Below are 72,089 nucleotides of genomic sequence, written 5' to 3'. Positions count from 1 at the left end.
AGGTAATAATTGCACCTGTTTCATAAGATTATATACGGGCAACTCAGTTTGAATTGCTCTACATTCTTTCTTATTCAGATTCAGTTCTGTACATTAGTGGAGATGAGGCAGAGGGGTGCAATCTGAAAGGAGCCCCCAGGAGCTCCAAACACACTCTTAAATCATCTCCATAAGGAGGTTGGCACATTCCCAGTGACATTTTATTCCATCCTTTAAATTACACATGTACACTATGTACCTCTTTTACATGTCCTATATCTTAGATGTTTAGAGATATAGACACAAAAATTTTAGACTATATTTGCCCATTTCTTTCTCTTAAAAAGTGCGATATACCATTTAAATTACAAACTCCCAATTAATGGACTATTTTACTTTTTCTTCTATTTCCTAGAATTGGTATTCAAATATTATTTGTTAGATTGATTTCATTCTAGGCAGCACTTGATATACACACACAAATTGGTTTTTAATCTGCATATTCGATTATGGTGACACTTCTAAGGAATAAACAATTTCCTCTGGGCAATGGTTCATTTGTAACACTGTAAATCTATTAATTTACTCTAAGAATTTAGTGTAGTTTAGTAAATTTGTAGCTGGAAGGGACTTTAGTTTAATTCTTATTTAAGAAACTGAAGTATAGTGAAATCAAGTTGTCCAAAATGGCTTAGTTTCCTTTACAAACTCCTCCTAACATTGTTAAGATCTCAGAAAATGTGTGAAATTTCTTTCTGCTTTGCTCCAACAACTGATGAAACACAGGCAATCCATCTCTGCTTTTGTGTCCTACCATCAACCAATCCTAAGTCTTGAAACTCTGGTCTGCATTAACCAAAAATGTGTCCTGATACTTCATCTTTGAAACTCCATTTTCTTTCCTTTTTTAAATATTTTGGCCACACTATGAGGCATGTGAGATCTTAATCCCCTGACCAGGGACAGAAACTGCACACCCTAAAGTGGAAATCTAGTCTTAACCCCTGAACTGCCAGGGAAGTCCAAAACTTTCACTTTCATATTGATATTTCTGTTATCACCACAGCCTGGTTTAGCTGTTTTTGTCCCTGGGATGCTGTTTATTGACCTCTTTGGATCTTATGCTCTGAAACTTTCTTTCCAACTTTGTGTAAACCTCAACTCAGCCCCAAACCCCAGAACCAACAGCTCAAGTCTGTCAACAAGTATAGTTTATACATCAGTGATTTAGTTAATAATTATACAGTTAGTGAACAACAAGCTTGAACCTAGGACCCATCTGAAGTTCGGTTTCGCTTATTGCAATTTAGTCAATCTGTGTGGGTTCATATATTTTCATTAATCTGCAACTTCTTCACTATTCTCCTCTTTGTGTGTGTGCTCACTCAGTCATGTCTGACTCTTTGCAACTTCATGGAATATAGCCCACCAGGCTCCTCTGTCCACGGGATTTCCCAGGCAAGAATACTGGAGTGGGTTGCCATTTCCTTCCCTAGGGAATCTTCCCAACCCAGGGGATCAAACCTACATCTCCTACATTGGCAGGCGGGTTCTTTACCGCTGAGCCACCTGGGAATCCTTCTTATAAGCAGCACACCTTAGAGGATAACTATAAATTGGCTTGCATTGGGTTTTGTAGCAATCAGTCCAGCTGATGATCTTCACTCACCCACTAGTACTCTTCTCCAGCCCATGCTGTTCAAACATACTGGCTCTAGTTTTCCTCAAAAACAATTTAGATGGTTCCACCACAGGGCCTTTGCACTCACTGCCTCTTGGCTTGGAGCTCTGTTCCTAGATGTCCTGATGGCTTATTCCAGTACCTGAGCTTAAATTTTACTTTATTGATGGAGCATATTCTGATTATTTTATATAAGGTAGCAACCTCTGCCTATCCCCAAACTTTCAATCTTTCTTTCCCTGCTCTATTTTTTTCTCATAAAGTTTTCACCATCTGTCAGAGTTTGTATTTTAACTGTCAATAATATTTCATCACCAGAATCATCTGTTCCATGAGGTAAGTGTTTTTAATCTGCTTTCTAATTATCATATATCCATGCTAAGAACACAGGACTTGCTCAACAAATAAGGGAAGAATAAAAGAAGGGAGAAATACAGCAAGTGAAAGTCAGCAGAGCTCATAACTGCTTGACATCCTGCCTCAGAAGCCTGCCTGCCGTATTGTGAGGAGGGGTAGCCATCACTCCCTTTCACATCTGTCATATACCATCTTATTACATCTCACTACCATAAATTATTTAATTACTTAATTAATCCTGCCAAATGGAAAAGGGATTGATATAAGAAAGCAAGCAGTGTGAAAAATAACTTGGTCTGTTTTATACATGTCTTCATTCCTTTTGGCTCTCTGCACTTCTTTCCTCCTTCGTGTGTCTACCTCTCCTTTTACCTTTATGTCCTCTTCTCCTTGCTCCTTTCCCCTGTTATTATGGCTGAATGCCTCTGTGGCATTAAACCAAGCTGAGGCACAGAGGTTATTGAGGGTTGAGGGGGTGCATAACAGATGCTGTTAATCTGCCCTGTAGAGCCTTGAAAGAGCAAGGGGGCCTTGCGATGAAATTGGATAGGGTATTCTGTAAACCAGTGATCTCCAATAAGCATTTGGTTTTAACTAAGCAAGATATTGTGTATTATGTTGCTCTCAGTTTCTTTGAAACACCTGCCAATGAGGACTCAGTGAAATGAATTTTAAGAAAAAAATCTGAGAGTGTTTTTCAATTAACTTTTCTTCTTTTGTAAGGATTAGCTTCCCATTCTGAAAAATATTTGAGTAAATGAGAAAAGGTGAATAAGATTCAGTGTGTAAAGAAAAAATTAAAGCTTTTAGCATTGGCTGATTGCCTATCAATTTGCACATTAGACAGATGTTTATCAAGGAATCAAGACATGATGTTTTGGGATATCACTTGTTAATCCCCCGCCTCAAGTCAAACATATGCTAACTGATCCCTAATCATTTTACCACTAGAATCCCATATTCTGTAAATTCTATGGTGCATAAATTTACTACATATATCCAGAATCCCTTGAAATGAAAAAAAAGTTCATCATGAACAAAAGTTCATGAACAAAAAGTTCATGATGATGAGTTGTTGGTCATGCCCCTAACTTTGAATTAGAACTTCTAACCTGGGAATGTAAGCGTTAGCACAGAGTATGAACTCAGAAGTCAATATCAAAGACCTTAGCTCTAAGTGCAAACCAATGTCAGAAGCAGCTATTTGTGACAGATAAGGAGTCTATCGACAATATCAATTCTTGGACAAGAGGCTGAGAAATACAAGATAAATCCTAAATAAATAATCCTCTATTTCTTTCTTTAGAACCGCCTTATGATCCAGCAATCCCACTGCTGGGCATACACACTGAGGAAACCAGAAGGGAAAGAGACACATGTACCCCAATGTTCATCGCAGCACTGTTTATAATAGCCAGGACATGGAAGCAATCTAGATGTCCATCAGCAGATAACTGGATAAGAAAGCTATGGTACATATACACAATGGAGTATTACTCAGCCATTAAAAAGAATACATTTGAACAAGTTCTAATGAGGTGGATGAAACGGGAGCCTATTATACAGAGTGAAGTAAGCCAGAAAGAAAAACACCAATACAGTATACTAACACATATATATGGAATTTAGAAAGATGGTAACAATAACCCTGTATATGAGACAGCAAAAGAGACACTGATGTATAGAACAGTCTTATGGACTCGGTGGGAGAGGGAGAGGGTAGGAAGATTTGGGAGAATGGCATTGAAACATGTGTAATATCATGTATGAAACGAGTCGCCAGTCCAGGTTTGATGCACGATACTGGATGCTTGGGGCTGGTGCACTGGGAAGACCCAGAGGGATGGTATGGGGAGGGAGGAGGGAGGAGGGTTCAGGGTGGGGAACACATGTATACCTGTGGCGGATTCATTTTGATATTCGGCAAACCTAATACAATTATGTAAAGTTTTAAAAATAAAATAAAATTTAAAAAATATATATTTTATAACATTTCACCTAAATCCATTGCTCTGTCTCAGGAGTTTTATGAACTACATAAAATTCTACGTAAACTTTTGTGTTTATGTTCGCATGTAAACTCTTTTGGAATATGGATCTCTAGTAACCTTAGATAATTTTTGTGACCCTCCCCCCCAGATTTAAAGGGCTACTGCTCTACAATCTTTTGGAAATCTGGAAAAATGTGAGAGGAGTATCTGGCTTTCTGTTTACTGTAGTGTTTCTACTTGATAGAAATGTAAAGGGCTGCCAAAGTAAAAGTTCTTTGGTTACAATAACAGCACCTACCTAATATCATTCTGAGATAAATAAATGAACGTATAAATATGACAGGCTTACAACTGTTGTGATAAAACAGTCAGAAGGTTGGTGATGATGCTGGTAGTGGTGGTGGAGACAACACTCCCCAGCATAAAAGGTTACTGACTACATCTTGACTTTGAATAATTTAAAGTCTGAGTTCTAGATTTTAATTACAAAACTACAACTGTCTTCACAATATGATTGCTCTCAAATCAGCATCTCACGCACATCTGTCCTTTTGTTAAATAAATTTTGTTCAATAATATAAGGGGTTTTCTTAAAGACTATTTACGAAGAAGCTATTTATGAAATAAGACAATGGCCTCTTGGTGACCCTGATGTATATGATATGGACATTTTTTTCATAAAAATTTTTTTAATTTCTTTAATTTTACATTGGAGTATATAGTTGACTTACAATATTGTGTTAGTTTCAGATGTACAGCAAAATGATCCAGTTATACATGTATATATATCCATTCTTTTTCAGATTCTTTACCCATAGAGATTATTATAAAGTACTGAGTAGAGCTCCTAAACAGGAAAATTTTAGCTCAAGAAATGTGATTTAATTTTAAAGAGCATGAGGTGTTTGTTCAGAAAAGAAATCAAGAAAACACTCACTCTGTTGACATGAGAGATGAAAATTATGATGATTCAGCTGAAGGAAATTAAAAGGAACCTGAGTGATGGGTGGTGTGCATTTAGAGAGAGGGAGCCAGCTGACTTGCCCATGAACACTTGGGCCAGAGCCGCCAGAAGTGATAGAAAGAGTGGTAAGGGGAGCAGTGACGTTAAGTTCAGACACTAAAGGAGGGAGCAGGTCCTGGTTAGAGAGGACACTCAGACTGGAGGGTAACATCCTGCAAGGTTCAAGGGTAAAGGCATAAAAAATATAGTCAAGATGGGAGTTCTGCCTCAGAGAAATGACAATTAGTATGTTTTAATGATGGTGTTCAGAGGCAATGGTTTCAACATTTAAGTGTTATCAAAATTAGCATTCCTAAAGATGAGTGGTAAAGCAGATATTTTGTTCAGATCTCTCTGCTCCATTCTCTCTCTCCGTCTTCCTTCCAATCCTCTATTCTTAATGTGGAAGCTTAAAATCCAATCTCACATCAGTTCCTTTAAGAATATACTGTGGAGAGTTTGGGATGGACGTGTACACACTGCTATATTTAAAATGGGTAACAAAAAAGGACCTACTGTATAGCACAGGGAACTCGGCTCAGTGTTACATGGCAGCCTGGATGGGAGGGGAGTTTGGGAGAGAATGGATACCTGTATGTGTATGGCTGAGTCCCTTTGCTATTCACCTGAAGCTATCACAACATTGTTTGTTAATCTGCTTTGAAAGTGAAAGTGTTAGTCGCTCAGTCAAGTCCAACTCTGCGACCCCATGGACTGCAGGCTCCTCTGTCCATGGAATTCTCCAGGCAAGAATACTGGAGCGGGTAGCCTTTCCCTTCTCCTGGGATCTTCCTGACCCAGGAATCGAAGCCAGGTTTCCCACACTGCAGACATTCTTTACCATCTGAGCCACAAGGGAATACCTGATACAAAATAAAAAGTTTAAAAAAATTAAAAATAAAATGATTGGGAAGCAGAACACATAGATGTTTATCTCTACGTATGTCAAAAAAAAAAGAAGAAGAAGAAGTATATTGTGGAAAATCTCCCCTTAGTATATCTATGTCATCACCTGGCTTTTGCTGCCACTTGGTGGTAAGAAGCGGCCATGGGTCTAACTAAGACACTTTATAGCTCCTGGTGAACAGTGGGAATGTTTTCCAGATTTACTGAAGAGTATTTAATTGTAATTCCTTTTATATTTTGGAGACAAAGAGCTTTTGTTGTTTTACACCCATTTTTTTAAATATACTTTTTTAAAACAAAGTTTCATACTATAAGCATTGGATAACTTTTAGAATTAAATGGACAATAATTTACAAGTTTGAGCTAGCTTCTTGGTTGGTTTGTCTTTATTTTCCAAATGTGAGATTGTATAGGAGGGAGCTGAGGGTGAAGTAAACACTCCCTCATCTGCGTGCAGATATGGGGGATCCTGAAGGCAGGGCTGTGAGGTCTGTGAACAAAGCAGTAACTTGAGCCAAAGCTCAGAAACTGAGGTCCTGAATAGTTTTTTTACATCATGACATCCCTTAAAGGTCCTTGATTTCTAAAGCATCTGGTGGAAAATGACTCTTTATCATGGTCCAGACACCACACTTCCCACCAACATATGGCATTGCTTCGCTTCCTTCATTTACAGTGTTGTTTCTCTTTCTTTTCAAATTCTCCCCTTCCTACAAGGCCTAGTTTTAACATGTCAGCTGTCTTAACTATTTCTCCCCATTCTCATCTCTCTTTAGCAATTGTGCCTTAGGAACCAATTTTCCTCTTGGTCCCATATATAAACCTAGTCCTCTCCATGACATTCATACATCTGTGATGGTTACAATATCTTTTCATTTTTCTTTTTTCATTTTTCATTTTCAACTCATTTCTTAGTGTAGCCATTTAAATAGTATTAAGACAGTATGTACTAGTCAGCAACTAATCGTGCAGTAACTGGGAGTTACAGATTTGGAAAATTTTGTCACAACATGACATTGCCAAGGTATTTTTATTACATTTTACAAAAAATAATAGACCTTCACTGTGGGTAGTTTGAGAAGCACCACTGAAGATAAAAAGAATAAAACTTCATAAACGGTTATTGGATGTGGCGTGCTGCAGTCCATGGGGTCACAAAGAGTTGGACACGACTGAGCACTTGAACTGAACTGAACTGTTACTTAATTGTTGTCTTTTTGTGTGTGTGTGTGTAGGACAGGACTTTATAGAATACTTAGTTTACTTATTACTGTAAGGATCATCCAATAACCATTTATGAAATTTTTCCTTTTTATCTTCAGTGGTGCTTCGTACAGGAGTTACTTAAATAATTTAAATTACAATGATTCAGATCTGTGTTGAGATTGAAGGATATGAGTTTGCTGATCCTGATTAATTCTTTCATGAAATGTTTGCTTAGATAAGCACTTCACTGTTAATGGATAAATGCACTTCTATAAAATCTGAAGAAAAATATGTTTTGAAAATTCTTATCCTTACCTCAAAACTACTTTTTGCTGGTAGCTCTGACTGAAAGGCTTTATCTGTCAGCTAAAGCACTTCAATCAGAGATACCAGGTCCTTTTGAAATTTGAGCCACCTGTAAATGTCCAAATGTCCCATCCCTTAGAACATGTTCATGAAAATAGCTCCTTCTCATTCTCTTATTGTATTACTATATTATGTCTTAATTTGTGATGATTTGTGAATATTTTCCTTAAGCTGTCATATTTTCCTTACGGTTCTTAAGGTCGAGATCATTTATTATAATTGTGTATATTCCTTAATGTCTTGCTCAGAATAGGTGTTCAGTAAATGTTTGCTAAGTTAATACCTTTGAGTAAAACAAAACAATGTCATTTCTTTTATTAATAATGACTGGCTCTGCATTAGCTGGGCGGGAATCCCAAGGCATTTGTCTAACTGGCATTTTCAAAATGACCAGTCAATTTTAGAACCAGAGACAAGGGAAGGGGACCTGGTCTGGCTAAAGTCATTGGATGACTTTGGCTTCCTCAGACATGATGCAACCCAATGGATCCAGATCAGAGTTTCAGAGTTGAAAGGGGTCATACATGTCACCATCAGCCCTGGGATTTCTTTGGAAGGAATGATGCTAAAGCTGAAACTCCAGTACTTTGGCCACCTCATGCGAAGAGTTGACTCATTGGAAAAGACCCTGATGCTGGGAGGGATTGGGGGCAAGAGGAGAAGGGGACGACAGAGGATGAGATGACTGGATGGCATCACTGACTCGATGGACATGAGTCTGAGTGAACTCCGGGAGTTGGTGATGGACAGGGAGGCCTGACGTGCTGCGATTCATGGGGTCGCAAAGAGTCGGACACGACTGAGTGACTGATCTGATCTGATCTGATCTGATACATGTCACCTAAATAATCAAACCAGGAAAAGTATTCCAAGGACTACTTGGAAGATGTGTTGAGCTGTTAAAAGTGAAGAAGGCTAAAAATCTAAGATGATAGTGGCTTAAGAATAATGCCAACCACGACAGTCAAAGCAATAGTTTTGATAAAAGTAGATTCATAGGTCTGTACACATCTTCAGATATTTTAAAGTGACATAAGCTTGATGTGCAGTCCTACATGTTTCTGTAAGATCTCCAATTTATTTTTATTTGAATCTTAAATGTATTCCTTAAGCAAGTGATTTGAAGAAGATTTTCATCATGCCTGCCTTCCCCCTTCCTCCCTCAACAGGAAGATGAGAACCCAGCCATCTCCAGGGCACAGTGGTCCCCTGGTCCAGCGCCTGGGGGACCAGCAGTAGAGAAAAGCACCTAGTTAGTCCCCAGAAGCCTTCTTGTGAGACTTCTGCTTGCACCTGGGGTTTCTGAGAAAGGAGAAAGAAGAAATGCATAAGAAAGGCATCACGCTTCAAGAAAGGAAACCTGCTACGCAGAAGCACACACAACCGTGTCTTAAAGAGTTCAATATTTTAAATGAACTTTCCACATCATTTGTGTGACTTCATTTAAAGGACTGTTTTGGGACTGCCTGTTCTAACTTATACCTATATTTTCCTGTTCACTTCAATTTAAGGAAATACTCATGTAGCATTGAGAGCAACATCTTTATTTCGCTTTTCTCTTGTATTTTCTCTGATCGTGTCACAAACGGCACAGATGTTGCATGTGATGTGAATCTGAACACACTGCATACTCAGTGAAAGGGCTCTCCTTGTTTAGCTCAGAGGCCCACTTACTGCTCTCAAATCCGATAAAGAGAAAATAGAAAGACGGATTAAACACTATACTCAAAGTACTAAAAGTGAATTTAAAAAAAGAATCCTCCTGCCAAGTAGGAGACACATGTTTGATCCCTGGGTTAGGAAGATCCCCTGGAAAGGGAAATGGCAACCTACTCCAGTATTCTTCCCTGGGAAATCCCATGGGCAGAGGAGCCTGGGAGGCCACAGTCCATGGGGTCGCCAAAGAGTTGGACACGACTTAGCAACTAAACAACAACACAGAACCTTGATTAATTCATGACTGGCAAGGCAACAATCCACATGTAATTTCTGATACTCCTCTACAACTTTTACTTATAAACTACAGGTGTGTAACCACCTCAGTTCCTTAGAATAATATTCATTTATGAGTGACAGAAAATGCTCAAGATAATAATGAATGCAATAAATTAGTATATTTCTTGCTCATATAAAATTAAACATTAAGTTGACCATCCAGGTTTGGTATGGCAACCCCACTTCATGAGTTATCTGGAGTCATACTCCTCCAACTCCAGCTAGAATATGACTCATTTACTCATAACCAAATGTGGCTGCAAGGAAACACAGCTACCAACTCCAGAAAATCACAGACACACAACGACTCAGCCCATAACTAACCTTCCCAAATTTAAGTTCCACAGCCACACTGAGCTGCAAGAGAGGCTGTGGAGTGTAGTCTTTACTTGAAAGATAATGTCAGCTAAAAATAGTGTTCCAGTTTTTATGAAAAAAAAGGAGAGAATAACTTTTGAAAATAAATTAGAAATCTTGGACACACATAAATCCGTTCTATACCAGAAATGACTACTGTTTAAGGAGTTCTTTTATATTAAGGAGAAAAAAATCTGGAAAATACATTTTCTTTCAAGGATACAGACTCAGAGGTCATTTTCTTATTTTATGTATGTATATATTTTAAATTATTAAGTACAGAAAGTATGTGTTTTGGTTCCCTGTGGGTTTTTACTGAAGTGTGGTTAATTTTCAACATTGTGGTAGTTTCAGGTGTACAGAAAAGTGATTTAGATGTATAGCTATGGATATAGATTTAGAAATATTCTTTTCCAGACTTTTCCATTATAGGTTATTACAAGATATTGCAAGTGTAGTTCTCTGTGCTATACCTTAGATCCTTCTTGTTTACCTATTTTATATACAGTAGTGTGTATATATTGGATTTCCCTGATGGTTCAGCGGGTGTAGAATCCACCTGTAGTGTAGGAGACACAGGAGATCCAGGTTGGATCACTGGGTCAGGAAGATCCCCTGGAGGACGAAAATGACAACCCACTCCAGTATTCTTGCCTGAAAAATCCCGTGGACTGAGGAGCCTGACGGGCTACAGTCCAAAGGTTCACAAAGAGTCAGACACAACTGAACAACTAAGCACAGCAAGCACAATGTGTATACATTAATATTAATCCCAAACTCTCTCTCTCCCCTCTGCCGCTATCCCCTTTGCTAACCCAGAAGTTTATTTTCTCTGTTAGAGTCTATTTCTTGCAAATAAGTTCATTTGTATCGGTTTTTTAGATTCCACATGTAAGTGATAGCCTATGATATTTGTCTTTCTCTGTGTGACTGACTTCATTCTGTCTGACTTACTTCACTATCACTAGAGATTAGTGATAATCCCTAGGTCCATCCATGTTGCTGCAAATAGCATTATTTCATTCTTTTTATGACTGAGTAATATTTCATTGTGTTTATAGACCAGATCTTATTTATCCATTTATCTGTTAATGGATATTTAGGTTGCTTCCATGTCTTGACTAAAGTACATGTATCTTTTTGAATTACAATTTTGTCCAGATATATGCCAAGGAGGGGGTTTTCAGGATCATATGGTAACTTTATTATTTTAAAGAAATACCATAGTATTTTCCATAGTGGCTGCAGCGGCTTGTGTTCCCACCAACAGTAGAGTTCCTTTTTCTCCACACCTGCTCAAGCATTTATGATTTATAGACCTTTTAATGACGGCCATTCTGACTGGTGTGAGATGATATCTCATTGTAGTTTTGATTTGCATTTCTCTAATAATGAGCAATATTGAACATCTTTTCATTTGCTTGTTGGCCGTTTGTATATCTTCTTCAGAGAAATGTTTATTTAGGTCTTTTGCCTATTTTTTTGATTGGACTTTTTCTTATTAGCTGTATGAGCTGTTTGTATATTTTTGAAATTAATCCCTTGTCAGTAGTTCAGTTCAGTTCAGTTCAGTCGCTCAGTCATGTCTGACTCTTTGCAACCCCATGAGTCACAGCACACCAGGCCTCCCTGTCCATCCCAACTCCCGGAGTTCACTGAAACTCACATCCATCGAGTCGGTGATGCCATCCAGCCATCTCATCTTCTGTCTTCCCCTTCTCCTCCTGCCCCCAATCCCTCCCAGCATCAGAGTCTTTTCCATGAGTCAACTCTTCGCATGAGGTGGCCAAAGTACTGGAGTTTCAGCTTTAGCATCATTCCTTCCAAAGAACACCCAGGGCTGATCTCCTTCAGAATGGACTGGTTGGATCTCCTTGCAGTCCAAGGGACTCTCAAGAGTCTTCTCCAACACCACAGTTCAAAAGCATCAATTCTTCGGCACTCAGCCTTCTTCACAGTCCAACTCTCACATTCATACATAACTACTGGAAAAACCATAGCCTTGGCTAGACGGACCTTTGTTGGCAAAGTAATGTCTCTGCTAGTAGAAGCATTTGCAAATATTTTCTCCCAGTCTGTAGGTTGTCTTTTCATTTGTTGTGCAAGAGCTTTGAAGTTTAATTAGTTCCCATTTGTTTATTTTTGTTTTTATTTCCATTACTCTCAGAGACATCCAAAAAATTATTGCTGTGATTTGTGTCAAAAAGTACTATGCCTATGTTTTCCATTAGGAGTTTAATCTTACACATATGTCTTTAAGTCATTTTAAGTTTATTTTTGAGTGGTGGGCTATAGTCCACAGGGTCACAAAGAGTCAGACATGACTGAAGAGACTGAGCACATAGCACACACATGGTATTAGAGAATGTTCTAGTTTCATCCTTTCACACGTACCTGTTCAGTTTTCCCAGCACCACTTACTGAAGAGACTGTCTTTTCTCAGTTGTATTTTCTTGCCTCCTTTGTCATAGATTAATTGACCATAAGGGTGTAGGTTTATTTCTGGGCTTTTGATCCTGTTCCATTGATCTATATATCAGTTTTCCTGCTGGTACCATACTGTTTTTATGAATGTAGCCTTGCATTATAATCTGAAGTCAGGGAGTGTAATTTCCTCAGCTCAGTTCTTCTTTCTCAAGATTGTTTTGACTATTCAGGATCTTTTGTATTTCCATACAAATTTTAAAATTTTTGTTCTAGTTGGGTGAAAAATGTCATTGGTAACTTTATAGGGATTGCCTCAAATCTGTAGTTTGCCTTGGATAACATGGTCATTTAAACAATACTGATTCTTCCAATCCTAGAACACAGTATATTTTTGCATCTATTTCTTTCATCTTCAATTTATTTCATCAGCATCTTACAGTTTTCAGAAAACAAGTCTTTTGCTTCCTTGGATAGTTTTTTTGTTTTGTTTTGTTTTTTTAGTCAGAGGATAATTGCTTAAAAAGTTGTGTTGGTGCCAGGCTGGGCTCTCTGTGTATACTGCAGCTTCGCACTAGCTATCTATTTTACACGTAGTAGTGTATACATGTCAATGCTACTCTCTCAGTTCATCCCACCCTCTCCTTCCTCCACTGTTTCCACAAGTGCATTCTCTACATCTGCATATCTATTCCCATCCTGCAATTAGGTTCATCAGTTCTATTTTTCTAAATTCCATATATGTGGTTTAATATATGATTTTTGTTTTTCTCTTTCTGAGTTACTTCACTCTGTATAACAGGCTCTAGGTTCATCCACCTCAGTTCAACTGACTCACCTTTGTTCCTTTTATGGCTGAGTAATATTCCATTGTATATATGTAACACAACTTCTGACCCACCTCCTAGAGTAATGGAAATAAACAAATAAGCAAATGGGACCTAATTAAACTTGAAAGCTTTTGCACAGCAAAGGAAACTATTAATAAGATAAAAAGACCCTCAGAATGGGAGAAAATTATTGCAAACAAAGCAGCTGATAAAGAATTAATCTCCAAAATATACAAGCAGCTCATGCAGCTCAGTCTCAGAAAAACAAACAACCTAATCAAAAAATGGGCAAAAGACCTAAACAGACATCTCTCCAAAGAAGACATTACAGATAGCAGACAAACACATGAAAAGATGCTCAACATCACTCATTATAGAGAAATGCAAATCAAAACTACAATGAGATACCATCTCACACCAGTCAGAATGACCATCAACAAAAATTCTACAAACAATAAATGCTGGAGATGCTGTGGAGAAAAGGGAACACTCTTGCACTGTTGGAGGGAATGTAAATTGATAGAACCACTATGGAGAACAGTATGGAGATTCCTTTAAAAACTAGGAATGAAATTACCATATCACCCCTCAATTCTATTACTAGGAATATACCCTAAAAAAACCATAATTCCAAAAGACACATGTACCCCAGTGTTCATTGCAGCACTATTTACAATAGCCAGCTAAGTCTTATTCATAGGTATTTTATGCTTTTTGATGCAGTGGTAAATGGGATTTTTTCCTTAATTTCTCTTCTTGATATTTCACTGTTAGTGTATAGAAATGAAGCACATTTCTATATATTAATTTTGCATCTAGCAACTTTACCTAATTCACTGATGAGCTCTATTAGTTTTCTAGTAGGGTCCTTAGGATTTTCTACGTATATATCATGTCATCTACAAACAGTGACAGTTTTACCTTTTCCTTTCCAATTTGGATTCCTTTTACTTCTTTTTCTTCCCTGATTGCTATGGATAAGACTTCCAAAACAATGTTGAATAAAAGTGACCAGAGTGGACATCCTTGTCTTGTTCCTGATCTTAGAGGAAACGCTTTCAGCTTTTCACCATTGAGTATGATGTTAGTTGTGGATTTGTCATATATGGCCTTTATTATACTGAGGTATATTCTCTCTGTGCCCATTTTCTGGAGAGGTTTTATCATATATGGTTGTTGAATTTTGTTGAAAGATTTTTCTGCATCTATTGAGATGGTTCTTATTCTTTAATATGTTAATATGGTGTATCACGTTGATTGTGAAGGATTTTTATCATAAATGGATCTTGAATTTTATCTAAACCTTTTTCTTCATCTATTGAAATGATCATATAATTTTTATTCTACAATTTGTTAATGTAGTCATGTCAGTTGATTTGCCAATATTGAACAATCCTTGCATCACTGGGATAAATCACACTTGATCATGGTGTATGACATTTTAATGTCTTGTTGGAGTCAGTTTGCTAGTATTTTGTTCAGGATTTTTGCATTTATGTTCCTCAGTCATATTCACCTATAATTTTATTTTTTGTGATATCTTTGTCTGGTTTTGGTATGAGCGTGGTGATGGCCTCATAGAATGAGTTTAGAAGTGTTGCTTCCTATGCAATTTTTGAAATAGCTTCAGAAAAGAAGGCTTCCTGGTGGAAGTGACTGGTGCCTGCCCAGTGGTGGAGCTGGGTCCTGACCCTCTGGTGGACAAGGCCATGTCAAGGAATACATCTAGAAGCAACTGTAGGCTCAGGAAGCCTTTAAGCAGCCTGTCAGCTGATGCATGGGGCTGCCCCTGCCCAGTTTTCTGTTTGGTCTGAAACATCCCGGCACTGGAGCCTATAGGCTGTTGGTAGGGGCCAGGTCTTGATGTCAAAAAGTCAGCCTCCAAGAGAACTCAAGCAGATGAATGTTCCTTGACATGTCCACCATGAGTGTCTATGAACCCAAGGTGGGCCATAGCTATCTCCCACCTCCTCAGGGTACCTTCCAAGACCAGCAGGTAGGTCCAGTCAAAGCTCCTATAAAATCACTGCTTTTTCCTTGGGACCTGGTGCACATGAGAATATGTGCCCCTATTTCCCCCATCTTGTGGAGCTCCTGCAGTCAAGTTCTGCCAGCCTTCAAAGCTCAATGTTCCAGGGGCTCTTCTCAGTCCTAGACCCACAGGCTGGAGAGCCTGACATGGGGCTCAGAACTTTCACTCCTGTGGGAGAGTCTCTGTAATATAATTATTATCCAGTCTGTGGGTCACCCACCAGGGCATATGGGATTTCACTATATCACAAGTCCACTCCTCCTACCTGTGTGCTGTTCCCTCAGGAAAGCCTGGACTTGGGAACTGGACTTCCTTTGTAAACAACAGAGCAAAGAGTATGATTTCACTGTATTATCCTGATGTTTAGGGAGACAAGGAGGGGAGGAAGCACAGCCTTTGTTTCCTGGCAAATGGGCTGACAAATACATGCGGGAGACAGAAAAAGTAGGCTGGGGGGTGAGGAAGTTGAGGGTTGCCTGGAAACTAGACAACAGAAATGCTAGCAGCCCGGGAAGCATCAAACAGATAATAAACAAACAAAAAAATTAAACCTGCTCCGCTAGCAGCATGATTCCAAGCCCATTTTGATCAGTTGAAGTTTTTGCACACATCACAACAAAGCACTTCAGATCAGATCAGTCGCTCAGTCATGTCCGACTCTTTGCAACCCCATGAATCACAGCACACCAGGCCTCCCTGTCCATCACCTACTCCCGGAGTTCACTCAGACTCACGTCCATCGAGTCAATGATGCTATCCAGCCATCTCATCCTCTGTCTTCCCCTTCTCCTCCTGCCCCCAATCCCTCCCAGCATCAGAGTCTTTTCCATGAGTCAACTCTTCGCATGAGGTGGCCAAAGTACTGGAGTTTCAGCTTTAGCATCATTCCTTCCAAAGAAATCCCAGGGCTGATCTCCTTCAGAATGGACTGGTTGGATCTCCTTGCAGTCCAAGGGACTCTCAAGAGTCTTCTCCAACACCACAGTTCAAAAGCATCAATTCTTCGGCGCTCAGCCTTCTTCACAGTCCAACTCTCACATCCATACATGACCACAGGAAAAACCATAGCCTTGACTTAAGGCTAAATGCTAACATGGGAATGATGCTGTGTGTTTCTGTTTAAGTAGAAGACAAGAAGACAACTGCCTTTTAGACCCTAAGAACAAAATACATTAGATAAAGCAGAGTTTTTACAAACAAATGACTTTCTTGATACTAATGGTTTTCTTCATTTTTTTTTTTTCTGCTAACACAGTAAAGGGGTATATCATCTGCAAAATTTTCAATGAAGACTGCCAATTAAAGTCATCTTAGGACTTTGTTGATGGTTCAGACAGTAAAGAAAGAATCTGCCTGCAATGCAGGAGACCCAGGTTTAATCCTGTCAACTACAAATTGGCACTTACCAAGAGCTTTGCCAACAACTGAACAACAAAGGCATTTGCCATCTGCCTCTATGGAGACTGAACCCCATGCTGCTATAGCTGTGGCCCTTCAACAATCCCTGAGGGAGTTCAGGGTGGTGTGAGGCATCTGGCTCCAGGGAATCTGGTGGGACAGGTCTTTAGATAGTTAGATGCTTTTAGGAACAGATTTTATGATCTCAATCCTTGCATCTCCTCATATGTAGAGAACCACTAAATCCCTTCATGGTGACATCAGATCCTCATGACTAACAAAAGCCTGTTGTAAAATGAGTGCTTCATGGCATTGAACTCCCTCTTCACCAAAATCTTATATATTGACTTTCCCCCATTGCCACTTTGGAGCAGTCTCTCAGAGCTATCTCCCGGGCTGCAGTCCTCATTTTTGCCCCACAAAAAGCCTAACTCACAACTCTCAAGTTGTACGTTTTTTTTTTAGTTGACAATCCCTAGGTTGGGAAGATACCCTGGAGAAAGGAATACCCACTCCAGTATTCTTGCCTGGAGAATTCCATGGACAGAAGAAAGTAGGGGCTACAGTCCATGGAGTCACAAAGAGTTGGACATGACAGAGAGACTAACACTTTCACTTTAGCCAAAATAAACCTCTTTTTTTATTCCCAAGGGCAGATTTGCTTGTGTGAATTATGCAGCTGCTGTTTTACTTTATCAGTTAATATATGATAGACTGTTTGGAAGCCAGAGATTTTTTAAGTGTGTGAAAAGGAAATGGTTTTGAAAAGAGAATATGAGATTTATAATCTTTCAGAAATAGCATTTGGGGAGTTAATGAAGATAAGATTAAGTAGAGAAACATGTAACTCTTTACAAAACCACCACATAGATTTTTATGGATGGGAAACTCAATTTGTTTGGTCATTCACCAGTGCTCTAAGTATACTGTTTTGTTTAACAGAAAGATAAAAAGGCCAAATTCAGGTCAAAGGAAACACTATGACCATTTATGCAACATTCATTTCCACAATCTAGTCAAGGGTCAGTATGCTCCAAAGGAAGGGAGGTTTAGGAATGAATGCATGAAATCTTTATCTAAAGTGTCTTGTTTGAATTAACATAAAAATAATAGCATGCTGGGAGAAACAATAATGACCTCAGATATGCAGATGATACCACTGTAATGGTAGAAAGCAAGGAGGAACTAAAGAGCCTCTTGATGAGGGTGACAAAGAGGAGAGTGAAAAAGCCAGCTTAAAACTCAATGTTAAAAAAACCTAAGATCAAGGCATTTAGCCCCATCACTTCATGGCAAATAGAAGAGGAAAAGTTGGAAGCAGTGACAAATTTCCTCTTCTTGGGCTCTAAAATCACTGCAGAGTGTGACTGCAGGCTTGAAATTAGAAAGAGACTGCTTCTTGGAAGGAAAGCTATGAAAAACCTAGACAGTGTATTAAAAAGCAAAGACATCACTTTGCCAACAATGGTCTGTATAGTCAAGGCTATGGTCTTTCCAGTAGTAATGTATGTACATTACAGCTGGACCATAAAGAAGGCTGAGTGCCGAAATCTGATGCTTTCAAACCATGGTGCTGGAGAAGATTCTTGAGAGTCCTCTGGACAGCAAGGAAATCAAACCAGTCTGTCCTAAAGGAACTCAATCCTGAATATTCATTGGAAGGACTGATGCTGAAGCTGAAGCTCCAGTACTTTGGCCACCTAATGCAAAGAGCCAACTCATTGGAAAAGACCCAGATGCTGGGAAAGATTGAAGGCGTAAGGAGAAGAGGGTGACAGAGGATGAGATGGTTGGGTGGCATCACCAATTCAATGGACATGAACTTGGGCAAACTCTGAGAGACGGTGAGGGACAGGGCAGCCTAATGTGCTGCAGTCCATGGGGTCGCAAAGAGTTGGACACAACTTGGAGACTGAACAACAACAATATTATGCCATGTGAACAAGCAAGAAAAAGTGAAAGTACTGTTTGTTTTATTAGAAATGGATTGTGACCAAAAAAAAAAAATCACAGCACCGTATTGTTCAGTTCAGTTCAGTTCAGTTCAATTCAGTCGCTCAGTCATGTCCAGCTCTTTGCGACACCATGAATCACAGCATGCCAGGCCTCCCTGTCCATCACCAACTCCTGGAGTTCACCCAAACTCACGTCCATTGAGTCAGTGATGCCATCTAGCCATCTCATCCTCTGTCGTTCCCTTCTCCCCCTGCCCGCAATCCCTCCCAACATCAGAGTCTTTTCCAATGAGTCAACTCTTCACATGAGGTGGCCAAAGTACTGGAGTTTCAGCTTTAGCATCAGTCTTTCCAATGAACACCCAGGACTGATCACCTTTAGGATGGACTGGTTGGATCTCCTTGCAGTCCAAGGGACTCTCAAGAGTCTTCTCCAACACCACAGTTCAAAAGCATCAATTCTTCGGCACTCAGCTTTCTTCATAGTCCAACTCTCACATCCATACATGACCACTGGAAAAACCATAGCCTTGACTAGATGGACCTTTGTTGGCAAAGTAATGTCTCTGCTTTTTAATACGCTATCTAGGTTGGTCATAACTTTGCTTCCAAGGAGTAAGCGTCTTTTAATTTCATGGCTGCAGTCACCATCTGCAGTGATTTTGGAGCCCAAAAAAATAAAGTCTGACACTGTTTCCACTGTTTCCCCATCTATTTCCCATGAAGTGGTGGGACCAGATGCCATGATCTTCGTTTTCTGAATGTTGAGCTTTAAGCCAACTTTTTCACTCTCCTCTTTCACTTTTATCAAGAGGCTCTTTAGTTCCTCTTCACTTTCTGCCATAAGGGTGGTGTCATCTGCATATCTGAGGTTATTGATGTTTCTCCCGGCAATCTTGATTCCAGCTTGTGCTTCTTCCAGCCCAGCGTTTCTCATGATGTACTCTGCATAGAAGTTAAATAAGCAGGGTGACAATATACAGCCTTGACGTACTCCTTTTCCTGTTTGGAACCAGTCTGTTGTTCCATGTCCAGTTCTAACTGTTGCTTCCTGACCTGCATATAGGTTTTTCAAGAGGCAGGTCAGGTAGTCTGGTATTCCCATCTCTTTCAGAATTTTCCACAGTTTATTGTGATCCACACAGTCAAAGGCTTTGGCATAGTCAATAAAGCAGAAATAGATGTTTTTCTGGAACTCTCTTGCTTTTTCCATGATCCAGTGGATGCTGGCAATTTGATCTCTGGTTCCTCTGCCTTTTCTAAAACCATCTTGAACATCTGGAAGCTCACAGTTCGCATATTGCTGAAGCTTGGCTTGGAGAATTTTGAGCTTTACTTTACATTACTAGTGTGTGAGATGAGTGCAATTCTGTGGTAGTTTGAGCATTCTTTGGCATTGCTTTTCTTTTGGATTGGAATGAAAACTGACCTTTTCCAGTTCTGTGGCCACTGCTGAGTTTTCCAAATTTGCTGGCATATTGAGTGCAGCACTGTATTGTTCAGTCAGTTCAGTTCAGTTCAGTCGCTCGGTCATGCCCGACTCTTTGCGACCCCATGAATCTCAGCACACCAGGCCTCCCTGTCCATCACCAACTCCCGGAGTTCACTCAAATTCACATCCATCGAGTCAGTGATGCTATCCAGCCATCTCATCCTCTGTTGTCCCCTTTTCCTCCTGAAAGGTTGTTGAATCATGCGAAGACACCGGGATTCTTGGCCCCCAGAGGAGAAGAATTCAATCCGGGGCCAGAGACGAGGCTTGATCACTCAGAGCTTTTGTGTAATAAAGTTTTATTAAAGTATAAAGGAGATAGAGAAAGCTTCTGACATAGGCATCAGAAGGGGCCAGAAAGAGTACCCGCTTGCTAGTGTTAGCAATGAAGTTATATACTCTCCAATGAATCCAAAGAATGTCTGGAGGTTGTAAAGAGCTCACCAGACCTACTCCCATAATTTACATTTTAAGATTACAGAATTAGCCAGAAAGTTTAATCCAGAGACTGTCCTCATGCAGGATACATTATTGTTATATAATCCTAAGGAATGTAGAGAAGGAAAAAAAGGTTTGTCCTTTCTTCCTCCTTGAGAATTCCAGACCCTTCTCTCCTTGGGGACCCCTAGACTCCTTATCAACCTGCCTAGGAACTGACTCTCTCACTCCTGCCCCCAATCCCTCCCAGCATCAGAGTCTTTTCCAATGAGTCAACTCTTCACATGAGATGGCCAAAGTACTGGAGTTTCAGCTTTAGCATCATTCCTTCCAAAGAAATCCCCAGGGCTGATCTCCTTTAGGATGGACTGGTTGGATGTCTTTGCAGTCCAAGGGACTCTCAAGAGTCTTCTCCAACACCACAGTTCAAAAGCATCAATTCTTCGGTGCTCAGCTTTCTTCACAGTTAGACAGCCCTAAAAACATTTTCCATAGTTTAGAGAAAAGAATCAGGAGAATATTTTTTTGTAAGTACTCTTTAAGCATTCCCACATACAGGACAATTCATTCCTGAAATCTCATATAAATGGGTTCCATATACATAGAGATTACAACCAAAAGTGCCGAAGTACAAGGATAAAAAGGAAGCCACAGTGATAGTCCATACATTTTTGGGGACAAAATTATAGAATCATAAGTAACCTTTTCTCCCTGAAGTTGCCTGCTGCTGCTGTTGCTAAGTCGCTTCAGTCTTGTCTGACTCTGTGCGACCCCATAGACAGCAGCCCACCAGGCTCCACCGTCCCTGGGATTCTTCAGGCAAGAACACTAAAGTGGGTTCTGAAGTTGCCTACTCATCTTTTTTTCTTTTACAACATTTAAGCTGTTGTTGAACTTACACTGGAAATATGCCCCTTCCTGATATCTCACGATTAAAAAAAAAAATCCCAAGTAACCCCCAAAACAAGAAACAAGGCTTGTGTTTTTGAGGCAGAGGATACAAACATAGAATGGTAGATGAAGGTTGGAGCAGGTGTTCTGCATGCAATCCAGTGCTACCATGTCATCTATGATGAGGAAAAAAAGAGCTATCATCCAGACATCCCTGGCTCATTTTTTCAGGAGGGTAGATAGAATTGAATCCAGCAAGGAACCACAACCTGTGCCATCAACGCCAAGTGTGAATGAAACTGTAGCTTGCCCTCTGTCTCCTATTCCTAATGATCTTTCAGCTCTACCATCTCCCACTTCCTTTCCCTTCTTCTGTCAGGTATTTGGAAAAACATTATTCTAGGTATTTTCATAAAGGAGTTTTGGGATCAATTTAAAATTTAAATTGATCTGAAAAAAAAAGCATATTGCCCTCTCTAAAGTGGGTGGGCCCCATCCAATCTATTCAAGGCCTGACTAGAACTGGGGGCTGACTCTCCCCCTAATAAGAAGGAATTCTTCCTGTTTGCCTGCCTTGAGCTAGGGCATCAGTTTTATTCCTTCCTTCAGGTTCAAGTTGAAATAACAACTTCATGGGTCTCAAAACTGCCAGTTTTGGGCCTGGAATCACAGTATCAGCTCTCCATCACACCCAAGCCTGCATGTGTCTCCAGCTTACCAACAGCAGCCTCCATAATTGTATGACCCAATTATTCATAATAAGTCAGTATTTCTCCCTCTCTTTCTCTCTCTCTCTCTATATATATGTATTTCAAATCATAAAATCAAAATGACTTATATATGTAATATATAAGTATATACCATAAATATAATATATACTATAAGGATAATGTTGTTCAGTCACTCAGTCATGCCCAACCCCATGGATGCAACACACCAGGCTTCCCTGTCCTTCACCATCTCTCAGAGCTTGCTCACACTCATGTCCATTGAGTCAGTGATGCCATTCTATTATCTCATCCTCTGTAATATATATGTGTATATATATATATAACATATATATAATATATAAGTATATGCTATAAACATAATATAATCATATTGTATAATATATAGCATAATTATATTAATATAAAATAGTATAATATATAATATGTAATGTATACTATAAATATAGAATATAACAATGATATACAACATAATATAAAATATGTAGTCTGACACCCAGGTCTGTGTCCCTCACTCCACCATACAATTCTTCTGAGAAGTAAGACATCTTGTTTTGGAAAAAATAAGGGAGATAAGAACAAGAAAAATCATGTCCTTCAATACTGACAGATGAATTACTTAATCAAAAGCAAAAAACTGTCTAGAAAATGAGATACCAAGGCCATTTCTCACTGAGGCACACAAATAAAACAGGAATGCTTTTCAGACCACTAGAAAGAATTGTGGCATCTCATAGTGATTATTTTCCCAAATCAACTGTAATGGTTTAGTTGCTAAGATGTGTCCGCCTCTTGTGACCCCATAAACTGTAGCCTACCTGGCTTCTCTGTCCATGGGATTTCTCAGGCAAGAATACTGGAGTGGGTTGCCATTTCTTTCTCCAGGGGGTCCTCCTGACCCAGGAATTGAACTGGAGTCTCCTGCATTGAAGGTGGATTCTGCAGGCAGGCTCCTGCATTGCAGGCCAGTTCTTTACTGACTGAGCCACAAAGGAAGCCCCCATCAACTGTGATGGGTAATTAATACTTTAACAAAAAAAATTTGCACCAGGAATTCTAAGCAGCTTTACAGCAAAATGAAGAAACAAGAATTTAATGTTCCTCTGTGCATTGCTTTGATTTGCTAGAAAATCAAATGGCAAGGACTATGACAGCTTCTGTGTTTACACAACGAGAAGAAGTAGGAAGTAATTAATAAGTAGTATTACTGTGCTCATGTACCTAACATGTCCAGGTGCCTATGCAATATTGTTCTTTGCAACATCAGACCATCACCAGTCACATCCACAACTGGGTGCTGTTTTCGCTTTGGCTCTGTCTCTTCATTATTTCTGGAGTTATTTCTCCACTCTTCTCTAGTAGCATATTGGGCACCTATTGACCTGGGGAGTTCATCTTTCAGTGTCATATCTTTCTGCCTTTTCATATTGTTCATGGGGTTCTCAAAGCAAGAATACTGAAGTGGTTTGCCATTCCCTTCTCCAGTGGACCGCGTTTTGTCAGAACTCTCCACTATGACCAGTCTGTCTTGGGTGACCCTACACAGCATGGCTCATAGTTTCACTGAGTTAGACAAGGACAGCATATTAAAAAGCAGAGACATTACTTTGCCAGCAAAGGTCCATCTAGTCAAAGCTATGGCTTTTCCAGTACCCATGTATGGATGTGAGAGTTGGACTATAAAGATAGCTGAGTGCCAAAGAATTGATGCTTTTGAACATCAAGGTTCATCATGTTGATGAACACAGTTCAAAATGTTCAATGATGAACATTTTGAACATCAATGATCTTCTTCATCAGTGTTGAAGAAGACTCTTGAAGGCCCTTGGACTGCAAGGAGATCAAACCAGTCAATCCTAAAGGAAATAAGTCCTGAATATTCATTGGAACGGAGAAGGCAATGGCACCCCACTCCAGTACTCTTGCCTGGAAAATCCCATGGACTGAGGAGCCTGGTAGGCTGCAGTCCATGGGGTTGCTAGGAGTCGGACACGACTGAGCGACTTCACTTTCACTTTTCACTTTCATGCATTGGAGAAGGAAATGGCAACCCACTCCAGTGTTCTTGCCTGGAGAATCCCAGAGACAGGGGAGCCTGTTGGGTTGCTGTCTCTGGGGTCGCACAGAGTCAGACACGACTGAAGCGACTTAGCAGCAGCAGCAGCAGCATTCATTAGAAAGACTGATGCTGAAGCTGAAACTCCAATACTTTGGCCACCTCATGCGAAGAACTGACTCATTGGAAAAGACCCTGATGCTGGGAAAGATTGAAGGCAGGAGGAAAAGAGGACAACAGAGAACAATATGGTTGGATGGCATCACTGACTTGATGGACACGAGTTTGAGCAAGCTCCAAGAGTTGGTGATGGACAGGGAAGCCTGGCATGCTGCAGTCCATGGGGGTCACAAAGAGTCAGACACAACTGAGCAACTGAACTGAATTGAACTATGATCTTCTTATTCAGTGTTCACAGAGGACTGAAGATCACCTAAAAGATAAACCCTCAGCTTCTTCCCAGGGAGTTGACTATTTCAAAGTTTAGAGCTGTGAGGCAAAAGAGAGGAAGGAAGTGTAGACCCCACCCCCCCCCCCCCACACACACACACACTTGCTCTGGCTCTTCAAAAGCAGAGCCATTGGCCCTGGTATCCAGATGCTTGTCTGAGGATGCTCTGACGAACAGAAGCCTCACTTCTCCTCCTGGGAGACACTGCAATGCCAGGTATCAATAAGAGGAAAGCAACCTATTAGAGGCATTTACATGCACTTGTTTGAATCCCTGTTTCCAGTTCTTCAGGGTATAAACCTGGGAGTGGATTTGTTGGGTCATGTGATAATTCTGTTGAACTTTTTGAGGAACTCATTCTCAGAATATTTGGAGCCAATGGTGAACTGAATCTAACTAAAGCTCAAACAAAACCCAGACTCAGCTCAGTTACACAGTAGATGACTGATGTGGCCATTACAATGCTGGCCCAACAGCAGAAGGGGTATACACTTTACCAGACAGCATGATGATTTACTTCTGGCATTATTTTCGGTGGGTTGTTTTTTCGTTTGTTTTTGGCCACACCACACAGCTGTGGGATCTTAGTTCCCCCAACCAGGGACCCAACTCAAGCCCTCAGCAGTGAAATCAGAGTCCTAACCACTGGATCACCAAAGAATTCCCTTGGCTCTATTTTTGCAGCTGTGTTAAGATATAACTTCTCATTGTTCAGTCTCTCATGTCTGACTCTGCGACCCCATGGACTGCAGCACAGCAGGCTTCCCTGTCCTTCACTATCTCACAGAGTCTGCTCAAACTCATGTTCATTGAGTCAGTGATGCCATCCAACCATCTCATCCCCTGTCGCCCCTTCTCCTCCTGCCTTCAATCTTTCCCAGCATCAGGGTCTTTTCAATGAGTTGGCTTTTTGCATCAGGTGGCCAAAGTATTGGAGTTTCAGCTTCAGCATCAGTCCTTCCAATGAGTATTCAGGGTTGATTTCCTTTAGGATTACATGCCTTAAAATTCACCCATTGTAAGTGTACAATTCAATTATGTTTATTCTAATAGAGTTGTGTAATCCTCTTACCAATTTTTGCATTCATCAACCCAGTTTTAGAATATTTCCATCAACTCTTCAAAATCTCCTCAAGCTCATTTGCTGTCAAAGCTACTCTCAGCCCCAGGCAACCACAAGTCTGCTTTGTGTCTATGCTACCTCTTTCTTGACATTTCATATATATGGAATCACGGTATAGGGAGATCATAATTTAGATAATCTTTGGATCTGGTTCCCAAGTGTGTATATTTTTCTACCACTAGCTCAGATGTGCATTAAAATATAATATATCTTTACTTCCTCTCCAGCCAGCCCTGGCCCTGTAGGAGTGTAGGAAAATCCACTCTTGAACATCTTGGAGGCCTTGAGTGAAGGCTCTCCTTTCATGGGGTCACAGAACAATCCAAGAGGGCTTTTGGTATCCACTGGAGTTCAGGCCAGTTATTCTTCAGCCCACGTTAACTTGATCAGCCCATTGATGCTGGTACCCTCACCATCTACCGTAAAGCTTCTACTAAGGAGAAGGCAGGTCACTCTGTTATTTCCAGTGACAAGCCTGGATTCCAGAGCCTGCTGAAGCTGTGAAATCAGTTTCCAGGGTCCAACAGATGCCTCATCAGCTGTGTCACTCCCAGAGCTGGCTATGGTCCTAATAGTGTAGAGGTTGAGGCGTCACTCTTTGATGCTCAGGAGACGACCAGCCTCCACCCAACTCCCACTCTGGGGGACTCACTCTTCCTCTCAACTGCCATGAAAGCCCCCCACCCTACCTGGGTTCTCTGCACTCTCCCTCCAGGACACCTGGGGTAGATGATGTATTTACTGGGGTTGGGCTTTCTCTAAAGACAAGAGAAAGGTTGATCTTCCAAGAATCTTGCAAACACTTCTGTGACAGGAAACACAAAGTGATTAGCTGCCTTCTCCAAAAAAAAAAGGAGGGGCACCGAAAGCATGAAACAAATGAGTATCTCACTAAATAGTCTACCACACTGCTTTGCATTCACCTACCACAAAACCACATCAGTGAACAGCGGAAAGCATATCATAATTTCAGTTTTCTTAGCTGCACTTAGATTCTATCTACTTACAGAAGCATGAGAGAGGAAGGAGGCACCCCTCTGAACTACTTAGGCTAAGAAACAGAGTTGGTTCTAACCCCAGCAGTAAGAATAGCAACTCACATTGTGCATCAGGCATGGTTCTTAGTGTTTACGTGTATTATCTCTTAATCCTCACAGTGACATTAGGCAGTAAGCTCTGTGTATCCAAATCCTTTATTTAAAGCCCTTGGCGCAAGCTGTTCCTGAACCCAGAATTTTTTGGACTTTACAAGGTAATAAGGTGCATGTAATTTACAAAACATAATTTCCCCAAGAGGCTCCGAAACAGATCTCATACAAACTAAAAAGGTGCCTTCAATGAAACAATCATATCAAGTGGGGCAAATATAGACAATAACTTTTCATTAGTTTGGGTCAGTTTTGCCACCAAAAGAACTAGCAAAGGCATTGAATTCTGAGATCTTTGGAATTTAGGACCTGTATTAGAGGCCCCATTTTACAGATAAAGAGAATGAAGCACAGCAAGATTAGGTAGCTTGTCCAGGGTCACACAACTATGATGTGGTGGGAATGCTCAGTGTTTCTGGAACAAGTGGTTCTGATCAGTTTTTCTACCAGAAACTCATCCACTCCCAACCTTCACACTCCACAACTAGGGACAGTCTTGTGTATAACACCGACCCCCACCAGCCATTCCCCACCCATCCCATCTCCTCCCTGCCCCTCTAATGAGTATTAGATTCTCTGATACTCATTTTCTCTCTCCTTGGTGGTTTAGTTGCCAAGTTGTGTGGACTCTTTGGGAGCCCATGGACAGTAGCCCACCAGGCTGTTCTGTCCATGGGATTTTTCTGGCAAGAATACTGGAGTGGGTTGCCATTTCCTTCTCCAGGGGATCTTCCTTACCCAGGGATCAAACCTGGGATTCCTGCATTGCAGGTGGATTCTATTTAAAATAATGGAAGTAAGGCAGCAGAGTTGACTCGCCCCTAACAAGCCCAGGAGGGACTGTCTGGAACTGGTGTGGGGCAGGCCCTGATTTGCTTGTCCTCTCTACCTTGAGTGGGCTTCTCTGGTAGCTCAGAGGATAAAGCATCTGCCTGCAATGTCGGAGACCTGGGTTCAATCCCTGGGTCAGAAAGATCCCCTGGAGACGGGAATGGCAACCCACTCTAGTATTCTTGCCTGGAGAATCCCATGTACGGAGGGGCCTGGTAGGCTACAGTCCACAGGGTCTCAAAGAGTCTGACACGACGGAACGACTTTACTTTCTTTCTTTCTACCTTGAGCAGGGGGTTAAATCTCAGGATGGTGTTAAGGGCCGGGTTAAGAAGAGCTGGCCTGGAGCAGGCTGTCTAAATAGAGGAGTTGAATCCTTCAGGATACCAGGAGAGGGCGCGTTTCCCCTTTTTCTATTTGGATTAGGGTTGGGGGTGGGGGGGGGTTGTCTGTTTTTTTTGTTGTTTTTTTTTTTTTTCCTTTTCTAACCAGCGAGCAGCTTCGATGTGCATCAATGTGCTTGGTATCCCGCTGATTTAAGTGGCGTCAGCCACTTCATTCATAAATTAAGTTCTCTCTTGTGATGTCCTTCTTGGTCTTCAGCACAAACCTGACTCTAGGCCCTCTCTCCCTTAATTTTTGTTTTCTTATCTTACACCGGGGGCCTATTACCGGGAGAACCGGCCGCACTGGCTTGGCCCAGACCCTGACCTTGGGATCAGACGCCTGTGTCTGCGCCCTTACTAATCCCTTCTTGCAGTGCTTAGTTTGCAAAACAGGGCGGCTCTCCCTCTTTCTGTGTCTTGTTTCCTCCCATTTCACTCTGTCGTGTCCAGAGGCATCCACTCTCCTCTAGTTCAGTAAATTAGTACCACTGCTTTTCAGATACAATCCAGGAATCCCACCTGTCTGGAGCATTTGAAGCCTCTGAGTGTCAACGGTTGGCCTGTTCCCCGGCAACAAAAGCCTCAGAAACATCCTGCTGGCTCTGTGTTTTTAATTAAAAGTCTGTTTCAAGGGCAAAATCGGGTGGAAAGCAGTGCGTGCTCAATTAACTGTATCTAAATGTAAGCCCTTTAACAAGAGACTGAGGGTTCATCTCCCTCTTTCTGTGGGATGCAGCGACCCCCTGTGGCTCGACTTCTAAAAGGACTTTCTTCGACGACGACCGATTGCTCACACTTCATTTACTTAATAGTTTGCTTTAATTAACCCCGTCCTTGGCCGTCACACTAACACCTTGGCGCAGTCCGCATTAACCCGGCTCGGGGCCTTGACCATGAGCGAGCTTGGGGATTGGAAGGATGTGGGCTGGTGGAGGAAAAAGGAGGGGCGGAGCGCTGGGGCGGGGCCTACGGGGTTGGCCTACCGAAGGGCGGGGCCTGAGGGGCAGGGCCTGATGGGCGGGGCCTGGGAAATTCCCGGGTGGAGATGAGTAGGCTGGCGCGGCGGTCAGCTGAGCAGCGCTGGGCGGGGTCGCGAGGCCGCAAATCAACCTAAAGCTCCCCAACCCCCGCCGCTGCCCCGGCGGGTCTCCTGCTTGGCGTCCGCCTCTGGGTCCAGAGCCCTCTCCCAGCGGGCATCATGCCGAGGAAGCAGTGACCCGAGGGAGGCCGGAGCCCGGGCGCCGGTGAGCTAGGGCGGGGGGCGGGCAGGGTCTCCCTTTCCGCCCTGGAAGCTGTTCCGAAGCCCCCTTCCCTGCGACCCGGAGCCGGTAGGGACATGGGTGGCGAGGGGTGGGGCGTCTCCTCCAGTGGGACGGCGGCGCTCGCTAGGAGGTTTTCCAGGCCCTGGCGATCTTGACCTGGTGCCAAAGGGCAGCAGAGGCGTCCATCCCAAAGCGCCCTTCCCCCTTTTTTACCCGCCAGGCTGGCCGCAGGTGACTTCCTCTGTAGGTCATGAAGGTGGTTTAAGGGTGACATCCTTCCGCAGATTGGGGATGATTATACAGCCGGTTCCTCATTATAAGAGAAGGGGTTAAGGACACACCTTCGAGAGACGTAAAAACTAGCTCCACGAGAAGACCCAGTACACTGAAGAGCCAGTGGCCGCTCTCTAAGGTGATGGGATTACTGAACAGCTGAAAGGAATCTTCATAAACCGTTGTGTCTGGGGGAGCTTGTGTGTGTGTTTGTGTGTGTAGGTATAGATACATACGTAGAGAATATGAGTATTTGCTGAGGCGAGAACCCCAGAGGGGTTGTTTCTGTTGTGTAAGCAGTAGGCAGTAAGCATCTCTAAGAGAAAATGTAACAAAGGTTCCAGCTGGGTTCCTTCCTCCTCCAGGAAAACTGTTGTTGGAAATTATGTGCCACAGAACTGCGTAAGGATGAAGTGGGAAACCGAAACTTTGAACATCAAAAGCCTAGGATCGATCTGGTTAAGCAAGCGTCACTATTAGCAATGGGTTTCCCTGGTGGCTCCGTGGTAAAGAATCCTCCTGCAATGCAGGAGATGCAGGTTTCTGGAGAAGGAAATGGTAACCCACTCCAGTATCCTTGCCTGGGAAATCCTAAACAATTATTAACAGAAGAACCTTTCATGCTTGCTCCTTGACTGAAGGAGAGAAGAGCAAGGGGGCCCTGGCCACCTCCCCCCGCTCCAAGATAGGCCCAGTTTGGAAAGGACTGGCCAGGTGTAGTATTTTTTTTCTTTTTTGGTAACTGACCACAAGTTGCATATTATGCTGTGGACTCTGACTAAACACCAAAAAAAACAAAATCAGACTGTATTTTTGAAAGGAACTGGTCATTGTTTTACCTTCCCATGCGATCCCCCACCTTAGGTAGAGGCACAGGTGTCTTCTCTTCTCCCAGCCTCACTCTTTCTGAATTTTATAAAGACTTGGAGTGTTTGGTATGTTCTTTGGAATTTATGGAATAGTAAAATCAAAGGAAAAGAGGGAAATTAAACTGTGTTTTGAAAATAAGATCTGTTTCACTCAGAAAAAATATTAAGTTTTCTTTTTCATTTTGACATATGTATATATGGGTTGAGTGATGAAATATGTGTTATGAAATGACGCCCAGATACCTTTGTAGTGATGTTTTTAAAATAGTAGTAATTTTCAAAATAAGTTTAGTTCAAGAATCTGGAAATGAGTGCCATTGAAAAACTGTAGGAAAAACTCGTAATACTAGTTATGTTGGATTTGTTGCCTACTGAGCAGAAAGTGTTTTACAAGTGTAAGGCTTTTACCTCATAACTTGATAGTTTCATTTGATTTCAACAAATGTTTACTGAGAGCCTGCTCTCGGTGTGCCAGTCTCTAGGAACAATAAACACCTTGACTTAGGTTTGATGGGAAAGTTGACCGGCATGGGATAATATAGTACTTTGCATAAAAGAACCAAGCTACTGAAATACATAAAGCACTACTGGGTACTCAGAGGAAAGTGTAGGTCTTTTTACATAAGACAGCTATTTGAGCTGGACGTTAAACTGTCCAGTAGACGTTTGCCAGGGTAACAGCAAGTCTAGGCATCTTGAGGAAGGATAGAAAAGCAAAAGAAGGCCAGGAACTGTGAACTCTTTAATGTGCCCCAGGCATGAGTGGTGTTGGTGACAGGAGATGGTACTGGTGGGTAAGTGGGGGCCAGACTCTGAAAAGCCGTGTTTGTTTTGCTCTGGAGCTGGAGCTCTGTCTGTATGGGAAGGGTGAAAGTAGGAGGATACTCTTGTGTTGGGGAAGAAACCATGGAGATACTGGGGCTGCAATGGAAAGAGCTGAGTCAGACAATGGAGGAAGCTATGTAAATTGATTCAGCATCTATTTGTTGAACCCCCATATGTTTCTGGGAATGTTCTAGGTGCTAGAGACAATGCAGTGAACAGAATAGACAAAAGCCCTTTCCTCTATGGAGGACAATATTGCTGTAGGCCAGATAAGACAAGAGGACCTGACCTAAGCTGGTAGAGATTGAGAGGAAGTGGGAGTGACAGGACTGGGTGACCCATTAGATTCGCGGGAAGAGGAAATAGGAGTCATCAAGTGTAGCTCCTGCCCTGGGAGATGAGGCTAAGTCTTTTTCCATTTTCTCTATGTCCAAAAGTCAGACTGCCATTTCTGGCATAAAAGGTAAGGCCTCTTTTGCCCCGTAATAGGATATGTACTTTGAGTTCTTTTTCCAGGATTGTCATGAATTTTGTTGGTGCAATCTTGGAATGTTACTCAATCCCCTTGAAAAGCCAAGCCAGAATCTGCCAATAGCCAACTATTCTCTACGGTCAGGAAATAGGTTTTCACTGTTTAAAACTAATTTTTGCGTGTGAGAGGTGAACCTGGGAGTACTTAGCAAATTCAGAGAATCAGCCACACCAGGGTAAGGGCATGGGTTTATTCTGTATTATTCTTGCTAGTCCAAAGTCCAGTGGGTGGAAGTCAGTATAAGGCAGATTTTTGTTGGATACAAAATGACTTTCTGGCAGTCACAGCCATCCTGGAATAGAATGGGCAGTTGCCTGCTAAGGTCATGTGCCTATTTTTTCTGTCGTTGAAGTCATTCAAGCCTGGTCTATATGCCCATCTGCCATGGAAACCAGCAGGACATTCTTGCATCAAAGAAGAAGTTGGGCAGGGCCATTTTTAAGACCGACTCAGGAATGCAATTCAAGCTCATGCCTACAAAGCCAAGTCACTGCTATAATTACTTGACCTCTGGAATTAAGAAGGATTATTATAATCAGGAATTCAAATAGCAAATCTGGCAATAAAATCTAGAGATTTTGCTTTTGATTGCCACCTTCCAGGTAGTTCCCATTCTTCCTCATTGGTGAAATCTTAACATATCCATGCTTAATTATTAATTCACCCTTCTGCCTAGAAATGATGCATTTCTGATTCAGATTGGTTGGGTTTTTATGAGAAATTCAGTTACTAAACAGGCAGAACCTTGCAGTAAATGGCTTAGGTCCAGTTTCCATTACCTTTGAGGATGTTTGTGTGTAAGGATTTAAGGATTTAATCCTATCTGCATTTTCTCAATTGAAAATAGTTCAAGGGGATGCTAAACATTTAGAGAATTCAGCTTTCTCTATCTGGCATTATACAAGTAGACATCACACATATACACTGTATTGTGATAGCTTGTAATGATGGCCCCTCAAATATTTAAAATCATAAAATGCACTTTGAGTCACCAAAAATCAATTAAATTGCTTTTAGCAAAAGTTTGGTTACAGTATTTATATGCTTATGTTTGGCATTTATGCTAACTTCTTATTGCTATGATGTTTAAATAACCAAATACTTTTTTTCTAGCAATGCTGCATAACAAAGAATTCACTATAATTGGGACAGGCATTTGTATTAGTGAGAGAGGGCAGCATGACCATGAGGGTACTGGGATATATGTGTAGGACAGTGGGAACTAGACCGTGATCTTGATAGAACCTTAAAAATACTTTTTACAGCTCTTTTGAGCCAAAAGCAACCATAATGATCATTGTTTGCAAGACAAGTCAGTAAACCATCGCAGGAGGTCTTCTCAAGGTCACACATCTGGTTAGTGTCTTCCAGTTTATTTTTGTATTGTCTCCCTTATTATAACTCTGTTTTTTGTTTTGTTTTGTTTTTTTTCCTCATGCTCTATTAAAACCTGGGCAACCAGAAAGTTGGTAAGCAGAACTGGTTTTAATTGTTATGGTTGTATCTCAAGTCTTGGTGGAGATATAACAAAAAGTCAAGGATGAAAAGTATCTAAAGGAACCGTACCTCTTCCCCTCCCCTTCCCTCCTCTCTCCTCCCTTCTCTTCATGCATCCCCTCCCCTCATCTTTCCCTCTGCTTTAGGTACTTTTTTTTAATCTGTTAAATGTTTCCTTTTACTTTTGAAAAGTATAGTCTAATCCTTGAAAATTTTGAGGAAATTTAATATTGACAAGTGAATAAAACATGTTACAAGGATTTTGCCTTTGTCAGGTATTTAGAATTCTCTGCAAAATAGATAGGAGCACCTTTTATTTAGTAAAAACCCATTTTTATGAAATTTCAGCTCCAGCATAGTTCTGTGAAAAAGTGAGTTTTATGGAAAGCCAGAAACTGGCTTTTTCCAAATTATTATCATCCAAATTATTTTATGCAAAATAACCCAAATAATTTTATTGGGGAAAACAAAAGCAGTCTCTTCTGGTCACCTCATGCCAAGAAACAGCACACTTCGGCAGTGTACCTCTTTCTTAATAATCAGGATATGTAAAACACAGCTGCTTTCAAAAGACTTAGCATGCTTTATCCATGTTTAACACTTCATAGAATCGCCATCCTCATTAAAGAATTCCAAGGATGCCTTTCCTGTGCTGGCTGCTCTAGAGAAGTCAGCAGGCCATGAGCGCCAGGGCCCGCTCTCCCCTCAGCAGTGGCACCGTCTCTAATCCTACAGGTATCTTGCACTGTCTCTAATCCTATAGGTGCCTTTAGACCGAGAGCAGATCAGCAGGCTCTCAGTTCTGGGAGGGCTCCAGAGAGCCCAGGAATTGCCTCCTGCCAGAGTGGGGAAGAAGCAGTGCTCTGCCCTCCGAGGGTTTGTTGCATTCACGTACAAGTACTAATAGCTGGTACTTTCCCCAGCTTCTCCCCTCACACATTGAGGAACTTAACAAAAACCATAACCAAAGTGTCCCTGGTAGTCTCTTAGAGAAACAGTCATTTGTACTTGGCCCTCCTGCCAGCAGTGCCAGGTTCCTTTGGCACGTGTGGGAGCTATTTACAGGGATGTGGTTCTTGGGACACAGTGACAATGTAAGTTAGTAGTAAGTAACCTGTTTGTAAGCAATTCATTGCTAAGAAGTAGGAAGAAAAAGGCTTCTGGAAGCCTTAGTTATTTGTTTAAGATTGCTGGTAGTGCAGGATGGATGGATGAAGTAGAATCTGAACTTTGGGTAAGTTGAATGGGGCAGCCTTCCAGCCTCATCTAGAGCACACACCCAGAGGTTATGATACAGTGCTAGATGAGAAAGCACTTCTCTCCCCTCAGCTTCCAGTGACTCTGCAGTGCCTCATGAAAAGACGAATCATCATCTTTGTGAAATGTGGAAATGAAAACATTTGCCCACGGTCTTTGATTTCTGTGCTTGCTGAGGTGTGGTAGGCCATACAGAAATACAGTTGGGATATACCCATCTATCTTATTTATGGGAAGGGCATACACACTCCAGTAGTCTTGCCTGGAGAATCGCATGGACAGAGGAGCCTGGCAGGCTACTGTCCCTGGGGTCGCAGAGAGTCGGACACGACTGAGCAACTAACCCTGCATTTTATTTGTGGCCACAGTGACCCCTTTACGAATTATATGCTTAAAATAGTCTCAGAATATGCAACAACTAAGCAAGATTTTCTTAGTCTTTTTAGCGTGATTTGCAAAAGTAAACTATGAAAGCCTAGATATTCAGTAGTACCTTCATTGTATGACAGGGCTGGGTTTTAGAATCATCCTTAATGCTCGATTGTGCCTTTCATTAAGTGACCTTGGATGAGCTCCGTGAATTCAGCTCTGTCACCCAGAAAATACCCATCTAGTTGAGTTTTAGTGAGGATTAGACCTTGACACTCTGGTGTGATGATTGAGCACATAGTAATTATCTGAAATATGTTAGTTCTCCCCTTCCTCTTAGCCAAAAATATGAGAAATAAAATATGGAGATTCTGTAACAGTTGATTATTGAGATATAATTCACATACCATACAGTTCACCCAAAATACGGAGATTTGAGCTTAAAACATTTTTCTGGGAAAAAATCAACTTCATAATACTTTGCCCACATCTACAAATACATACACAGAAACCCTCTTGAACGCTTTATATTAGAATTTCTTACCATCTTGATATTATTCCCATCTCTTCCTCCTCCATCATCCACCTCCTCACTGTACCCCTTTATATATTCTTATGCACAGACATGTACATACAGACTGAAGCAAGGATGTTTCTTTCTTGTTTGAACGGAAGAATCAAGGTTGCTCAAAATGTAATGGGAAAGAAAGTCAGCCTCTTCTAGAATACTTCTTAGGACTTGCACATGGGTTTGTGGACTCCTGGGGACCCAATGCAGAGGGAGATGGTTATATTTTCAGTTTGTGATTTTTCTATAGGAACTGCTACCATGTCCCACCAACCACTTAGCTGCCTGACTGAGAAGGGGGACAGCCCCAGTGAAACCACAGGAAATGGACCCCCCCATCTGGCTCACCCAAACCTGGACACGTTCACCCCACATGAGCTGCTGCAGCAGATGAGAGAGCTTCTAATCGAGAACCATCAGCTGAAAGGTATGCAAAACCTAACCTCATGTTTCTCCATTCACCCTCGGCCTTTGGGAACACAGTCCTTTGGTAATAGCTTGTAGGTGAATCCCTTTCTCTGCACCTGGTTCCCTGGGGAGAGATAGAGCACAGGACTAGCTCTTCAGTTCAGTTCAGTTCAGTTCAGTTGCTCAGTCGTGTATGACTCTTTGCAACCCCATGAATCACAGCACGCCAGGCCTCCCTGTCCATCACCAACTCCCAGAGTTCACTCAGACTCACGTCCATCGAGTCAGTGATGCCATCGAGCCATCTCATCCTCTGTCATCCCCTTCTCCTCCTGCCCCCAATCCCTCCCAGCATCAGAGTCTCTTCCAATGAGTCAACTCTTCACATGAGGTGGCCAAAGTACTGGAGTTTCAGCTTTAGCATCATTCCTTCCAAAGAAATCCCAGGGCTGATCTCCTTCAGAATGGACTGGTTGGATCTCCTTGCAGTCCAAGGGACTCTCAAGAATCTTCTCCAACACCACAGTTCAAGACCATCAGTTCTTCGGCGCTCAGCCTTCTTCACAGTCCAACTCTCACATCCATATATGACCACAGGAAAAACCATAACCTTGACTAGATGGACCTTTGTTGGCAAAGTAATGTCTCTGCTTTTGAATATGCTATCTAGGTTGGTCATAACTTTCCTTCCAAGGAGTAAGTGTCTTTTAATTTCATGGCTGCAGTCGCCATCTGCAGTGATTTTGGAGCCCAAACAAATAAAGTCTGACACTGTTTCCCTATCTATTTCCCATGAAGTGATGGGACTGGATGCCATGATCTTCATTTTCTGAATGTTGAGCTTTAAGCCAACTTTTTCACTCTTCACTTTCACTTTCATCAAGAGGCTCTTTAGTTCCTCTTCACTTTCTGCATAAGGGTGGCGTCATCTGCATATCTGAGGTTATTGATATTTCTTTGGGCAGTCTTGATTCCAGCTTGTGTTTCTTCCAGTCCAGCGTTTCTCAGGACCAGCTCTTAGTAAGACTAAAACTGCTTCCCAGGTGGCTCAGTGGTAAAGAATCCGCCTGCCAATGCAGGAGACGTGGGTTTGATCCCCAGGTCAGAATGATCCCCTGGAGAAGGGAATGGCAACCCACTCCAGTATTCTTGCCTGGAGAATCCCATGGATAGAGAAGCCTGGCAGGCTATAGTCCTTTGAGTTGCAAAAGAGTTGGACATGACTTAGTGACTAAACAACAGCAAGGCTAAAGCTATTCCTATTGTTTACTTTTGGATACAGGTAAGAATAAAATTATGTATTTCTGGGAAATGGCAGAATGACATTTAGCCCTAAATTTAAAAGGAAAAATAAAAAGGCTGCTATTATTACAGAGTTAGTCCTAAATATTACCTTAAGAGAAAGGATTCTAATATCTCCAGCCATGGCTTTTGGCAGAACCAGTGTTGGAATCCAGGAGTATGGACCTCAGTCTAGCTAGTTATTAATAGACATTTTGTTAAAATAAATCAATAAAATCAATTTTATATTCTTGAGACTCTTGAGGGCAGTCAGTGACATTAGACCTCCTAGTCCTGTTTGAAAGCAGAAACTACTCATTTTGCTATGTAGTCTTTCCAGCTGACCCTGGAGCCCAGGCCAACCCTGATATTTTGAGGTTCAGAGCTATGTGGTGAGGTGATCTATGGGGAGGTTCACTTCATGACCCCAAGTTCCGTCCCCTGGTGTTTTAACACTCTCCCTCTGAACCCCATGCAGAAGCCATGAAGCTAAATAATCAAGCTATGAAAGGGCGATTTGAGGAGCTTTCAGCTTGGACAGAGAAGCAGAAGGAAGAACGCCTTTATTTTGAGACTCAGAGCAAAGAAGCCAAAGAGCGCTTAATGGCACTGAGCCTTGAAAATGAAAAACTGAAGCAAGAACTCGGAACACTAACAGGGAAAACTGAAAGGGCATTCGAGGTGAGTGGATTGATCAGTTGTAATTTTATTATGTTCATATTTGCAGTGGGATCTTACCTGTCTAGACTTCGAGATCAAAACTCACAGTTCCGGCTAGATGCTTGCATTATCTTGAAAGAAGAGTGATGAGAAGATTGGTTGCAATTTTAAGGGTCGTGTGTAATCTCTGGTGAAGAAAAGAAATGGGTCAAACTTTGACCTTATTGATTACAGTCAAAAGAGTGTTATGGTTATAAATCAATATTTTGTATTCATTATACATAGTACAGAAAGACCTCTGCCTGGAACCATTCAAATGTTGGTCTTTAGTCCTTGATATAGAATTACATTTTTAAAATCTGTCTCTCAGAATTTTCACTTATTGACCTTGTCCTTTCTCTCCATCTACAATAGATTCCTTACTTTGTGTTTTACATTTACTTTTGAAAAATGGTTTGACAAATATTATTGTGTGATATGAGGCTGTAAGGTTGCCATGTTTCCACTAACTCAAAGAACCTGAGAAATGTGCTTTGATAACCTTGAGAACGGGTATCAGAGATGTGAATGAAAAGTCCTGTAGGTTTTCCAGAAAGGTCCCAATATTGGAAGAAGTTGAGATCGGAAGCTGGAGCTCTGAACAGCTTCTTTCAGTGTAGAAGATCCGTTGAAGCAAACTATAGGCAGGACTCAGAAATGAGTCCTTGGGACAAAGAGACACTGAGGATTCTTCAAAACCCTAGGTCATCAGTTTTTTTCTCCACAAGCTGTGCCTCCCAGGCCCCCACTTGCCCCTCCCACCTCTCTTTTAATTTTTGTTTCATGGACCACTTGAGGTGTTTATTTGTAATTTAGCCTCTCATCTTCCTGATTTACTGAGGCTCTCAAGACCTCTCACTCACTCACTCACGCCGACCTGTCTTTGCTGCTGCTTCTGCAGACACCCCTCCCCCACCCCCTCAAGCCATTCGGGTTGCCCCTGTGTTCTGTGAGGCACAGGGAAGGGAGCAGGGAGTTTCCACTGAGATCTGCCCTTCAATCCTCAGGGTGAGGCTGAGGTATGACTGATTCTGTCTTGATTTCACTCAATTACAGACCTGGTGGCTCAGAGGGTAAAGCATCTGCCTGCAATACAGGAGACCAGGGTTCCATCCCTGGGTCGGGAAGATGCCCTGGAGAAGGCAATGGCACCCCACTCCAGTACTCTTGCCTGGAAAATCCCATGGACGGCGGAGCCTGGTAGGCTGCAGTCCATGGGGTCGATAAGAGTCGGACACGACTGAGCGACTTCACTTTCACTTTTCACTTTCATGCATTGGAGGAGGAAATGGCAACCCACTCCAGTGTTCTTGCCTGGAGAATCCCAGGGATGGGGGAGCCTGGTAGGCTGCCGTCTATGGGGTCGCACAGAGTTGGACATGACTGAAGTGACTTAGCAGTAGCCGGTACTCTTGCCTGGAAAATCCCATGGACAGAGAAACCTGGTAGGCTATATAGTCCATGCTGTCGCAAAGAGTCGGAAATGACTGATCAACTTCACTTTTCACAGACATCATGGTGACCCCGAAAGAATCCTTTTTTTTTTTTTTTTTTCATTTATTTGTAATTGAAGGATAATTGCTTTACAATATTGTATTAGTTTCTGGCATACATCAGTATGAATCAGCCATAGGTTTGTGCGGTGGTAAGTCACCGACTCGATGGCCATGAGTTTGAGCAAGCTCCAGGAGTTGGTGATGGACAGGGAAGCCTGATGTGCTGCAGTCCATGGGGTCGAAAAGAGTCGGACACGACTGAGCGACTGAATTGAACTGAAGTCACTTCAGTCCTGTCCGACTCTTTGCAACCCCATGCACTGTAAGCTCATCTATCTGGCCAGGCTCCATGGAATTCTCCACCCAAGAATACTAGAGTGGGTTGCCATTCCCTTCTCCAGGGGATCTTCCTGATCCCTGATTGATTCATGGGAATCAAATACGGGTCTCCTGCATTGCAGGCAGATTCTTTACTGTCTGAGCCACCAGGGAAGCCCAAGGATAAAGAAGAGATCCACACAATTGGAAAAAAGAAAATTAACCTGACTTCTGAGACTCAAGAGTCATGGCCTTATATCCCTGGTCCTCAGACACTTGTTTAAAACTCTATTTCCTTCCTTTGTGGAAAGATGGTTTTTAGAAGTCCATTCCACTCAGTGTCCTCAGGAAGGTCAAGAGGGTGGATGTGAAGGTTTCTTACAGGGCATGGTCTTTCCCTTCCTTGCTTGCTTCCTGGTTCCAGCTAGGCAGTACCTTTCCTTTTTTTTTCATTTTTATGCCTTTAAATGTATATTTCTGTGGTCTGAATCATTAGCAGGAGAGATTGCACAAGCTTTGAACTTTTCCTTGCAGACCTAACTCTTCAGTTTTATGAGTTGCTTTTTCCTAAAGCCTGTGAGAGTTTCCTAGAAGGGGATGGTCCAGATGAAGGCAGAGCGTGATTCCACTGGTGTGAGGGGCACTTCCATGTGCCAATTACTACCTAGCCCTCACTCTCTTAACACTTGACAGACTAGCTGGTTTATGGTTTATACACATGCCTTTCTGATAATTTTTTGGTTCTACTATGAGCCTTTGGGCCTGTTTACCATTCCTTATGAAATCTGTCAGAGGGTGTTTGTGTGTGTGTGGGGGGGGGGGGGGCGGTGGGTGAATTTTCAATGTTGCAGTCCTCTGGTAATCTCAAGTATATGTATTTCTGGTGGTGCCATGTCCGTAAGAACCGTGAGGGAAGAAATCAGGAGGCCAAGAAGGTCACAGCTGGATGAGACCACAGAGACCACATGGTACCAAGTCTTTCTGATCCAAGAAAACTGAGGCCAAGACATTTAGGGAATCTGCTCAAGGCAACACATGCTCTGATTAGCAGAGTGCAGACTAGAGTCTGTTCTCCCTTCTCCCAAGTAAAAACAACACATGTCAGCAGGCTCTTTCTTTTATGACTTTGTCATATGTGGTAATTGCAACAGGATGAACACAACAGGTACTCGACATTAGTTTATCAAGGGAAGCCCATTAATGTTTATAGAGGCCAAAATTAATTTTCCACGCTTGGTACCAGCCTCTGAATTTTCAGTTTTCTTCTTTCTCAACAGATTTACCTTTAGCAACCTTAAAGCACCAGCATAGAATATTGTAACAACCAACCTACATGCCTGGGAGGACTCTGGACCTTTCATTGTGTTTTGCCATCACCGTACTGTCACGCCCTTCATGCTTTGGCTTCTAAGGAGAAATGACAAGTATGAGGAGAGAGGGGGTGGAAGGAGAAAAAGGAAAAAAGCAAGAGGTTGAGTTGTGGCAGTTCTTTATCCTTATTTTTTGGGATTTGGGGCTGCAGTTTACTAGTCAACCATTGCCAGAGTCTGGTTGGTTATTTTCATGATAATCAGATTATTTCTTTCAGCATGTTGAGGAAACGTTCCTTGTTTGAGTTTATTTTAACTTCCTATTATTTGCACACAACAAAGTAAATTTTTCCATTTTAAATGGTATGTCAAAATAAATTGCCGAGGAAAAACGAGAATTCCCTACTGTAAAGCACAGCTGTCTTACCAGTAGGTGTAGAGCCACGCGAGTCTGATGGCTGAGTCCTCGGCTTGATTCATTCATTCACTTTGCTCCGCATTGTTTCCAGGACATCACTGGGGACCCCAAGGTCCCCAAGGCAGAAGTGGAACAAGAAGTGGAACAGCTGAAGACCCAGGTGGCACGCCTCCAAGCTGAAAAGGCAGATCTGCTGGGCATCGTGTCTGAATTGCAACTCAAGCTGAACTCAAGCGGCTCCTCCGAAGATTCCTTTGTTGAAATCAGGATGGCTGTAAGTGTATTGGTTTTGGTTTTGTCTTAAGCAAGTTACAAAACCTCAGCTGGACAACTGCTAGAAATATCACCGCTTCCTTTCAACACGGGAAAGCCAAACAGTGGGGAAATTTCAGCGTAGTCAGCATAAATATAAAACATCATGCTTGTGGCTATCACAGCTGAAATGGAAAATACTGATTACCCTTTATGACTGAAGAGATAGTCCTTTTTTCCCCCCAGTACATTCTGAATAATTTAGCTGACCTAAAATTAAAAAAAAAAAAAAAAAAAAAGGTATAAACTTGTTCAGCCCAGGTTCCAAAGCTGTGTTCAGCATTTCACTTAGGTAAGCAGAATCATGATCAGATGCAGTAAAATCAAAAGGCTTGCCACTTACTAATCTTAGAACCCTCTTTTCAGACAAAGTCTTATGAGGAACGTGGGTATATTAAAAATAAGAAGTGGAGAAAAGCAAGAGCAGAGGTGCTCTGGTTGTAGCCCCAGGGAATACCCGGCTTCTCCCTCCCCTCCAACAGCAGCTGCTAGGGAAGCGCCGAGAACAGATTCTGAAGCCAGCGTTGTCTGACTGGCTTTTATGTCCAGCCCCAAATGAAGCAAGCTGGGCGTGGCAGCACAGGCTGGCCTGTTCTGATGGGAAGCATGTATCAGCGGGTAGCTGGTGTGTGGGCAGTCCTGCTAGAAGGGAAACCTCCTTCTTTGCTACTAGAAAAAAAAATGGAATACAGATTGAGGGAGACAAGCACAGGAAAGTCCAGTCCTTCACTGTACAGTTGGTCCAGCTTTGTCAGAGCACACGTCTGATACAGGAAGAGAGCTTAACTGTGTCTCTAGAAGAGAAAACCCTACATGTAGACAAATGGCGGTGAGGCGGGGTGAAGTGTACCTTACAAAAAGCTCAACTACTGGATATGTCTGAAATACCAGAGCATGACTCTCTTTACTTTCTCATTTATTTGCTGCACTAAAGATGAACAGAAGTGAAAAATGGCTGTTAATAACCCTGCCACCCATGCCTCTCAGAAATTTTAGATGAATAGGGGCTGAAGTCAAGAGAAAATACTAATCAGGAAGTACCCTGTGTCGGAGCACTCATTCTGCACACAAGCAAAGATTATGAAAACGTTGATCAAAGAGCTTTCACCTTCTGCAAATAACTGATAAAATTCAGGAAGTCCAAGGAGCGTATCAGAAGTTTCCAAATGAGGCTTCTTTCTTTGGGGTGCATGCTTACCATAATGTTCTCCCTCACTGATGAGTGACAGTTACTTCTAGTGTAAACATGTTTTTCTTGCCTTGCTCCTATGAACAGAAAAACACTGCCCAAGACTTAGGAACAGTGTGCGCATACAGAATTATCTAAAACCACCCCTGTATTTTTCCACTAGCTCACTGGACTAGAAATGTCTTGCAAATCGTTGAAGTGGTCTTAGCCCCCACTGCTCCCTAAGTGGCCCCAAAAGCAGATGAACTTCAAATGGGAGCCAGCCTTTTGCTCTGTGAGCCTTGCCCACAGAAGACAGCCTTCTCTCCAAAGTGGCTTCAGCAAGCTAGCATTTTGCATTTTATTTTTTTTATTTTTTAAGATTTATTCGTTTATTTCTGGCTGCTCTGGGTCTTTGTGGTTGTGCACGGGTTTTCTCTAGTTGCAGTGAGTGGGAGCTATTCTCATTGCCGTGGCTTCTCTTGTTGAGGATCATAAGCTGTAGGTGCACAAGCTCAGGGCTTGTGGTACTTGTGCCCAGTTGCTCTGCAACATGTGGAATTTTTCCGGACCAGGGATTGAACCCATGTCCTGCCCTGGCAGGTAGATTCTTAACCACTAGACCACCAGGGAAGTCCCACATTTTGCATTTTGAAGGAGTGTGTGGGAAAAGTATGTGGAATTGTCATTAGCTGTGTGTGACCTTAACTTGTAGAGAAGGGAACTGCCAACAAGAGAGAGAGAGAGGAGATAAGCTTTCCTGTATGTGGGGTCAGGATGACTGTGCTGAATGAGAGGAGCCCGGCCTTCTCGTCTTCGTCTGGATATTTATAATCCTGACTGGGCATGCAGGTTGAGGGAAGGATAAACTTAAACCATTCCATTTGAGTGGCTGAACTGAAGCATCTCACATTTCTGTGTTTGGTAGATTCCTTGGGTTATGTGTCATCCAAATTCTTGATCTTTCGCCTTTTTTCTCTTTTGCTGGAGAATTTGTCTTACCGGCATGCTATGTTAAACCTCTCTTATTTCTGCTTTTACAGGAGGGTGAAGCAGCTGTGGCAGCAAAAGAAATCAAGACAAGTCCTGGGCCCACAAGAACTGATTCCGTTGACACGTACGTGAAGACAGAGTCGGGCTGTCAGACAGGCACGCTGGGCAGTCTTGTCACTTTGGGCTCACCCTTGAGAGGCCAAACATGGTGGGCTGAAAAAGCCACTTACTGATTTACACTGGGGCCTTTCCAGAATGTTCAGTTTGAATGCTATTCGTATTTACTGTTGCAGCCCACTGGTAGAGAATAAAACTATGTTTGGTGCCTTGGTAGGCTGACTAACCCCTCACCACTCTGTGGAGAGGTGTTTCATCTCCATCAGGTGAGAAGTGAAAACGAGCTTTTTCTCAGCTAAGAGACCCATGTTTCCTAATGTGTTTATGAGTGCAGTCTGCCCCGGACCAGGCTACCCCACTGATAAGGGCCATGTTTCCTTTTTCTCTTCCCTCTTCATTCCCAAATACAAGGCAAAGTGACTAATATAGGATAGTCTTCCATCACAATGACTGTTGTTGCTCTGGGTGATTGCAGTTTTTTTGAAAGTGCCAAGATATCTTACCTGGGGAGTCTTCAGTGGACTTGTGCCTAGTAGACAGCCATCTTAAATTGTAGGGGGACCTTACGGAGGCGATGGCAGGGGATCTGGGCACCTGAGTCTCTTACAAGGAGCTGTGACCTAGAATGTACTATTAGCTCATCCCCTGTAAGCAGGTTACTACTGTATGAATCTGCTTAAGAAGATTTACCTGAAATTTCCCTAAGCATCTCTTCCTTCAGAGACTTTTAATATCTTTTTTCTATAATTTGATGAATAGACTTATAAAATTTTTTTTTTTCCGTCAGTTATGCTGCCAAGCCGTTGTATAAGGCAAAAAATCAGGATTAGATTTCTTTCACCAAACAGGGCAGTTGGCAGAAATGAAAGTTACTCCCTTTTTTAGTTAGAAATAACTATCCCTGCCCCCCGTATTGCCTTTTTAATATCAGAAGACTTTCCTGAAAGTGGTGGGAAGGAAGAAAGCTGTGTTTGAAATTTCTAAGCCACTTCCTCCCCATGTATAGCTGTGTGAATACTACTTCTTCTTTTAAACCACACAGCTGTGTTTTAATAACAGCTTCTTTACCTTGTTTGAAAGTATTTTAAGGAGTCAGAGATTGATCTCCGGGGTTGGAGTTTGAGCTTTGGTGATGGGATCTGGGATTGAATCCTGAATCCTGGCTCTTTGTTAGATGTGTGAACGTGGGTAGGTTACTGAAGGCATAGCTGCTATTACCATCAGCGTAGCTTTCCAGAATGTTTAGTTACTGCAGTGATGGCCGTGGTTTTCTTCATCATTGACTGCCTCTTGATTTAATCTGAGTTTGAAGTCAAGAAATATATTCGACATACCAACAGGGCCTACATTTCTGTGCTCTAGTTATTAGAAACCAAAAACAAAAATGCTTTTTCTTCTCCTGACTTGAGAATATGGTGTTCTCTGTCAAGCTGGAGAAAGACCAGTGGTCTGCATGTCACCACAGGCAGCACATGTGTGACTGTGGTCTTCTTGGAGATGAGTCCTCCAGGAAAGTAGGGCTCCGAAACCGGGGCTCCCTCTGCTCCACTGCCTCTGTGGGTCCTGGGGTCTGGTGCCGTGGACACTGTGACCACGTGGAGGGAGTGAGCATGTGCGGAGTAAGGTGAGCCTACTCATCAGCCTCACTCCTTCCCCGGACAGCGTGGAGGACCCAGACGCTGGTTGTCACCAGGCCAGCTGTGTTTGGTCTGTAAATGAGAATTAACTGGAGAATGTTCTGGAAAGCTGTTCTTTTTAACTAGTTCCAGTAATATCCTTAGACTCCGACATGTTCATATTCTCTTGAAACCTTTTAACCTTTCTGCTGTCCTCATGTGTAGGAGCAAATCTGCAGAAGGTACCAGGAATTATGTGGAGTTTGAGGAATTAACTGTGAGCCAGCTCCTGCATTGTCTAAGGGAAGGAAACCAGAAGGTGGAGAGACTTGAAGTTGCCCTCAAGGAAGCCAAAGAAAGGTAATAAGGAAGGAAATAAGCAAAGAAAATAAGCAACATGGAAAATGCATACATTGCTTTTTAAATGGCTTTCAGTTCAGTTCAGTCGCTCAATCGTGTCTGACTCTTTGCAACCCTTGAACCGCAGCACACCAGGCCTCCCTGTCCATCCCAACTCCCAGAGTTTATCCAAACTCATGTCTATTGAGTCGGTGATGCCATCCAACCATCTCATCCTCTGTCGTCCCCTTCTCCTCCTGCCCCCAATCCCTCCCAGCATCAGGGTCTTTTCAAATGAGTCAGCTCTTCACATCAGGTGGCCAAAGTATTGGAGTTTCAGCTTCAACATCAGTTCTTCCAGTGAACACCCAGGACACATCTCCTTTAGGATGGACTGGTTGGATCTCCTTGCAGTCCAAGGGACTCTCAAGGGTCTTCTCCAACACCACGGTTCAAAAGCATCAATTCTTCGATGCTCAGCTTTCTTCACAGTCCAACTCTCACATTCATACATGACTACTGGAAAAACCATAGCCTTGACTATGCGGACCTTTGTTGGCAAAGTAATATCTCTGCTTTTTAATATGCTGTCTAGGTTGGTCACAACTTTCCTTCCAAGGAGTAAGCGTCTTTTAATTTCATGGCTGCTATCACTATCTGCAGTGATTTTGGAGCCCCCCAAAAAATAAAGTCTGATACTGTTTCCACTGTTTCCCCATCTATTTGCCATGAAGTGATGGGCCTGGATCCCATGATCTTAGTTTTCTGAATGTTGAGTTTTAAGCCAACTTTTTCACTCCTCTTTCACTTTCATCAAGAGGCTCTTTAGTTCCTCTTCACTTTCTTCCATAAGGGTGGTGTCATCTGCATATCTGAGGTTATTGATATTTCTCCCGACAATCGTGATTCTAGCTGTGCTTCCTCCAGCCCAGCGTTCCTCATGATGTACTCTGCATATAAGTTAAATAAGCTTTATTGAAATATAATTAAGATGCCATAAAATTCATCCATTTAAAGTGTACGTTTTATTTTTTTTTTTAGAATAGTCACAGAGTTATGTAGTCTTTACCACATTATAATTTTAGAACATTTTTCCCCCAAATAAGTCCCTTATTAGCACTCATTCCTCTTTCCTCCTGGTAATCTACTTTTCTGTCTCCATAGACTTACCTTTTCTGGACTCTCATACAAATCAAATCATGTAACATGTGGTCTTTTGTGACTGGCTTATTTTATTTAGCATACTGTTTTCAAAGTTCATGGTGTGGCATGTGTCAATCTTCATTCCTTTTTGTTGCTGAATAATATTCCATGGTGTGACTAGACAACATTTTGTTTATCTGTTCATCATTTGATGAACATTTGGGTTGTTTCCACTTTTTTCCTATTATGAATAATACTTGCTCTCTACATTCATGCACAGTTTTATGTGTGGACATAGTTTTTTAATTTGCTGGGTATATACCTAGGAGTTAAATTGTTGGGTCATGGGGTTACTCTCTGTCTAATATTGTAAAAAACAACCAAGCTGTTTTCCACAGTGGCTGCACCATTTTCCATTCTCACCAGCATCCACACCAACACTTGCAGTTTGACTTTTTGATTATGGCCATCCTGGTGGACGTCAAGTGGTATCTCATTGTGACTTTGATTCTGTTTCCCCAGTGACGAATATGCATGTTGGCCATATGTGTATCTTCTTCTTTGCCCATTAAAAAGTTTAGATTGTCTTTTAATTATTGAATGACATGAGGTATATGATTTGTAAATACTCTCTCCCATTCTGTGAATAATCTTTCCATTTCTTTGATGGTATCATTTGTAGCACAAAATTCTTTTTTATTTTGCTCTAATCCAATTTATCTGTTTGGTTTTTGGGTCACTTCTGCTTTTGGCATTGTAGCTAAGAAACCACCGCCTAACCCACAAAGATTCACTCCTGTGTTTTCTCCTAATTGTTTTATTATAGTTTTAGCTCTTACATTTAAGTCTCTATGTTGAGAGTGCATTTTTGTGCATGGTGTAAGGTGAAGGTCCAACTTCATTCTTGTGTATGTGGATACCTATTTGTCCTGACACCATTTGTTGAAAAGATAATTTTTTTCTCACTGACACCCCTGGTGTAAATCAGTTGACCATAAACAAATGTAAAGATTAATTCCTAAATGCTCAGTTTTGTTCAGTTGATCTAAGTGTCTGTCCTAATGGCGATACTACACTGTCTTAATTAGTTTTGTAGTAAAATTTGAAATTCTGAAATGTAGGTCTGCCAATTTTGTTCTTCTTTTAAAAAGATTGTTTTGGTGGGTCCCTTGTTTTTCTTATATAACTCTTAGAATAAGTTTGTTATTTTTAAGCTGGGATTTTGTTAGGAATTGCATTGAATCTGGAGATCAATTTGGGGAACATTGCCATCTTAACAATATGAAGTCTTCTGATCCATGAACACAGGTTTCTTTCCATTTCCTTAGGTCATCCTTAATTTCTTCCAATGATGTGTTATAGTTTTCAGCATATAGGTCTTAACAGTTCTTTTTCAAAATTAATTTCTATGTATTCCAGTCTTTTTGGTGCTATAATACATGAAATTATTTTCTTGATTTGATTTTTGGATTTTTCATTGTTAGTGTTCAGTTGCTAGGTCATGTCCGACTCTTTGCAACCCCATGAACTGCAGCATGCCAGGTGCCTCTGTCCTTCACTATCTCCCTGAGTTTGCACAAACTCATGTCCATTGAGTCAGTGATGCCATCCAACCATCTCATCTTCAGTCACCCCCTTCTCCTCTTGCTCTCAAACTTTCCCAGCATCAGGGTCTTTTCCAAAGTATCAACTCTGCACACCAGGTGGCCAAAGTACTAAAGCCTCAGCATCAGTCCTTCCAGTGAATATTCAGGGTTGATTTCCTTTAGGATTGACTGGTTTGGTATCCTTGCTGTCTCATTGTTAGTGTAGAGAAATATAACTGATTTTTGTATATTGATCTTGTAGCCTGCAACCTTGCTGAATTCACTTATTAGCACTACTCATTTTTTTTAGTGAATTGCTTAGTATTTTCTTTATACAAGACCATGTCATTTGCAAAGAAATAGTATTACTTCTTCCTTACCAACCACTATTCCTTTTATTTATTTTTTGCTTCCATGATTGCCCAGTACAATATTAAATAAAAGTAGAGATAGTAGATATCCTTGTCTTGTTCCTGATCTTGGGGGGAATGCTTTCAGTCTTTCACCACTAAATTGGTGATATTAGCTTTGTTTTTTATAGATGCTTTTGTCAAGTTGAAACACTCTTTTCTATTCCTGGTTGCAGTGTTTATCATGAAAAGGTTTTACATTTTGTTAAATGCTTCTGCTGAGTCTATGAAGATGATTGTGTGTGTTTTTTTAAACCTCTATTAATGTATCATATTGATTTTTCTGATGTTAAACTAACTTTTCATTCCTGGATAAATCACACTTGGTCATGATATATGATCTGCTTTATATTGCTGGCTTGGATTGCTAGTCTTCTTAGTAAAGATTTTTGCATGTGTATTCCTAAGGGGTGTTGGTCTGTAGTTTTCTTGTGATGACTTTGTCTGATTCTGGTATGAGAGAAATACTGACCTCATAGAATGTGACATACTCACACACACTTTGAGATAAAATTTATTTACCTTATAGAGTTGTGAAGTCAGTGAATTTCTATGTGTGAATGAACTTCTTAGAAATGCAGAGTGCTCATTTGAATCAGTTCTAATGAGGTGGATGCAACTGGAGCCTATTATACAGAGTGAAGTAAGCCAGAAAGAAAAACACCAATACAGTATACTAACGCATATATATGGAATTTAGAAAGATGGTAACAATAACCCTGTGTACGAGACAGCAAAAGAGACACTAATGTATAGAACAGTCTTATGGACTCTGTGAGAGAGGGAGAGGGTGGGAAGATTTGGGAGAATGGCATTGAAACATGTAAAATATCATGTATGAAACGAGTCGCCAGTCCAGGTTCGATGCACGATACTGGATGCTTGGGGCTGGTGCACTGGGACGACCCAGAGGGATGGAATGGGGAGGGAGGAGGGAGGAGGGTTCAGGATGGGGAACACATGTATACCTGTGGCGGATTCATTTTGATATTTGGCAAAACTAATACAATTATGTAAAGTTTAAAAATAAAATAAAATTAAAAAAAAAAAAAAGAAATGCAGAGTGCTAAACCACATAAGACAAGGGGGCATAATGGAACAGTTTTAGGGTTCCAGTGATTGCAACATTTAATCATAAATAGTCCATGGGGTCGCTACAAGTCCGACACAACTGAGTGACTTCACTTTCACTTTCCACTTTTCTGCATCGGAGAAGGAAATGGCAAGCCACTTCAGTGTTCTTGCCTGGAGAATCCCAGGAACAGGGGAGCCTGGTGGGCTGCCGTCTATGGGGTCGCACAGAGTCGGACACAACTGAAGCGACTTAGCAGCAGCAGCAGCAGTATACTGTATATAGCATATACTAAAGTATACATAAATATAATATACATACATAATTCTCTCAGACATTATAAATGTTTCATTAATCTTAAAACTATAGCGCTTTCTAACTGAAGCAGTTGAAAAAGTTAAGTATAAGAAAATCTGTTCTTAAAATATGAAACAAAAGTTATTTATTCAGAATGAGGGTTATCTGAAAGAAATCAGTGTTTTTCCAATGACTTATTTGATAGTCAGTTCTTTTCAAAGGTGAAAAGGAATGATGGCTATGAATTGTAGGTCTTTACCCCATATCCTGCTGCTGCTGCTGCTGCTAAGTCGCTTCAGTCGCGTCCGACTCTGTGTGACCCCAGAGACAGCAGCCACCAGGCTTCCCCATCCCTGGGATTCTCCAGGCAAGAACACTGGAGTGGATTGTCATTTCCTTCTCCAATGCATGAAAGTGAAAAGTGAAAGTGAAGTCGTTCAGTCGTTCCCAACTCCTAGCGACCCCATGGACTGCAGCCTACCAGGCTCCTCTGTCCATGGATTTTCCAGGCAAGAGTACTGGAGTGGGGTGCCATTGCCTTCTCTGACCCCATATCCTACCACTGTTTTAATAGAAAAGTTCAGAGGTTAATTTCCAGGAGACTAATACTATATATTCTAATTGAGTAAAACATTTGTCCTGCCTTTTTGATAAGTCCCCAAACTGAGTAATGATGCACAGAAAAATAAATAAGTGAAAGCATTCATTTGACACCTCAGTTGTTACAGGTACAGCTGATTTTTTAAAAGGAAGATGTTTTGCATTGGAAAAAGACCTTTAATAGTGATGAATAATCAGTGTGTTTCTGTTTTATTGGCACATTTACCCTCCTGAGTTCTGTACAGCATTCGAAGAAGTCAAGTTTAGCTGGTAATTCATCCTTCCTCAGACAACATGATTAGCTTTAATAATAAAAGTATAAACTTAGGAATTTTCTGATTATACATCCTGATCTTTTATGTGATCTAGTATATAATTCCTACTTTCAAAATAATGATAGCTCTCTGTCTGGAGGTGTAACTTTTCAGATTGTAGATAGGAAGTCAGGCCTGCCTTTGAGATGGCTGTTTCCCTCTCTTACCCTTTCTCAATAACATTAAATTTCCACTTTGTGAGTCAGACTTCTCACAGTTTTTAACACCTGGTAAGTCAGTGATTGGTTGCCAGGGCCAGTGTTCTCCATGTCTATGTTAGGACAACCTCCTGGCTAAGGTCAGACTGAAACCAAGAAATAAAATCACTGATATATCACCTGACTTGATTTACTATGCAGGATATGATGAAAAGACATTACAAGACCTAACATGTCTTTTTCTCAAATGCATAAAGTCAGTCTTCAACTGTTTTCATTAGTCATGAGAAATAAGAGAAGTTGAAAAATTTTAGGTGATAGGTGGGGAGAGGGGATAGTAGATGTGTTTTTCTTTCACTGTTTGCCAGGATTCATATTTTGTGTAATTGTGTCTTCTGAACAAACATAAACTGATAGCCAGGAAGGAGAGGGAAATTGTAAATGAAGTATGGCCCAAGATCACAAGAGAGGGAAGGAAAAAGTCAGCCCAAGATGAAAATTTGCCCTAGAAAATTAAGTTGAAATTCACATGTGGGTTGGAAGCCTGCATCATATGTGAGTGGTACGATGAAGGCCCATCCTTTCACCCTGCACCAACCAGCTCTGGAGACGGTGCCTGTGCACCAATTAGGTTTGGCAGTTTGCAACAGATACCAATGTTGTTTATTTTGTATCATCATTAAGTTCTTTTTAAAAAATCAGTTTTGCATTCATATACTTTAAAGAATTGGTTGCTCCACAGGCTTTTTATGGAAAGATAGTAGTAGTTCTTTGGCTAACCATACCCCCCACCCCCCACCCACACTTCCTTCTCCTGCTTCTCAACCACTTATAACATATTTATTGATCATTTTTTTAGCTTTTGGCTACACCCCACAGTACATGGGACCTTAGTTCCCCAACCAGGGATCGATTCCATGCCCCCTGCATTGAAAGGCAGAGTCTTAACCACTGGACCACCAGGGAAGTCCTGGCTTACAACTTATTTAGCTGGTTCTTTTGATACTTACTCCCATAAATCAAGATTAAATCACTACTCAAAAAAAATTTTCCTGTATCTTAGACATAATCTATTGAACTCCCAACTATGAAGGATGAGAATTTAACTGCTTTTGACTCCCACCACTGTCACCACACCCACTTCTGGACCCTTATTCCCATCCCACGCTACACCACCCTACTCCAAAACTGATTATATTGACATTTAGTTAGATCACTACTCGGTGTTTATTATTATTCTTATGCAAACATATGCATGCATGCGTGCAGACACACACAGTTCTCTGTTGAGCTCTGCTCTATGCCTTGACCACTTTTCCCTTCTAATACTATAAAAAACAAAAACAAAAAACTCTATGTAGAATTACATTTAAAAATTTGCTTAGTTTCACCATACTCTTCCCCAGTGAGGAAATCTCAGTGACATGCAAACATGTTAGTAGTCTAATAGTTTCCTCTTCTTGAGAGTCGGCCTGGTTGCTGTCTGGGTCCTGTTCTACTGCAGTTACCTTGGGATCTCCCTTTGGCCACTTGTGGAATTCCTTCAGCTCTGCTCTTTTGGATCACCTGTTCTGTGTATCCAGTGTTCTTACTCACTGCTGCTGCTGCTGCTAAGTCACTTCAGTCATGTCCAACTCTGTGCAACCCCATAGATGGCAGCCCACCAGGCTCCCCCATCCGTGGGATTCCAGGCAAGAACACTGGAGTGGCTTGCTATTTCCTTCTCCAATGTATGGAACTTAAAAGTGAAAATGAAGTCGCTCAGTCGTGTCCAAATTTTAGCGATCCCATGGACTGCAGCCCACCAGGGTCCTCCGTCCATGGGATTTTCCAGGCAAGAGTACTGGAGTGGGGTGCCATTGCCTTCTCCATCTTACTCACTAAATATCTTTAAATATCTCCACTAACTTACTAAGAAAGAATATATGGGGAGGATATTTTCTGAAATCTGCATATGTGAAGATCTCTCTTTCTACCTTTTTACTTAACAGATAGTTTTGCTAGATACAGAATTCTATTGATATATTGGATATAATTTTCCCACCAAATTTTGAAAGCATTAGTACTTCATTGTCTTCTGGCTCCTGGTGTTAAGGCTAAGAAATTCATTGCTATTTTGATTCTTGATCTTTTGGCATAAAACTTTCTTTTGTTTGTCCTCTCCCCCAAAGGTTCTTTGCTCCATCCCAAGTTTTCTGACATCTCACGTGTGCTTTGGTGAGGGGCCTGTTTTCATCCATTTCTTCTGGACACTCTTGGCCTCATTCATTCTTCAGTTCTTGAAAAATGATCTTGACTTAATTACCCTCAGTTTTCTCTATTCTCTCATTCTAGCAATAACTATTATTTTGAATTGGACTCCTGAACCAGTCCTCTCATTTTCTTAACTTGGTGTTCCTCTTTGCAATTTGTCTCTCTTTCCTTATCTCTTTCTTCCTCCCCCTGCCTCCTCACCCTTCGCTCTCACTGTCTTTTTCTGCTTTCTGACACATCTGACCAACTTTCATCTTCTGTTTTTTGCTGGGCAGGGGTGGAGGGAGGGTGCAGTTCCTTTGAATGTTCTTCTTCCATTCTTCTTTCAAAGTCATTTTAGTGGCATTCAGGGTGGGAGAAAAATTGCATGCATACATTTAATCTACCATCTTTAATCACAAGTTTCTTTTTATTCCATTTGTATTGAGATGGTTTTCATATGATTTTGATTCAGTATAAGAATGTTGCTATATTTGTTTTAGGACCTCATAAACTGAGATGGATCTTCTTATAACAAGCATAAGGATTCCCTCTCTGCTGAATCCTTATAAAGAGGCACCCACTCTCATGTAGCACACGTGCATACACACATAAAAATACAAATTAAAAAAACAGTTCTGTGCATTACAGTGATGTGGAAAAAGGCAGTGTTTTTCAGTGTTCAAGATAACAGTATACCCATCTTATACCTCCATGTGCATTCATCCCTTAAATCGGTTCCAGCCAGTATCTGGTAGAAAGCAAAACCACAGCTAATACAGTGCATATGAAAAGATTTTGAAAACGTTCATCCTTTATCCAAATTTTAGACAATGTTCTTTTTAATGTGTCTGCAATTGTTATTCCTCTGGAAGCCAAAGAAAAAGTAACTTTTCTATATTCTGTAATTTTTTAGAATTTCTGATTTTGAAAAGAAAGCCAAGGATCATTCTGAGACTGAGACCCAGACAGAGGAGCACACAGAACAAGAGAAAGAAGAGGAGAAAGACACCAAAACTGTGGGTACTCAGAGTCTAAGACTGTTACTACACTCTCAGTGGATGGAGGGTAGTGAGGGCACAGCAGCCAAGTCGTGTGCTGTGTGGCTTTAGAAATAGAGGAAAATTTGTCATGTTGAATATTTTCTATTTCTCTCCTGTTTCCTTGTCCTGATCTGAATTTCATTCACTATAAATTGCAGTGAGATGTATTCCTATCCCAGTGATTCTGGGGAATCACTCCTTTATCTCTTCTTGACTGATTTCCTCTCCAGAATTCCTCAGTGAACAGGCCCACAAATTGAGAAAGGAATTTTGTCCAATATATAATGAAATCATTTGAGGATATGATCCAGAAACTTCAGATAGAATTGAAGGGTCTTTGTTCTCTCCCACTACTCATTTGAATATAATAGTTTGAACAAGAAAGACATTTGTTTACATACATATTTATATACACTTGTGTGACAACTCAGAAACATGCCTTGTAACCTGCGAACCCAGTCCGAAGCTTAGAAAGGTGATGAGGGCAGGAAGTTGTAAGACCCACAGTAGCCCACAAGAAAGGCATTTACATGAAACACTCACTCTAGCTAACTTACTCAACAAGCCTGTATCAGATGCCTGCTGTATGCCACGCTCTGAGCTGAGTCCCCTACTTTCAAGAGAATGGAGAATATGTTAAAAACTGAGATGAAGAGACCAAAACTAATGAACAACTAATTATAAAGAAGTATTGAGACTTCCCTGGCACTGTAAAACTCATTGACAAAACTTCTAGAGCTGCCAGGAAGAAGCCAGTACAGTGAAAACAGCTGAGTAAACTAGAAACACACAACAGTCAGGGAATGTGGGCGTTGAGTTGCTAGCTGGGTAAAGTAGATTGTGCTTTGACAGCACCATGATCTGTGATCCCCTGAAGTGTGGTCAGGGTCCATTGTGATTATGATAAAGGCATTATCACAAGAGTATCCAATCGATCAGTTAATGCTCTACGAGGAAACAGAGTTGTATCCAAAGCTTTTTTTTTTTTTTTCCCATGCAAGATATTGGGGGCATTAAGTGCCAAAAGCTTAATCAGTTCACAGGCTTAGTTAGACGCCACTGGTTCACACTGTTTCCTCACAAAGAGGTTCATTTAAGTTCTAATAAGTGCATGTTTGGGATTTCCTGGATGACAGATTGGAAGTGAAGTGGAAACACTGAACCTTCAGGTGACAACCCTGTTTAAGGAGCTTCAGGAAGCTCACACGAAACTCAGTGAAGCTGAGCTAATGAAGAAGAGACTTCAAGAAAAGTAAGAATGAGAGATAATGTTTACCCCCCCTTCAAAAAGTGTACTGTTTAACAAAATATGTCAATATACAAAAACATCGTTTTGTTACTGTGTTACTACTGAGTAAAAGAAAAAGACACCTACTTGAAATATGAATTCAGAAAACACCAATGTTCCGGTTAATATATAACTATGAAGTCCTTGGGGGAATGGACCCAGGGGACTCTGATTCTGCTTTTCGGGGGCATTTTAAGCATATATGAGGACCTGGAAAAAAAAGTGAGCCAGACTTCCTGTGACTTATGTAAGCTGACAGCATTGATGTGAACAAACATAAAAGAAAACTACAAAGGGCAAGAAGAACCTGAATGAAGTTTAGGGGGAAAAAAAACTTGATTTTCTATCAGTTATAAAGGCTAATATCTAAATTGAGAGAATTTTGCATCTGCTTGTTTCTCTTGATGTAAGGAGTTGCCCCAAATTTAGAAAAGCTAAGTTGATGTTGCTCTCTTAGATTAATTGGCAAGCATATTTCCAGCACAATATACAAATGTATGTTTCTGTGGAGTTACACTGACCAAGGCTATACAGTATTACGGACAGCATAGCAGCTGATGCAAAGGACTTTGGATAAACAGACCCAGGTTGAAATACAGATTTACCCCTTATTTGTGGTATTACCTTGGACAAGTTATTTATTTAACCTCTCTGTGCCTCAGTTTTATCATTTGTAAACTGTGTGTCATAACTCAAACTTTGTATTAAGTAAGCTAATGTTTAACATGCTTTTTGCATTAATGCCTTACACACAGCAGCCATTGGCTCATTTTGCTCTTGTTACATTGAAATTCTCAGTCTGATCTTTAAAAGGACTTAAAGTACTTCCTTCTCTCCTACTGAATCTTTATCAGAAACCATATTTTTTGTACTTGACAGAGCCTATAAACTTCTATAAAAATCTGTATATTTTTATATTCAGTCATAACAGTTCAGAAATACTTCTAGTAAAAAAGCAGGAAGGATAAAATATTTAATTTTGTACTGTTAAATTTTTGAAGAATGTCATCATGAAATTCTTTGTATTTGCTACATAATCTGAGAATCTGTTTAAAAGCCACTGAGAAATGTGAAGGCGCATTGTTTGTCCTCATGAAATTTTGCTCTCTCTTAGATGTCAGGCCCTTGAAAGGAAAAATTCTGCAAGCCCATCAGAGCTGAATGAAAAACAAGAGCTGGTTTATAAAAACAAAAAGTTAGAGCTCCAAGTGGAAAGCATGCGATCAGAAATCAAAATGGAACAAGCTAAAACAGAAGATGAAAAGTGAGTGTGCCATGACTGGATGGCTACTTGCTGAAAGAAGATAGAAGAGCAGTTTTATGCGGTTGGAATCATTTGAGAATAAATTTATTTTTTGTCTTTTGTTTATTTGAAGGAGAATTAGTAGACTTTTCTGAAGAGATAAAATTTAAGTTTTATTTTAACAATTATGAAAATTATTTGTAGTCTATCTTGATTATTTGAAGAAAAATCATTTTCTTTGAGAGTAAGAATATGCTAGTAGGTGGTGGGATTATAAAGGTGGAAGAGATTTTGCTACTTGAGTGTTCAGAAGAAAGTTGGGAGGCAAGACTAAGTTTCGATGTATTTTCCCCAAGATTTCCTTTTTAATTTCTTTTTAAATAGGTCCAGATTAGGCACTCTACAGTTGACACACAACAGGCTTCTTCAAGAATACAATAATGCGCTGAAGACAATTGAGGAACTGAAAAGGAGAGAGGTACTCATAGAAAAAAAATTATTTTCATAGCCTAGTAGTGAATGGAACTATTGAATGTTTTATGTAAATATATGAGGTAGTTGTGTTACTCCTTAACTAAGTCTGGTTTCAAAGGTTTTTTTTTTTCCATTTATATCAGTAATTGATTTCTTGTGTCTAAGGGTTCATAACTCCTGCCACATATGTATAATGTGCCATGTAGTCAAAGATGGGGTGCACACCTTATGGTCATGGAGTAAGCTGTTAGCATTTCTAATGGTGGGTGAGTTTGCAGGAGAGCCGAGTATGGGCTTCTACATGAGTAATGGATGTATAGTAAGACTGCTGCTGGGAGCTCTCACAAGGCTAGCTTGCCTCTGTCAGTGAACTTGAGACCCTGGACTTCTTGGGCTGCAACTTAACTTAGTAATAATGTCCCCAGCATGGTGTGATAGTTTAAACACCATGGATAGATACGTCAGAATGAGAGATGAGTTAATTAACCAGATTGGGGGAACCTTTTCACAGTGTATATGTATATCAAATCATCACGTTTTACACTTCAAATATTTTACAATTTTGTCAGTTTTACCTCAGTAAAGTGGGAATAAGTAAAGACCAGGGGACCTTTGAATTAGAAGGGGTCTTTGACTTTATATTCTTAGAAATATACTTTGTTTTTCGTTTAATTTTCCTAGAATATGGTTCCTCTCTAAAGATCTCGTAAATTTTTAATTTAAGCCTTCATGTTACATTTTATTAAAATAAGTTGAATTATTTCAAAACCAAGTCCAGAATAAGCTTATCTTTTTCAGTCAGAAAAAGTGGATAAGGTGGTGCTGCAGGAACTGAGTGGAAAGCTGGAACTGGCAGAGAAGGCCCTGGCTTCCAAGCAGCTCCAAATGGATGGGATGAAGCAGACCATTGCCAAGCAGGAGAAGGACCTGGAGACCATGGCTGTCCTCAGGGCTCAGGTAGGCTTCGTTCCCAAGAGTGAGCTGAGGGAAGCCAACTTTGATTATATTCTCAAACAGGAAAGTGGTGGTGCTTAAGATATATTTTTTTGATTTAACACTATTTCTGCTAATATATTTTCAAAAAACCTTTTTACTGAAGTTTATCACATGTGGAAAGCATACCACACTTCTAAGTGTACTGCTCATTGAATTTATCCATTCTACAGTTGATGGACAGCTGGATCATTCCCAGCTTGGGGCTTGGTGTTTAATGTTGCCCTGACATTCTTACGCAAGTCTCTGTATTCATCTGTGCACTCATTTCTTTTGGGTACACACCTAGGAGCAAAACTGCTTGTTCCTAGAGTAGGCAGGTTACTCAGTGTTCACTGATTATGCCAAAGAGGTTTCCAGAGTGGATCTACCTACCAGTTTTCACTCCCGTCAGCAGAGAGTTCCTATTGCCCTACATCCACCTTGACCCATACTTGTATTATCAGGATTTTAATTTTTAACCATTCTGTTGGGTTTATAATGGTGTCTCATTTAATCTGCATTTCCCTGCTGGTTTGAAAGTGTACTTTTTGAAATGTTTACTGGACTTTTAAGGATCTCCTTTTGTGAAGTGCCTGATCAGGTCTTTGCCCAGTTTTCTTCTGGTTTGCTGGCTTTTTCTTAATTTTATAGGAGTTCTTTATATATTCCAGATATAAGCCCTTGCCAGTGCTTTTTGCAGATTTCTTCACTCTGTGATTTGCCTTTCCACTCATGAGCATGTCTTTTGATGAACAGAATTCTTAATTTTAACGTAATCTAGTTTATCAGTCTTTTCATTTGATTATAGTACTTCTGTGTCCTGTTTTAAAAGCTTTCGTTACCTCGAGGCTATGAATATATTCTCCTGTGTTGACTTCTAAAAGATTTATGGTTTTGTCTTTTACATTAAGATACAAAAATATCTGAAGTTAGCTTTTCTATATGCAGTGAAGTAAGGGTAAAGATTCATATTTTTTTTTCCTACATGAATATCCATTTGGCACCATTTATTTAAAAGGTCATCTTTTCTTAAGGACTCTGTTGCCCTCTCTGTCACATATTATGTCAGTGTACCCACAGGTCTATTTCTGGATTCTACACTGTTCCATTGGGCTGTTTGTACATTGTTGGTCTGGTACATACTGTCTCATTATAAATAATCAAATGTTTTGATGTTGGTAGAGTTAGTCTTCCTACCACCTCATTGCTTGTGTAATTAAAACCGGGATCATGCCATACATATTGTACTACTTTTTCATTCCTGACCTATCTTGGATATCTCTCCATGTTATTATTCACAGCCATATGTACTTTTTAAAACAGTTGTATGGTGTCCAAAATGTGCATTACCCTGATATATTTAACCAGCCCTCTATTAATGGACATGTAGCTTGTACCAATATTTTTGCTTTCTATCAACAATGCTGAACTGAACATTCTGGTATGTATATCTTTGTGCATTTGTGGAATCTCTAGTAAGATATGGAAATGGAATGGTTGGGTTATTGGGTTAGATTGTTTTTAAGTTAAATAACTATTTCTAAGTTGTCTTCCAGAAGTGCATAATCAAAATTTTTTGCTCACCAAAAGTAGCTGAAAGCCCCTATTTCCCTACATCCTTGCATTACTCTTTTAAACATTTGCCAAACTGATAAACAGATTATTTTCAATGTAACAATACCAGAAGTTTACTATTCCCTATATACATACTCATTACCTGCTGCCCATAGTGGCATAGAAGTGGTTGAATGGACTTACAGCTTTAGTTTTATTTCTATAGGACTAGAATTTCAACCTGAGCTCTTTTACTTATTTTCTTTGATTGTTTGATTGGGCCTAATACTGTAGTTATAGGCTTCCCTGGTAGCGCAGCTGGTAAAGAATCCACCTGCAATGCAAGAGACCCTGGTTCAATTCCTGGGTTGGGAAGATCCGCTGGAGAAGGGATGGGCTACCCACTCCAGTATTCTGGAGTTTCCCTAGTGTCTTACCTGATAAAGAATATACTTGCGATGTGGGAGACCTGGGTTCAATCCCTGGGTTGGGATGATCCCTTGGAAAAGGGAAGGGCTATCCTACCCTTTCCCAGTATTCTGGCCTTGAGAATTCCATGGCATATATAGTCCACAGGGTCGCAAACAGTCAGACATGACTGGCAACTTTCACTTTTTACAGCTTTGGTTTTATTTCTTCAGGAATAGAATTTCAACTTGAGCTTTTTCAGATATTTCCTTTGATTGGGCCTGACAAATGTTTTGATGTCTGGTAGAGTTAGTCTTTGAGCGACTTCACTTTTACTTTTCACTTTCATGCATTGGAGAAGGAAATGGCAACCCACTCCATTGTTCTTGCTTGGAGAATCCCAGGGACGGGGAGCCTGGTGGGCTGCCATCTATGGGGTCGCACAGAGTCGGACACAACTGAAGCAACTTAGCAGCAGCAGCAGCAGAATTAGTCTTCCTACCACCTCATTGCTTATGTAATTAAAAGCAATGTTGGGGATATAGAGTTGGACAAAACAAAGGCCTAGTTTTTACTGGCTCAAACTTAATGACTTGATGGAAATGAGATTCTAACACAGATTTATGTCTGACTCAAAAAAAGCCCATGATCTACCAATGAAAACTATAAAATGTTAGATCAGTCCCAAATGGTAGGAAGTCCCTTAAAATGATCTGTTTCATACTTTTTCTGGCAACTAAAATTGTGATTAGAATATTTAAATTTTTATTAACTTTTTAAAATAATGGATAAAAAATATATCCTAGAACCACTAAATCTGAAAAGGAAAACCTAATTGAAAATATAGAAAGTTAAAAATTGGTATTAAAATAATGCTCAGTTCACTATGAAGGCATTCATTTTTACTTTATAATTTTATAACAGTGAAGAAATTACATATTATAGCATAATATTTATTTATTTAGAGGTAACAGATTATTCTCCTAATGAAGCAGCTAAAGCAACAAGCTTTTATTATCTCAGTTGCTACGGATCTGGAATCCGGGAGCAGCTTAGCTGGGTGATTCTGACTCAGGGTCTCTCATGAGGCTATACCCAGGATGGACTTGAAGATCTGTTTTCAGGATGGCTCACTCACATGGTCATGGTCATTACACTGGTTTCTAGCAGGAGCATGTACCTGTTATTAATATTTGTAAGACGCGTCACAGGATGTAGCACAGCCTCTTCTACTTATCAGCAGTTAGGCTGTAGAGAATCCACATTTGTCTGGGTAGTAACTTCTCTTTTTTTTTCCCTCTAACAGATGGAGGTTTATTGTTCTGATTTTCATGCTGAAAGAGCAGCAAGAGAGAAGATTCATGAAGAAAAGGAGCAGCTGGCATTGCAGCTGGCAGTTCTACTGAAAGAAAACAATGCTTTTGAAGATGGAGGCAGGTAAATGAGGGAAAGACTTGGAGCACAGATTACCCAGGTTGTGGGAGAGGGACCCACAGTATTTTAGCTGTTTGAGCTACAAGACTCGCTTTGAGTACACCTGGCCTGATGGTATTCCTGACACTTGGTTTACTTTAAAAGGCTTGGCAGTATCTTGTGGGAACCTGATTGAGTTTCTGCTTCTAGATAAATTGTAAAAACATAATAATCTGGGTTCCAGTCATATCCTGTCATTGTCATGGATGAAATATTCCTGATACTTTAAGTAATTCTGTAATATGTTTTACAAGAAAATACTGCTAAAATTACTTCTATCTTTAAAAATTTCCTTTGAGAACAAAATATAGAGGAGTAAGAAACAGAAAAATACAGAGAATAAAATAACACACACCAAAGTGTGTATGTTAGTTGCTCAGTCATGTTTGACTCTTTGCAACCCCATGGACTATAGCCCACCAGGCTCCTCTGTTGATGGAATTCTCCAGACAGGAATACTGGAGTGGGTTGCCATTTCCTTAGGCAAGGTCCCCTGAGGGGATCTTCCTGACCCAGGGATCGAACTCAGGTCTCCTGCATTGCAGGTAGATTCTTTTTTTTTTTTCAGTTTTATTTATTTATTTTACTTTACAATAGTTTATTGGTTTTGCCATACATTGACATGAATCTGCCATGGGTGTACATGTGTTCCCCATCCTGAACCCCCCTCCCACATCCCTCCCCATCCCATCCCTCTGGGTCATCCCAGTGCACCAGCCCCGAGCGCCCTGTATCATGCATTGAACCTGGACTGGTGATTCGTTCCACATGTGATAATTTACATGTTTCAGTGCCATTCTCCCATATCATCCTGCCCTCAGCCTCTCCCACAGAGTCCAAAAGACTGTTCTATACATCTGTGTCTCTTTTGCTGTCTCGCATACAGGGTTATCGTTACCATCTTTCTAAATTCCATATACATGCATTAGTATACTGTATTGGTGTTTTTCTTTCTGGCTTACTTCACTCTGTATAATAGGCTCCAGTTTCATCCACCTCATTAGAACTGATTCAAATGTATTCTTTTTAATGGCTGAGTAATACTCCATTGTGTATATGTACCACAGCTTTCTTATCCATTCATCTGCTGATGGACATCTAGGTTGCTTCCATGTCCTGGCTATTATAAACAGTGCTGCGATGAACATTGGGGTACTTTTGTCTCTTTCAGTTCTGGTTTCCTCAGTGTGTATCCCCAGCAGTGGGATTGCTGGGTCATATGGCAGTTCTATTTCCAGTATTTTAAGGTATCTCCACACTGTGGCTGTACTAGTTTGCATTCCCACCAACAGTGTAAGAGGGTTCCCCTTTCTCCACACCCTCTCCAGCATTTATTGCTTGTAGATTTTTGGATAGCAGCCATTCTGACTGGCATGAAATGGTACCTCATTGTGGTTTTGATTTACATTTCTCTGATAATGAGTGATGTCAAGCATCTTTTCATATGTTTGTTAGCCATCTGTATGTCCTCTTTGGAGAAATGTCTGTTTAGTTCTTTGGCCCACTTTTTGATTGGGTCATTTATTCTTCTGGAATTGAGCTGCAGGAGTTGCTTGTATATTTTTGAGATTAATTCTTTGTCCGTTGCTTCATTTGCTATTATTTTCTCCCATTCTGAAGGCTGTCTTTTCACCTTGCTTATAGTTTCCTTTGTTGTGCAGAAGCTTTTAAGTTTAATTAGGTCCCATTTGTTTATTTTTGCTTTTATTTCCAATATTCTGGGAGGTGGGTCATAGAGGATCCTCCTGTGGTTTATGTCAGAGAGTGTTTTGCCTATGTTCTCTTCTAGGAGTTTTATAGTTTCTGGTCTTACGTTTAAATCTTTAATCCATTTTGAGTTTATTTTTGTGTATGGTGTTAGAAAGTTTTCTAGTTTCATTCTTTTGCAAGTGGTTGACCAGTTTTCCCAGCACCAAATGTTAAAGAGATTGTCTTTTCTCTATTGTATATTCTTGCCTCCTTTGTGAAAGATAAGGTGTCCATAGATGCGTGGATTTATCTCTGGGCTTTCTATTTTGTTCCATTGATTTATATTTCTGTCTTCGTGCCAGTACCATACTGTCTTGATGACTGTGGCTTTGTAGTAGAGACTGAAGTCAGGCAGGTTGATTCCTCCAGTTCCATTCTTCTTTCTCAAGATCGCTTTGGCTATTCGAGGTTTTTTGTATTTCCATACAAATTGTGAAATTATTTGTTCTAGCTCTGTGAAGAATACTGTTGGTAGCTTGATAGAGATTGCATTGAATCTATAGATTGCTTTGGGTAGTATACTCATTTTCACTATATTGATTCTTCCAATCCATGAACATAGCAGGTGGATTCTTTACCATTTGAGCCACCAGGGAAGGCAATATGTACCCATCGAGGATTGACAGTTACTAATATTTCTTTTATTTGCTTAAAATATATTTTATAAAAAGAAGAAAAAGAACTGTAGATGAAGTTGCAGTCTCCTTTCTCCCTACCCCTCAGTATAATCCTCTCTCCCTCTCCCACAGTGCTTGGAACTTGTGTGTAGCATCTCCAGCTGTTTTGTATTTTTGTGTATATACACACCTATATAATATCTTAAAACAAGGTAACATTAATTTCTTAGAACAAGGTGCATAGGTTACAAAATTGTCACTAAAGGTATTATTCTACAACTTGTTTTATATAGATAACTTATTTTGAACTATATATATATATATATATATAAAAATCTGTGTGTATATGCAGATTTAATTCATTGTTTGCTCTGTTGTGTCCTGCTTTAGAAATATGCCACTTTTTTTCAGCCTATTTTCCATTGATTGACATTCTGTTTATTTCCTGATTTTTTAAAAATCATATTTACTACATTGTGTCCTAGTGCCAGAGAAGGCAATGGCAACCCACTCCAGTGTTCTTGCCAGGAGAATCCCAGGGACGGGGAAGCCTGGTGGGCTGCCGTCTATGGGGTCGCACAGAGTCGGACACAACTGAAGCGACTTAGCAGCAGCAGCAGCAGTCCTAGTGCCAGTGATATTTAAAACTCAAATTACTCATAAGTTCTGGTTTCTATGAACCTTGGCTTTGTAGTTTACCTCTTTTTTCTCACACTTCTGTTGAATGCCTGCTTAATGTTGTCATATTTCAAGGTTTCACAGGTAACGTTGCTTTTTATCCCAGCAGGCAGACCTTGATGGAAATGCAGAGCCGTCACGGGGCAAGAGCAAGTGACGCTGACCAGCAGGCTTATCTCGTTCAAAGAGGTGAGTCACGTGTGATACCAAGTTGTAGAGGTTCCATGGGTTTGCTATCCTGTGAAGAAGTTGCTTGAAGGAAAATTTCACTACATTTTATATACACTAAAATCTCACTACATTCTATATATTCCAGGTCAAGTTACCAAAAATACAGCAAAAATCAGTCTTATTTCCAGAGTACCCCAAACTCCATCCATTCCCTCCTGAATCCAGACCAGACTCTTCACATTGGCAGTTAACACTTGGCATAGCCAAAATTCTGAGCCTTCTCTCACTGTGTTCCCCTATGGATATTAGCCAACAGAATCACTCCCTGTTCCTTGAACTTGTCCTGAACTTATACACCTATGTGCACTTGCTTATGTGGTATCCTTCATATAGAGGCCCTTCCTTATTCATCTCTCTCTTCCTACAGTCTCTTTCCAGTGAACTCTTACCCCATCTTTAAAGTGAAAGTGAAAGTGAAGTCACTTAGTCATGTCCGACTCTTTGCGACCCCATGGGCTGTAGCCTACCAGGTTCCTCCATCCATGGGATTTTCCAGGCAAGAATATCCCATCTTTAAAACCCATCTCAAATACCATCCCCATGAATCCCATAGAATGTGACCTTTCCCTCCTGAATTTCCAAAGTACTTTATTTCTGTTCCAGTACTTATCTGCTATTTTATAGTTACTTATGTGATCTAAATATGCATGTAAGTACTCTATTAAATAAGCTCCTACAGAGCTGATATCCTCACCCAATACCTGGTGTTATACACATAGTAAGGTTACCATTTATTGAGAGTTTACTATGTGCTGGTGCTATGCTGATCCCTTCATACAAATTACTTCATCTGATCCTCACAAAATTCCATCAGGTATATTGTATCACCATCTTCCAGAAGACAAGGTTCAATAACCCAGGATCACAAGGCTTCTAAGGGGAAGAACTGAACATGGAGCCCAAGGTTATCTTTACTCTTTGCCACTACACAGTACTGCATGTAATAAGCCTGTCACTATGTTCTATATCCAGATTTTAATTCCCTGAGTGAAATTGATCATAATACTTATACAAAATATAGTGCTGTGTTTATTACATGGTTTTAATACTCCAGGAATAACGTTCTGTCGTTTATAGTAAATTATGTCACTGAAAGGGAAGTATTATCCTTGAGTCTAGATAGGAAAAAACTTAATAGTCAAAGGATCAAAGACTGACATAGCTAGATGAAAGGTTAATAGCAATGCCACTAAGAAGAATCAGATGTTATCTGATTTGATTACATGTTATAAAAAAAAAAAAGATGTTATCTAAATTTTACATAAAACTGATTCTTAATTTTTTTAATGCTAGATCAGTCTGAATCCCTTCCACATACCAACTGACTATTGAAAAGGAACTATCAGTGTTGTTATCAACAGCAAGGAAGCAATATAGTATGTATGCTGCTGCTAAGTCGCTTCAGTCGTGTCCAGCTCTTAGCGACCCCATGGACTGCAGCCCACCAGGCTCCTCCGTCCATGAGATTTTCCAGGCAAGAGTACTGGAGTGGGGTGCCATTTCCTTCTCCAATGCATAAAAGTGAAAGTGAAGTCGCTCAGTCGTGTCCGACTCTTAGCGACCCCATGGACTGCGGCCTACCAGACTCCTCCGTCCATGGGATTTTCCAGGCAAGAGTACTGGAGTGGGGTGCCATTATAGTTAATTGTTAAATTACAGCAAATTTTTCTGAGCATCCCTTCTACCACCTGTCTCTGCCAACATGCCGCTGCCAAAGTCCTTTTACGTGAAAAAATAGATTAAAGTAAATATTAGAGGTAGAGATTCAGGTTAAAAATACACATAAAAAAAAAAATTCCAAAAAGGTGTATTCATGGGGCATATGCAGAAGGAGCACAGTGCATGCTAAGTCACTTCAGTTGTGTCCCACTGTTTGCGACCCTAAGGACTGTAGCCCGCCAGGCTCCTCAATCCATGGGATATTCCAGGCAAGAATACTGGAGTGGGTTGCCATCTCCTCCTCCAGGGGATCTTCCCAGCCCAAGGATTGAACCCACGTTGGCAGGCAGGTTCTTTACCACTAGCACCACCTGGTGGTGGGGGGGGGTGGTGCAGGGGGGTACCCAGAAGGAGCACAGGGACTGGTCTAAATTTTAGCCTTAGGCATTTTTTAGGATCAGAAGAGAAAGCTGCGTCTGCCCACTAGTGCACTGCCAGGCCTTTTCTCTAACCTGAATTTAAATATCCTAGGAATACCCATATATCTATAAGTGCCTCCAAGATTGTCTTGGTTCAAAAAAAGGACAGTTCTTACACCTAGATTTCTCGGGAAAATTTTTCTTTCTCATAACTATATAAGGCAAATATCTATTTACACTTAGGGGGAAAAAAAAAAACTGACCAAACACTCTTGATGTCTATTTATAATCTAAAACTCGCCACAAAATACAAATGTATTCATAATTATCCTAATAAGTTTTTGGTCATATAAGTAACAATATTCCAAACAGAGATTGTCCTAAAATTTTTGGTTTGTTTCCTAACATAGCAGCCTTAAACAGTATAACTCCTCTCAGTGTTATTTCATCATGGTTGTCCTCTGCAGCCATGTAAGTGTCTTCTCTGGCCTAGGGCACTTGGCTGAGCATGAGGGAACAGGCGAGCATAAAGCACGGTCAGATCCGTGAAAGCCTGTGGTCTAGTTAGACAGGATATGCATGTAACAAGATGAATTCATAATATAACAAGTAAGGGACAGAAATAATAGTGCTGGAGATAAGAGGAAAGGATGACTGACACCAAAGGGCCAGGAGGCTTGAGAAAGGCCTTGGAAAGATGTGACTGTAAGCTTCACCTGGAAGCCATAACTTCTGTATGAGAATAAAAGAGCAAAGGCAGAAATGAGTGTGGTGTGTAAATAAGGAAAACTGACTAAGTTTATTTTACAGTGAAGAGCCAGGAGGTGGAGGGAACCATTAGCTGAGGGATAACAACAGCCCACCCAAGTCTGCATCTTGAAACCTAGACAGGGTTTCAGGATAAAAAGAAAGGTGCCAACGGATGCCATAAAGTTTAAAGGGATGAATAACAGTCCCTGATAAGTGGCTAGTTGTCATCTAGAGCAGATTTTGACAAACTGCAGCCTACAGGCCAAAATTGGTCTGTCAGCTGTTTGACTAAGTAAAGTTTTATTGCAACATAGTCATACTCTCTTGTTGACATACTGTCTGGCTACTTTCTTGCAACAATGGCAGAGTTGAGTAGTTATGCCAGAAATTTATGACCTGTAAAGCCTGGAATACTTATTATCCGGCCCTTTACAGGAAAAGTTTACTGCCCCTGATCTAAAACAATGAGACCATTAGCAAGCCCACTGCTCCAGAAATCATGCCTTGTGATCAGTATTTCTATTCAAAGTTGCTTCTAAAGTTTGCTGGACACCAACTATCCATAATAGTCTCCCGTGTTATTCAATTCAAATAATACGCTCAGAAGTAGATAATGTTAAACGTTACCTCCACTATCATCTTCAAAAACAAACATTTGGGGGGACCTGAACAAGTCTAGAGACCTGGGCGGAGATGCTAAAAAGCTAAAAATGGTTTGCATCAGTGCAGCAAGGTCAGATCCAAGAGGTGTCCTGGGAGCCAGAAATCATTTCCTGCATGGAGTATGGTTCGCACATGTGGGACCTGCCAACAGTCAAGGCTTGTTTAAAGCATTCTTTTTTTATATATTTATTTATTTTTAATTGTTGATGTTTGTTTTACAATATTATTTTGATTTCTGTCATACATCAAGCATTCTTTGATTTAGACCTGAACCTCAGTCCAACTCCAAAATTGAGGGAAATGACAGGACTCTTTCTTCAGTCCCTTCTCACTTCCTTTGCCTGGATAACTCTTCATTCTTAAAACTCCTCTCACATGTGGAATTGATCTCATCAGGGGAGCCTGTCTGCATCAAGCAGTCTGAGCCCTTCTCTGCCCTCCCAGGAAACCAACCATGGCGCTTCTCGCACACCCCACACCTGTCACTCACTTTTCTTGCCTGATGTCCCCATCATGTCTGTATCTCTCTGGCCCAGCCCCAGGTGCTCAAACACAACTGCTGAATGACCCTAATTGTTGTCTCCGCTTCTGAGAAGGTACCTGCTGTTCCCGGATCCCTCTCAGTGTTCTGCTCGCAGTCTTCTCCACATTCTCTCCTTCCCTTTCGCTTACATCCTCATCTCTTTTCTTCCCTCAAATATCCTAGTTTTCACTAGAACATGTATTGTCCTGTACCTGGAACTGAAACCACATGTTTTCATATACCTAGAACCTGGAACACAGGCTAAATGCTAATATCACAGGGAAGCGGGCACTGCTTCTGGAGATTTTTTTTCTGTGTGTATAGATTACTTCAGTTAAAGACTGAAAACCTGTGTTCCTTTCCCATGAGGTATTGATTACAAAGTTTACCTGAACATTAAAATTAACCATCTGTTATTAAAAACTGCTTGACCTATGGAAGGAATGGATTAACATTTCATTTAATGCTTCTTCCCAGGAGCCGAGGATAGAAACTGGCTGCAGCAGCAACAAAATATTCCAATTCATTCTTGCCCCAAATGTGGAGAAGTTCTGCCTGACATAGATACACTACTGATTCATGTTACGGACTGTATCATTTAAGTGTTGACCTTTTACCTCCCCCAAGCTGTTGGTAAATCTCATTTTTTTTTCCTCCAAGAGTTGTACTTTTGTGTCATTTGTTTCATGCAACTATTTTGGCTCATTATTTTTATTTTAGGAGAAAGAAAAATCATGTTCTATAAAGGACATTTTGGGGCACATTTCCTTAATTCGCAAAATAGAATCTTTAGCGTACCACTCTTCTGATAATAGGCTCATTGTTTTTAATATTTAGTTGATGTGAGCACTGAACTGTTCATGCAGGTAATAAGCGTGTGACATCGTGGATGGAGTAAAGGCGGTAGTAAGATGGAAGACGCCTCACTGATTAGAACCTTCTAAGGAGGCAGGAAAAATGACGTGGTCACAGATTTAATCGAGAAAAGTGTTTTTGAAGTATTTTTAAATAAATTATATTGTTATCTTTCTTTATCCATTTAAGACAGATCTGTTTGGGGTTGTGTATATATCTTACAGTTTTATTTCAAGCACAGCACCAAAGTTATGATGTGGCTCTTTTCAGATGAGCCCTGTGAGCTTTGATCATCAGGACAAGTGAAAAACTACTGGTCTACACAAAGCAGATACAGTAGGTTCACTGGATTTCATGTAACCATCCACAGTGTAAAGTCCCCTTTTCCTTCCCTTGTGATGCAGGTACATGTTATCTACTATAGAGTAGATAGTTTATGAATTTCTAAAAAGAATGGCTATCAATTTTCTTCCTGGACCAGGCTCTATATTCATATTCACAAAAATAGTTACCACAAAATTTTGCTTATGAGTCTTACACATTGTTCATATATGGTTAGCTAATTTCACAGGATGTGTTTTCTGTATTCAGCTTCACATAAATTTAATACTTATTCAGATCTGTCTTGTTAATTCCATGAATATAAGCAAAATCTCTTTATTAGAGACCAGTAAGTGTTGTTTGAATTAGAAATTGTTCTTTCTAGGAAGATGGAAAGATAGGGCTTTGCCATACTTTATAAATATAGTTTACCAAGATGAGCTAATATTGGGCCATGCTTAGAAGTTATTAATGTCCTTATGTATCTATATACTAAAAAATTTAAGAGAAAAGTTTAAAATCTCCTCTGTTTGGCTTTGTCCTAAGACTTTCTCCTAGACAAACCTGACTTGTGTGTGTGTGTATATGTGTGTGTATATATATATATATATATTTTTTTTTTTTTTAAACAGGAATTAAAACAGGTAATTACAGCTTCATTACAATAGAACACATTGCACAAATTCAATAGTAATTTAGAGTCCCCTACCTGACCCCAGGGAGAATGTTTGTTTAAGACATTTCTAAAATAACTATTAAAATTTTAATTTCTTATTTATAGTTTCTAGTTTAAAATTTTTTTCCTTATTATTTTATATTGGAGTAGATAAATTTCTATAGTATCCTAAATAGAAAACAAACCAAATGGTTCCACCCTTAAGTTACTGGCAATACCCTTTTGCTTTGTTCAAGTAAAAATATTAATCTGATCCCAATGGGAAGTAACAGTGTGAATGTGCTTATTAAATCTGGCATCAAATTGTTCCCTTGGTAATTAGGACTGCAGGTGAAGGCAAGTTCATATGGTGAAGTTAAATTAAGGCTATTGTTTGGGGGGACTCAAACAGTTGGTAAACAACTTGTAAAATCTGCACATGTCTTGTTCCATTAATTTCATCTTCAAAGGTCTTGTTCTAGGTTACCATATACCTCATTGGAAGTTTAGCCATGCTGTAGCCTTGTGTGGCTTAATGGGAATAATAGAAAGATGGGAACTATGAAGAAATATGAATCAGACCAGATCAGATCAGTCGCTCAGTTGTGTCTGACTCTTTGCGACCCCATGAATCGCAGCACGCCAGGCCTCCCTGTCCATCACCAACTCCTGGAGTTCACCCAGATCCACGTCCATCGAGTCAGTGATGCCATCCAGCCATCTCATCCTCTGTCGTCCCCTTCTCCTC

The 72,089-nt window shown here is 40.7% G+C and overlaps 1 protein-coding gene and 1 long non-coding RNA gene across 5 annotated transcripts; one reads left to right on the top strand and one right to left on the bottom strand.

Moving 5' to 3' along the window:
• Positions 1–29,061: 29,061 nt before the first annotated feature.
• On the top strand, positions 29,062–70,169 carry OPTN (optineurin). Of its 4 annotated transcripts, XM_025264391.3 has the most exons (15): positions 29,062–29,268; positions 33,051–33,141; positions 35,727–35,903; positions 37,644–37,846; positions 41,498–41,680; positions 43,930–44,003; positions 45,838–45,972; positions 54,680–54,782; positions 55,943–56,058; positions 57,209–57,358; positions 57,722–57,815; positions 58,610–58,768; positions 62,055–62,185; positions 65,372–65,454; positions 69,988–70,169. In XM_025264391.3, exons 3-15 carry the CDS (start codon positions 35,738–35,740, stop codon positions 70,110–70,112), a joined length of 1,722 nt encoding a protein of 573 aa, XP_025120176.1. In that variant the 5' UTR covers positions 29,062–29,268; positions 33,051–33,141; positions 35,727–35,737; the 3' UTR covers positions 70,113–70,169. The 4 variants fall into 4 exon arrangements, with proteins under 4 accessions (XP_025120176.1, XP_025120175.1, XP_025120177.1 ...); XM_025264390.3 differs by lacking the exon at positions 33,051–33,141 and having other exon boundaries at positions 29,063–29,268; XM_025264392.3 differs by lacking the exons at positions 29,062–29,268; positions 33,051–33,141 and adding an exon at positions 29,528–29,698.
• LOC123329253 lies at positions 35,396–41,554 on the bottom strand. Its single transcript, XR_006544628.2, has 3 exons — positions 41,416–41,554; positions 37,904–38,012; positions 35,396–35,669 (listed from the first exon to the last, which is right to left on the bottom strand). It is a non-coding gene; the product is annotated as an uncharacterized LOC123329253 (long non-coding RNA).
• Positions 70,170–72,089: the final 1,920 nt, after the last annotated feature.

The sequence above is a fragment of the Bubalus bubalis genome, chromosome 14 (assembly GCF_019923935.1).
Source record: "Bubalus bubalis isolate 160015118507 breed Murrah chromosome 14, NDDB_SH_1, whole genome shotgun sequence".
Lineage (NCBI taxonomy): Eukaryota > Metazoa > Chordata > Mammalia > Artiodactyla > Bovidae > Bubalus > Bubalus bubalis.
Note: the sequence above shows the minus strand (reverse complement) of the source record. Positions and strands in the feature narration are given on the sequence as shown.

Bases quoted from the DNA above. Each gene is read 5' to 3' on its own strand.
- OPTN (XM_025264391.3), top strand. From the start codon at position 35,738: ATGTCCCACCAACCACTTAGCTGCCTGACTGAGAAGGGGGACAGCCCC. The intron at 57,816-58,609 runs GTACTCATAGAA...TATCTTTTTCAG, and splicing joins AGGAACTGAAAAGGAGAGAG to TCAGAAAAAGTGGATAAGGT. The intron at 58,769-62,054 runs GTAGGCTTCGTT...TCCCTCTAACAG, and splicing joins TGGCTGTCCTCAGGGCTCAG to ATGGAGGTTTATTGTTCTGA.